Source organism: Cornus florida, unplaced genomic scaffold, assembly GCF_030987335.1.
Source record: "Cornus florida cultivar Cherokee Brave unplaced genomic scaffold, ASM3098733v1 CherokeeBrave_3.0.0_Hap2_Chr09, whole genome shotgun sequence".
Lineage (NCBI taxonomy): Eukaryota > Viridiplantae > Streptophyta > Magnoliopsida > Cornales > Cornaceae > Cornus > Cornus florida.
This window is the reverse complement of record NW_026775579.1, coordinates 46,336,793-46,408,881: the sequence shown is the minus strand read 5'-3', so window position 1 is coordinate 46,408,881 and position 72,089 is coordinate 46,336,793. Positions and strand designations below refer to the sequence as shown.

Sequence of the window (72,089 nt, the reverse complement as noted above, 5' to 3'; positions counted from 1 at the left end):
CTAAACTCAAGGATTTTGAGTTAGCTTTCCAATGGTACCAATTCCATTCTCAGATTCAAATCACAATGGTAGTTATTTATGTTTTAGTGAGACAATGTCAGATTTTATTTAAAACGGGAATGGGAGTCTTGTGGGATTTTTAGCCAAATTTCTTAGAACATCTTGAAATGCTGTGAAATGATTAGTTTAGGTTATATGGACGTCATTTGACTTGCTTGGAGTCAAATTTTTCTTATTATTTGTAAATTGACCATTTTGCCCTTAATTAACGAATTTTACCCGTTTTGACCCACGTTTGCTCATTCATTCTCTTTGAGTTCTGTGACTTCATAGAAGGTCACATTGGTGTCTTGGGGATGATTTTTATCTCTATAGACTTCGATTTTATCTTTCACTTCCACATTTCGGATCCATTACCGGGTCAACTTTTAGGTCATTATTGACGCACCGGGTTATAAAACTTGGGTCGTCACAAGTGGTATCAGAGCTCCTAGGTTTGAATACCTTGGATGATGGGTTTTAGGTGCATTTCATGCTTTTGTTGATTTGCTTTGATATGCTCATATGCCTTTGATAACATGTTTATGTGCTTATGTGTTATATGTGGCATGTCATTTGTTCAACATAATTTTATTCTAATGTAAAAAGCTTGACATATGATGTATGTTAGATTAGATTTGTATATGCATAACTGTGTTGCATATTTGGCATGACACGGGATTGGTCATTAAGGCACTCTTCTTTGAGGTTGTTGGTGATTGTCAATTTGGTTTTGTAGTAGCATAGGTTGTTATCGACCTAGCATTGGTTTTGAGGTAAGTGGAGAGACACCTTTTGTTTAGGCTCTCGTGGGGTGAGCCACTAGGCGTTGCCGTAGTGCTCGATTTGTTGGTTTTAGGCCATGATGAGGTTATGGACCTCTTAGGATCCTTGGTTGTTCGGGATGATTCTTCTAGGATTGTAATTTTCGTGGGCAGGTACGTTTGTAAGCTGGTGCATGGCACTGTCATGCTACCGTACTGGCCAGCTACAAGTGTAGTTCAGTTGGAATCAATGTTGGTTTTGTTTTGATAGGTGTTATCCTTTTTATCAATGATGATGATAGTTGTTTTAGGGATCAATCATAATGATTGATTTGGTTGTTGTTTGTATGGCTATAGTTGCTATTTTTTTTGAGTTCTCTTTCCGTGATGATGCTTTTAGGATCAAGTTAATTGATTGATGTTTCGGGTATAGGAGCATGCAGGACACGATGTCCATAGGGTTCATTATTGCATCATTTTTATTTTCTGCAGTTTCATTTTATACCATGTTAGTAGTATGATTTATGATATTGTGATGCATAAGTAGGTGGAGGCGTATCCATATTTGCTTTCTTGTTATGTGGCATTAGCATGCCTTATTTATATGCTTAGAGATGCCATGTTGTTACTATGTTTTAGCGACATGATTTTGTGCTTACATGGAAACGTGCTGCATGTACCCTTGATTTTATCTATGTGAGTGGATTTACTTACTTGGTGGTTGCATTTCCTTGTTCTTTGCATGACTTCTATGTTTAGTTTTCTCTTTTTGTTCCCCTTGGTCGCACGTAGTGTGTATATGGTTTTCCATAATGGTTTCGTTAGAGGAGTTATCACATTTGTTTTGTCTTAAGCTTTCCACTTCCCTAAGGTAGGAATAATGCTCCCTTTTTCGTGTTTGTTGTGTTGACACTTGTAAGAGAATAGGGTTTCTCCTCTTTTTCTTGGTTCATGTTACGAACTTCACAAGGAGTGAGTCTCTTCTCTTCGTCGCCTTGTACACGATTTTGGGGTTGGTCGGTCCGTGAGGATCACCATTGTTGTCTTGAGTCCTTGGTGAGGATTTGATGTATTTTGGTGGACTTACTTCCATGTAAGGGGTGAAGTCTTTGACCTTGTCGTCTTTCATTTCAGAGATGGAGTCGTGGTGTTGTCCTTCTTTGGACTGGTGGTTTCCTTTCTTTCGTGTCTTCCCTTGGGGAGTTTTAGCCGTGGTTGTTGATAAAGTTGTGATGCTCAGAGTGAGTTGATTGGTGTGAGATCATTTTACGGGGACTTGTGTCCATTTGATTGAGGATTTGGTTAACTCGTTGTGTGAGTTTGACGCTGTTTAAGGATGCCATTTGGAGACTTGTTTCAGTTTTGGAGACCTAGGTATGATTGACTCTTAGGAGAAGTTTTGGAGGATCACTGTTGGATATGACTTGTTTGTGGAGTTTTCTCATCCTAGTTATGACTAGGCGTGGTTTTAAGGAATCGTAGTTCCAGTGGTTGTTTATGGATGGAAATTGAGGAATTTTGATTTAGCTTGATGTTGTCAAGTACGATTTTGAAAGACTCATTTTGTGACCTTAGTTGTTAGGATTTTGATGTGTGTGCCACTTAGTGGACTTATTTTTTGAGGATTTAGTTTACCATGATAGGGATGTGGATCCGATGTTTGATTATGGTGATTGGTCTTGTAGTTGATCTGTCAGGAAAATATATAGGACTTTTGATGAAATGTGTTGTAGTGAGGTTCATTTTGATTTTTGGAGGTGTTCATTTGCTTGTCAGGCTTTAGATTCTTGATTGATTTTGTTAATAGGAGTATTTTGAGATGTTGAAGTTGTTGGTTTTGTTATATTGAGGATTGAGACCTTAAGCTGGAAGGTATCTGAAGTATTGTCGTCAGGATTTTGAGAATGGTCGGGATGTTGACTTCTTTGGACCATGTCTCAACTCTTGCGGAATGCCGAGTTACCGGATTGCTTATGGTAATGATGATTTACGACATTGATGTTATTTGTTTCAAGAGGTTTCGTGGGTAGACCAAATGGGGGGCAGGTTATGAACTAGTACCTTATACTGTCATGCTACTATACAAAGTTGTGTGTTGCAGGTGAGTGCTAGTTGCCTTCGATGCTACCTACTGACGAGTAAGTATGGGTGGGCACTAGGACTGTCATTGCTACCACACATTGGAGTACGCTGTGGGCGGGTTCTGGTCGCTATTCGTACTGCCACATCATCTTTATGCAGTACTTTGATTTGATATGTGGTTATTTTGGAGTTCTTTTGGTGGTTGTTTTTGGATCGGGATGATGGTTCGTTAAGAGGGATGTTTACGGTTGTTGCCTTCCATTCCCTTATCTGACCTTGGGTTCTATATCAGTTTCAACTTGTCGTGTGTCCGTGTGGTCACTTTTCTTTTGAGAGGTTGTCTTGTCGTGAGCACGTAGGTGTGAATAATATTAGTTTGTACGTTGTCTTTTAATTTCGGGATTACTTTCGTAGTATGTTGTGTGGGATACTCGGAGATGTACTCCGTAGTTATCTTGGTTTCGCCTTTTGTTTTGTCTGGACCAGATTTCTGGGACGAAATCCCTTTAAGGTGGGAAGGTTGTAATGACCCGGTCATTTTCTTCCTTTCCTTTTTCTCAGATTTTACGGATATTTTTTTTTTTTCCGTTGTCTTTTCTTTTCTAAGTTCGGTTCTTGTCACTCAATGTCGACTTGAATGCTCGGGAATGGCTTCCGAGACTCTTTCCTTTGGATTGACAACTTCCTTAAAGGACCTTCTACATTTTTATTTTTTCGACACTATTCACTCTTTGTCTTTTTCCTTATTTGTCACTTTGTTAGCATAACCTCACTTTTCATATTTGGAGTTGAGTTTTGACTTCATTAGTTTTCATTCCAGTTGATTTCCCTGAAACGCGTAGCTTTACTTTTGGAGAAAAGCTCGCCAGTTGTTTCTTTTTCCCGTAGGGGAGTGGATGAAAGGATTCTTCAGAAATATTTTTGTTTCTTGGGGTATTTTTCATAAATATCTTTTAAAGATATTTATTTCAGGGGTTTTTAAGAAAATATCTTCTGGAAGATATTTTCATTCTCGGTCAGTTTTGCAGTTGACACTTTTTGTAAGGGTCATTGTGCAATTAATGAAAGTTAATGCAAAATGCCTCATTTTGAGCCTAGATCCTCGCATGGGATTCATTTTCACTTTTCGTCGAGTCATGTACTCTTAGAATTGTCTTCTGGTCGTTTTCCCCAGTTTTAGGGTTTCTGACCCCAATTGCCGCCGAACTTATTCGGGGCATATCTTTCTGCACGGGACTCAATTTTTAACGCCGTTTCTTCCGTTATTCATTTTTTTTTTCATTTTGGTTCTTTTTTGTTCATGGTGTTTTACCGTTTGAGCGCGTCTACACAAATTTCGCTTTTTCGGACCCGGTGGGACCCGTTCAGGACACTTTTAGGGTTTTTCTATAAATAGGGGGTGAAATAAGAAAAAGTCAAACTTTCTCATCTCTTTCCCTTCTCTTAGCCAACAACCATGGCAGCCAAGGGGCTGCCACCCTTTTTCTTCTTTTTTCGGCCTCTTTCCTTGTGATAAATGTCATAGTGCCTTAGTATTTATTATAGGCATTGGCGAGACAGTTCTTTCCCCCTTATTAGAATCCATTTTCGACCATTTTTGAGTTCGAGTTTTGAGTTCAGGTTTAGATTTTGGTAGTACCTCCTTGGGGTTTAATGTTCCCCTTGTTGTCCCCGATTTAACTTAGGAGTATCGTCGGATTTGGAGCGGTTTCTTTTTGGTCTCAAATGGAGGTAGGGGATGTCATAGGTTTATATTTTTGTTGTCTTGCATGTTATTGATGCTTATAGAACTTGTATGCATGCTTTTGTTTATAATTTAGAATTTAATTTAATTATTTTCTTTGTGTAAGATTTAGTTCACATGGTTGTATATGTGGTGAAATTAAATTGTGGCATGCTATTAAATTAGGCCTTAATATGTTTATTAACATATATTAAATTGAGGACATTTGAATAAGTATTGAGACTTTTATTTAATAATTTTCTTTAATGAAAGTTTAATTCACATGGTTGTAACTAACATGAAATCAACTTATAATGTGATATTAAAATAAGCTTTGGTATGTCCTTTAACCTATGTTAATTTGAGGACATTTGGAGTTGTTTTAAAATCTAGAGAAAATTAATTAATTAGTTTAATTAATTTTATTTTAAGTGTTTTAGATACTTAATTGGATTTTTGACTTGATGTTGTTGATGATCATGCTATGTTCTTTAACATACATTAATTTGAGGCTATTTGGAATTGATTTGAAATTTAGAGAATTTAATTATTTTTATTTAATTAAATTCTATCTAATTGTTCCATTGATTTAATTATGCTTTAGAAGTTGTTTCTATGTATAAATCATGGATTTAGACTTGTTGTGTATTCAGTTGGTGGTGCTTTAAGTATTGAATAACATTATTGTTAAATTTATATTCATGAGAACATGTTTCCAATATTGAATATATTATTGTCTTGTGTAATGAATTGCACACTTCGTATTTGACATTATATATGCCATTTTAGAATTGAAACCCTAAGATATGGTTTGTGTGGTTTCAACCTACTTGTGCATGGAAGGTGGTTTCGTACATTATTTAATTATATATAAATTATGAACTTATTTATTGATTTTGGAGTCACTTGGGACATTGTTACTTTGACATGGATAGAGTTTGGCTCTAGTGCGGGAGGTATGAGGTCTTCCCAATTTATAGTGCGCACTAGGGTGGTATTCCTAGCGGGTTAGTGCCCAGAATAACCGTTTAGGTCTTGGTTTTACTCCGAAATTTGATGTCCAAGTCTTCCACTATTTGATTTTGCATTCAATTCCAAGTTGACAACCAATATTTAATTGTGACTTGTGGTTTTGGTTATTGGTGATTTAATGTTGTTAAGTACATTTATGCATTATGATTTTTAATAAATCATCGCAGTTTTAATGTTATTAAGTACATTTATGCATTGTGATTTTTAATGAATCATTGTAATTTTAATATTGTTAAGTACATTTATGTTATATTGTTCAAATGTAACTTAGGAACGATCCTATAGATTCATTTGGAACATAGACGTTAGGTGGCATGACCTACTTAGTTGTTTTCGCATTTTATATTTTAAGTTGATAACTTTGATAATTTATATATTATTGCATTGTATCAAATGCTTTTATACTATTTAATTGTATAAAAATGTGGTTTATGCTAGAAATGTTTTATGGTAGCTTAGGATGCTCCTTGGATCTCATTTTTGACATAGACGCTAGGTGGAATGAAGTAGAATGAATACAAACTTGTAAAACGTTAGGTCTTTGCATGCTCATCTCCTACGAGTAGCTTTATATTACTCACCACAAAGTTATCGGAGACATTTTTCAGGTACAGGGTTCAAGATTTGGGGATTTGCATTTGCCTTGGGTGATTTGTAGATTTGAAGTTCTTTTAAATGTATTCTTGTTCACATGCAAGTATTAGCATGTTTAAATTTTGCTTATAAAGTTATAATACATAGCTAGGTTCAATATGCCCTTTTTGCCTTATGTATGTAAAGTATACTTAGATATACTATTTAGAACCTATTTGACATGTATGTAATGAGGCCAAAGGCCACAAACTCTAAAGTTCAAGTGTATGCATTTAAATTTCAAGTTTTGCCTTTGAAATGTAACTTTCTAATCTTGGAGGTTTGGCATGTGTTTTTGAAGTAAATGTTATGTAATAGGGTCATAGGTTATTGTAACACGTTTCAATATGTAAAGTACATTTGTTAGCATGTCTGCACAACTTAAAATTTTTTTTTTGGACCAAATTCAAGTTGGGGTTTGAGGCTTAGGTGAAGCCTCAACATTTCTTGTGCATAGCAGGACTTTTGCACTTTCTCGAGTTATTTCGGCAGACTGAAATGTTGTTTCGGTTGACCGATGGATTTTTGGTTTTAATTGAATAGTAAAAAGTCATTTTTCAGTAGCTTTTGCACTGTTTGGGTCACAACTGGTCGACCGGTTCTTCATTTCGGTTGACCTAAGTGATTTTCCTTCATTTTCCAGATTTTGGGCCATTCTGGGTTCATTTTGATCGACTGAAATGCCATTTCGGTTGACCTAAATGCCATTTCAGTCGACCTAAATGCTTTAGTTCTTTACTCTTCAGTTTTGGGACAACACTGTTGCACTGATTTCAAACGGTCATAACTTCTTCATTTCTAATCCAAATAGGGTGATTCTTAAGCCTAAATTCAAGGATTTGAGTTAGCTTTCAAATGGTAAAAATTTCATTCTCAGATTCAAGTCATAGTGGGAGTTATTCATGTTTTAGTGAGACAATGTCAGATTTTGTTTAAAACAGGAATGAGAGTCTTGAGGGATTCTTGGCCAAAGTTCTTAGAACCTCTTGGAATGTTGTGAAATGATTAGTTTAGGTTGTGTGGACCTCATTTAACTGACTTGGAGTCAAATTTTCCTTATTATTTGTAAATTAACCATTTTACCCTTAATTAACGGATTTTGCGCGTTTTGACTCATGTTTGCTCATTCATTCTCTTTGAGTTTCATGACTTCATAGAAGGTCACATTGGTGTCTTGGGATGATTTATATCTCTATAGACTTTGGTTTTATCTTTTGCTTCCGCATTTCGGACCCTTACCTGGTCAACTTTTGGGTCATCACTGATGCACCGGTTTGCAAAACTTGGGCCATCATAGTTATAAAGGATTATATGGAAGCCTCTTATAAAACTATAGACCAAAGAAATATTAAGAGGCCTAAAAATTAATCACACTTTCTCACCCTTTTGGCTAACCTTTCTCGGCCTTTTGGCTAAGATCAAGTGTAGTACTAAATTTTTTTGGGTAAGTTATAAAGGATTACAGGAAGCCTTTTATAAAACTATAGACCTAAAGAAATATTAATCATACCTTTCTCGACCTTTTGGCTAACCTTTCTCAATCTCGGTCTTTCAGTATTTATTTATTACTAAATAAATAAAATAAATAAGTTTTTATAAAAAAATTACCTAAAAATTATTTAAATAGTTTAATTCAAATTACAAATTACCTAATAAAATTAACAAAAAAAATATTTAAAGAGTTTAATTCAAATTACAAATTAGTAATAAAATTCATAAAAATTTATTTAAAAAGTTTAATTCAAATTACAAATTACCTAATAAAATTCTTTTTTCTTGTCCCACCCACATCAGTTTTGAGTTATTAAAGATTACGTGGAAGTCTCTTATAAAACTATAAACTTAAAAAAGCCTCTCATAAAACTACAGACCTAAAAAAATATTAATCACACTTTCTTGGCCTTTTGGCTAACCTTTCTCGACCTTTTGGCTAAGATCAAGTGTAGTACTAAATTTTTGTGGATGAGTTATAAGGATTACATGGAAGCCTCTTAAAAAACTATAGACTTGAAGAAATATTAATCACACCTTTCTCGGCCTTTTGCCTAACCTTTCTCAGCTTTTTGACTAAGATCAAGTGTAGTACTAAATCTTTTTGGGTCGGTCTTTCAGTATTTATTTATTAATATAAAAAAAGAGTTTTTATAAAAAAAATTACCTAGAAATTATTTAAAGAGTTTAAGTCAAATTACAAATTCCCTAATAAAATTCATAAAAATTTATTTAAAGAGTTTAATTCAAATTAGAAATTACCTAATAAAATTCATTTTTCTTGTCCCATGTTGGTTTTTAGTTATAAAGGATTAATGGAAGCCTTATATAAAACTATATACCTAAAGAAATATTAATTACACCTTTCTCGGCCTTTTGGCTAAGATTAAGTGTAGTATATCTTCTTATCGGTTTAATATATGATACAAGGGTCACTAGTTACAAATTACCTAATAAAATTAAAAAACAAAAAAAAAATTATAAAAAAATTTAATTGAACATTTTTCTTGTCCCACATTGGTTTTGAGTTATAAAGGATTATCCTTGGTGTTGCACTGCTGCCAAGTTTTGGTGCACTCTAATACGAAATATATTTCAAATTATGAACTCTAACAAATATTACCTAATAAAATTCAAATAAAATATTTATTAAAACTCTAACATGAAACAAATTTTAAATTATAGAAGCTCTAAAAATTATTACCTAATAAAATTCAAATAAAATATTTATTAAAACTCTAACACAAAATATATTTCAAATTATAGAAACTCTAAAAATTGTTACCTAATAAAATTTGTGACGGCCCTGGATTTTACCCAGTGTGTCCTGTGATGACCCGAAACCGATCCAAAATGCAGAAGCTAAATAGAAACATGGCCTCTAAAGAAGTACATCATCCCTCAGACATAAAAGTGGCTTCTTGAGGAGTCCCGAGACTCAACGGAAGCAAGAAGGAAACAAGGGTTCCAAAACCCTATAAGAAATAGACCAAGGATAAAATAGTCATTTTACCTAGAAATGGGTGCCACCGTGTACACCATTGGAAAGACAACGAAAAATCAACAAAGTTAGACTCAAGAATCGCTTGATTCGAGTCTGGACGAAAGAAGATATGACTAAAGGAATAAAAAGGTCCAAAGAAAGCAACCCAAGACCATCTAACCGGTTACAAGACTTTTCTAACCGGTTAGAAGGCAAAACAGAATGACCGTAACACTGCCACAAGTTATCTAACCGGTTACAAGAAGCAGTCCACCCACACAGTTGTACTACAGATCAGGAAAAAAACTTATCAGCTAGGGTTTTCCCCAAAAAAATGAGTTTTTGAGGACCAATATGACATTTTTTGAAAAAATGTTGTAAAGTGACCCCCCTCCCCCAAAATCACATTTTCTACATAACCAAGTCAGGAGAAGTTTATATTTTTCAAGTGACATACCCAGAATGCCCCTAAACCAGATTATGCAAAAAAAATGTGAAATGAGTCCATAGGAGGCTCATTTCACCAACAAAAGAGTTTTTCATGAAAACAATCATGCACGCAGACATAGCTTACTTATTGGGGGGCGCTATAAAGATTCATGACTTAAAAATACCGCCGATGCAAAATATGACCTATTTGAACCCCAATGCGTGAAAAATGCCCTTTAAAGGCAAAAAAATACAACAATCAGACTTGAATGCTTTCAAAAGACCGTTTGTCCCTTGACCACACTTCATGCATATTAAATGAGTCCTAGTGGAGGTGCTCGTGCACACTTTGCACCAACTGATTTGGAAATGAACCTTTAAAAGCTTGAATTTTCCTATTTTAGCCCAAAAATGCAATATATGAAACTAGAATGCAAAACCTAAGACAAAATGGTGTTTGGCCCTTGGCCACACCTCATACATGGTAAATGAATGCCAAAGAACAATTTTCATACACAATGCACACTCCGGTGCAAAAATGACATGCTAAAACCATTGTTTTTCAGATTTTTCACATTAAAGGCAAAATTCTACATCTATGAATATACATGGATTTCAAATAAAGTTTGCCCCTTGGCCACATATCATATACATAAAATGAATATCAAAAAAATGTGTTTGGGCACACATTACAAGTGTCAAGGTAAAAATGACATTTTTAACCTAACTATGCATTATAACTTAAAATGACAAAACGATGCATGTTAACACTTGCATGCTCATTAAAATACATTTAAAAGGACTTCAATTCAACCGAACGACCTAGGGATATTGTGCATCACAAAACCACGTCTTCTTGCCTGAAACAGGTCGCATGAGCATACATAGACCTAACTTTTTACAAGGTTATCAAATTAACGTGAAACAATTCAAAAATGTCATGCCACCTAACGTCTATGTCAAAAGTGGGACTAAGGGATTATCTCAAGCTACTCATACAATTGAAATGAACTACGTCACACAAGTACTATACATGCTCAAGTATACAAAACAATGTTAAAACATGATATACGATATATAAGCATACATTTACAAGTATACTAAACCATATTAAACAAGTTATGCAATGTCTAAGCATACATATACAAATATACAATTAATATAGAAAACTCGTGAATCAAGTACACAGGCACAAGTATACTAAGCTAAATGAATTATGCATGAGACAAGTATACACGGCACAAGTATACTAAAATGAAATCCGATTACACAAATCAAACATACAAAGCGTAAGTATACTAGATAGAGTTTAGATACACAAACAAAGATACAAGTTCAACTATGCTAAATGAGATCTAAAGATACGAAGCAAGTATACAGTTTCAAGTATATTAAATGAGATCTAAATACACAAAGTAAATACCAATTGTCAAGCTATAAGTAATTCATGACTAATAACTTGAAATTAAATGCGAAATCAAATAGTGGAAAAACTAGGACACCTGGTCACAGACCAAGCAAGTTATTCTGGGTAATTATGACCCACAAGGTACTACCTAGTGCGCACTTATGACTTAGAAGACTCTTGTTTCCTTACTAGAGTCATACCCTAGCCATCACCTGTATTATGTCCTTACAAGTTTTCCAAAATCAATAAGTTCAAAACTTATGCAAAATCAATAAGTTAAACCAAACTTATAGCAAATCAAATAATGCATAAAAACCATCTTCGATGCACAAGTAAGGTTGAATCGACACAAACCATATCCTAGAATTCAAGTCTAAATGGCATTTAACATGTCACGTCTTCAATATGCAATTTATATATTAAAATAAGAATATTTTACAACAATAGAGCCAAATTACTATCCTAAGCTACAAGTACTACATAAGCTACAATTTAGTAACTAGCTTTCAAGGTAAGTAATTGTGATATTCTAAACAAGCTATGTACTTAAGTAAGATATATTTAAACAAGCTTTGCAAGACAATGATATCCTATACATCATACTAAGTCCAATTGCCATTTTAAGAGGCTACAAGTACTAATTCTACGCAAGCCTAGTAACATGTTTACAAGGTAATTAAACGTACTACATTTCAAGAAATTATCAACCTAACATGAAATGTCTCTAGATTTATAATCAATTCCAAATAGCCTCAAATTAATATATTAAAGGACATAGCATGGTCTTCACATAATAAAATTAATTAAACAAATTAATTAATTTTCTTTAGATTTTTAAACAACTCCAAATGTCCTTAATTTAACATAGATTAAAGAACATACCAAGGCCTATTTTAATACCACATTACAAGTAAATTTCATGCTAGTTACAACCATGTGAATTAAATTTTCATAAACGAAAATTATTAAATAAAAGTTGCAATACTTATTCAAATACTCCCAATTTAATATATGTTAATGAACATATCAAAGCCTAATTTAATAGCATGCCACAATTTAATTCTAAGCTATGCACATATCCATGTGAATTAAATTTTATACAAAGAAATCATTAAATTAAATTTCTAGAACTTGAACAAAGACATGCTTACAAGTTTTATATACTTATAAAACAATCAATACAACATTAATATAAACCTAAGACATCCCCTACCTCTATTAAAGATGAAAATCTCAAAAGCCACCAAATGGAAACCGCCCCGAATTCGACGATACTTCGGGGTTTTGTCGAGGACAATAAGGTGAACATTAAACCCTAAGGAGGTCACACCAAAATTCAAACTTGGCTTCAAACCTAAACTCAAAAAATGAGCAAAACGGGATTCCAATCGGTTGGAATCGAAGGCCTCGTCAAGGCCGATAATAAACACTAAGGCATTACGACATTTTACAAAAGGGAAGTGGCTGGAAAAGAAGAGCGAAGGGTGGCAGCCCCTTGGGCTGCCATGGCTGCCGGCCAAGAGAGGGGAAAGAGATGAGAAACTTTGACTTTTCATTTTAGAACCCTCTAATTATTAAAAAAAAAAAAAAACCCTAAAAGTGCCCTGAACGAGTCCTACCGGGTCCAAAAAAATGGAATTTGAGTAGACGTGCTCAAACGAAAAAACTCCATGAACGAAAAAGAATCAAAATGTGAAAAAATGAACAACGAAAGAAACAACGTCGAAAACTGAGTCATAAGCAGAGAGATATGCCCCAAACAAGTTCGGCGGCAACTAGGGTCAAAAACCCAAAAACTGGAGAGATCAACCGCAAGACAATTCTAAGATTACACGACTCAACGAAATATGAAAATGAATCCTGTACGACGATCTAAACCCCAAGGAGACACTTTGTAATGACCCTGAATTTTTCAACCCAGTGTGTACTGTGATGAACTGATGATTGACCCGTTATCGGATTCAGATGCAGAAGCAATAAACAAAACAATGGTCTCCTAAGGCACAACACGCCTTTAAGACCCTAAGATGACCTTCCATGAGGTCACGGACTCAAAGAAAATAACTGGAAGCGAAAGCTAGAATGAGAAGGTCAAATGATACCTTATGGCACCAATGACACCCAAGAGGACAAGATCTAGTTCAAACTAGATCACGTACGCCATTAAATGGCTTAAACAAGACGAACAAGGTCAAGTGGGAATGAATGAAACAAGGTTAACCTGTCTAGGCAACAAACCAAACAAACTTACAAGGCAGCTCCATTTCAGTCGACCGAAATAAAGCATTGGTCTGCCGAAATGAGCTAGGAGAAAAGAGAAGAAATAGCTCCCAGTTTGGTAGACCGAAGTGACAAACCGGTTAACCGGTTTGAGGCTCGAGATAAAAAAATGAGTTTCGGTCGACCGATGTAGAGAAACGGTCAACCGAAATGGGCCTCGATAGTGAAAATGGCTACTGGAATTGGAGTTTTTGCTGAACAATTGAAATCAAAAGGGGTTCGGTCGACCGAAACAAGCCATCGGTTGACCGAAACTGGTCAAAAATGTGCATATAAACCTATTATGCACCAAAAATGAAGAAAAGACTCTAAGTCTTATTTGAATACCCCATGTCATGATCAATTTGCATTATAAGCTAATGTGTGATGATGTGAACATACATGCAAGTGTAATATAACATTTTAAACGTGTTACAATGGCCTACGGCCTCATTACATTCCATTTACAAGATTTGATATGCCAAACCTCCAAAGTTGATAAAAACTAAATTTCAAAACAAAATGTGGTATCAATTGAGTACAAGTGCAAATATCAACATGCTTGACCCTTGGTCTCATGTCATACATATCAAATACATTGAAAAAAGTGTACTTATGTACACTTTACATAAATGGAATCAAGAATACATGTTTTGACATAAAAAGCTACAAAAATGGCATTTCATGCCAACACTTACATGAAATGGAAACTTAATGCTACAAGCCACCCCCATGAACGACAAGCATCACGAACCAAGTCTTCATACCTGAGCAAATCTCCCAGTAACTTCGGGTGAGTAAACAAGTTTACTCGTAGAGAATAAGCATGCATCAACTCGATTTCTTTCAAATTTTTAGACTAACATGAAACAATTCACAAGGGTTATGCCACCTAACGTCTATGTCAAGAGTGAGACTCAGGGAGTATCCTAAGCTACACTAGAGTGATAATTAACAAGAATCATGATATACACATATACATATATGAAACAAGTCAAGGTTGGGATAATCTAAAAAACACGACAAGTTATACATGGAATCAAGAACAAGGCATAATATCTATGCAGTTAAACAAGGATGGAGTAATTCATACAAGAAATCAAGAACAAGGCATAATATCTATGCAAGTAAGCAAGATTGGGACATTCCATTTAACACGACGTGAAGTATACTTGGAATCAAGAACTAGGCATAATATATATGCAATTAAACAAGGATGGAACATTCTATAAAACACGAAAAGAGTCTTAAATCATCAAGGAATACAACACTTGAAATTTAAGGAGTAAAATCACGAATGAAGCGTAAAATCTATGCAATTAACAAGATCGGTGTATTTCACATAACACGAAAAGTTTTAAATCTTCGAGGAATAACAACTTGAAATTTAAAGAGTGAAATCAACCAATGTGGAAACTCGGATATCGCCCGGATTAAAACCGTACTCTTGAGATCACTTTAGGGCTACTAACCCATGGGTACCTTTCCCCTAGTGTGCACTATAGTGTAGGAGGACATTCCCCCATACTAGAACCAAGTCCTAGCCATATCAATTCTTGATTGATATCCCAAGTCCCAAAATTAACAAGTTGTGCAACCAAAATTGTATCAAAATACAAGAAATGCATTAACCACGCTTCATACACAACCAAGATTTTGGAACACACAAGTCATGCCCTAAGTTCTCAACTATAATGGCATGTGAAATGTTAAGAAATCAAAGTATGTATCTATATAGATTAAAACCAAGATGTATACATATCACATGGAATCCATTGAAGGAAAAATACCACAAGTATAAGATACATGATTCAAGTACTCACTAAGCAAAACATGAGTAATCAAATCATTCTAAGACAAAAGTGCAAGTCTATGAAGTACTCTAATGAAACCAAGGTACAAGGAGTCACAACGCTTGATAAAAGATGAAAGTACATGAAATACAAGTCCGATTCATAAGGTAACACGAGTTCAATATCAAAGCATGATTAACGCGATGGAAGTATATAAGGAAATTTAATTTACTTAAGGGATTAAATTGTCAAGATTACTAGACAAGTCAAGGATCATGTCAAGGACAAGTTCAATATCAAGTTACATATCCATTTCATACATGACACGACCATGTGAATAAAGTTCCATACAAAGGAAATAATTAAATATAAGTTTCAAAACTAATCCGATTATTCTCATATTTATACATGTGAGGGAACTTGTCAAGGAAAACATGAATACTAAGTTAAAAACTTAATCAAGACAAAGGAGCCATTGAATGGATTTTAATTAATCCTTTTAATTAAAATCTCGAGGTTTTGAAATTCATCCAAATGATCTCAATTTAATATATGTTATACAACATGTCAAGACTTGATTTAAAAACATGATACAAGTGAATTCTAAGCAAGACACGGCCATGAGTATTAAACTTTAATACTAGAAAATTAAATAATGAAAGGCTTCAAAACCTAATCAAACATTCTAGATTTAATATATGTGAAACTATATGACATGCATATCAAGAATATCAAGTCGAAATTCCAATAGAGTGAATAGTACACTCGGAATAAATTAATTAATCAAATTAATTAAATATTACTAGATTTCAAAACATCTCCAATTTCTCTCAAATTCATCTATGTTGAAGAGCATGCTAGGGCCTAATATAATATGCTAACACACATTGATTTCAAGCTAGAAAAGGCCACATGAATTAATCTTTCACTAAAGAAAAATATTAAATAAAAACTTCATTACTTATCCAAAAGGTCTCAATTTAATATATGTCAATGATCATGTTAAGGAGTAATATTCTATCATGTCACATGTTTAAAACAAGTTATGGACAACCAGAAAAATTAAATCTTACTCAAAGAAATAATAAATCAAAGTTTCTAGATTTGATACATAATCATGTAAATGAGTTGTATATGCATCACAAGCATGCAAGATAGCAAGAAAATAAATTATAACACCCCCTACCTCAATTTGAGATGAAAATCTCAAAAGCCCACCCAAAGAAAAGTGCTCTGAATCTGATGATACCAAAGAGTTTTGTCGGGGACAACACGGTGAACAAGAATCCCCACGAAGCCCCATGAAAATCACAACTTGACTTCAAACCCGAACTCAAAAATTGTTAAAAATGGGTTCTAATAAGGGTGAAAGATGCGTGTTGTCAAGACAAACATTAAATGTTAAGGTACTACGATGTTTCACTCGAGGAAAGTGGCCGGAAAAAGAAGAAGAAGCATGGCAGCCCCTTGGCAGCCATGGCTGCCGGCCAAGAGAGAGGAGAGATAGAAGAAAATCTGACTTTTTCTCTTTAAGTCCCCTATTTATAGAAAAACCTTAAAAGTGCCCCAAAAGGGCCTCGCGCGGGTCTGGAAAAGTGGAATTTGAGCAGACGCGCTCAAGCGGCAAAACTCCATGAACAAAAAAGATTCAAAATGAGAAAATATAAACAACAGAAGAAATGGTGTCGAAAACTGAGTCCCGAGCAGAGAGATATACTCCGAACAAGTTCGGCAGCAACTAGGTCCAAAAACCCTGAAACTGTAGAAAAACTACCAGAAGGAAATTCTAAGAGTACACGACTTGACAAAATGTAAAAATGAATCCCAGACAAGGATCTAGGCTCCAGACGAGGTATTTTTGCAATAACTTTCGTTAATTGCATAATGGCCCCTACAAAAAGGGTTAACTGCGAAACTGCCCCAGAATGAAAATATCTTCCAAAAGATATTTTCTTAGATACCCCTGAAATAAAATATCTTCAAAAGATATTTACGAAAAACACCCAAAGAAAAGAAAAGGATTTTAAAGAACTGTGCATCTATGACCCTTTGGACATCGGGAGCAACCAGAGTACTTTTCTGCAAAAGTAAAGATACGTATTTTGTGAAAACCACTTAGAATGAAGATCTGCGAAGTCAAAAACCAACTCTGAACATAAAGAGTGAGGTTTTGCCAATAAAGTGACAAATGGGGAAAAGACAAAATAGGGAAAAGGACGAAAAGTGAATAGTGTTTGAAAAGTGAAAATGTGAAAATGACTCAGTCCTCAAAGGAAGTTGTCAATCCATACGAAAGAGTCTCGGAAACCAATTCCAAGCACTCGAGATGACACTAAGCGACGAGAAACAAAGCTTAGAAAGGAAAATTAGATAGAAAAAATTTATCCGTAAAATTTCAGAAAAAAAGAAAGGGAGTCAAATGACCGGGTCATTACACACTTTGCAACTAACTTTCGTTAATTGCACAAAGGCCCCTACACAAAAGGATAACTGCGCAAGTGACCCAAATTAAAATATCTTCCAAAAGATATTTTCCTAAAAACCCCCCAAATCAAAATATCTTGAAAAGATATTTATAAAAAACACCCCAAGAAACGAAAATGTTTCTGAAGAATCTTTTCAACCACGCCCCTTCGAGAAAAAGAAACAACTGGCGAGCTTTTCTCCAAAAGTAAAGCTACACCTTTCAAGGAAACCAACAAGAATGAAAGCACATAGAGTTAAAAATCAACTCCGACCATGAAGAGTGAGGTTACATGAAAGAAAATTTTAACGAAAAAAAATTAATTCATAAAAATGGAGAAAAAGGAAATGAAGAAAAATGATCGGTTCATTACAAATTTCAAATAAAATATTTATTAAAACTCTAACACGAAATATATTGGAATTTTATTTGGTAATAAATTTTAGAGTTTCTATAATTTGAAATATATTTAGTGTATTTCAGTATTTATTTATAAATATACAAAAAGAGGTTTTATAAAAAAAAAAAAAAATTACCTAAAAATTATTTAAAGAGTTTAATTCAAATTAAAAATTACCTAATAAAATTCATAAAAATTTATTTAAAGAGTTTAATTCAAAATTATAAATTACCTAATAAAATTCATTTTTCTTGTTCCACATCGGTTTCCGGAAAGCTGGGATAAATGGAAAAGGGCTAGCGAAAGAGATTTTTTAAAACTCAAACACGAAATATATTTGAATTTTATTAGGTAATAATTTTTAGAGTTTCTATAATTTGAAATATATTTAGTGTATTTCAGTATTTATTTATTAATATTAAAAAAGAGTTTTTATAAAAAATTTACCTAAAAATTATTTAAAGAATTTAATTCAAATTACAAATTACCTAATAAAATTTATAAAAATTTATTTAAAGACTTTAATTCAAATTACAAATTACCTAATAAAATTCATTTTTCTTGTCCCACATCAGTTTTGAGTTATAAAGGATTACATAGAAGCCTCTTATAAAACTATTGACCTAAAAATTATTAATTACACTTTTCTCGACCTTTTAGCCAACCTTTCTCTGCTTTTTGGCTAAGATCAAGTGTAGTACTAAATTTTTTTGGGTCGGGTCAACTAGAGTTGTAATGACCCGGATTTTCACGGATATTTTTTTTCTGTTGTATTTCCTTTCTGAGTTCAGTTCCTCTTCGCTTAGTGTCGTCTCGAGTGCTCTGGAGTGATTTCCGAGACTCTTTCATGTGGCTTGAAAACTTCCTTTGAGGACCAAGTCGTTTCCACATTTTTCGTTTTTTGACACTATTCACTTGTCGTCATTTTCCCTATTTCGTCCTTTTCCCTATTTTGTCTTTTCCCCGTTTGACATTTTGTTGGTGTAACCACACTTCTTGTGTTCGGAGTTGGTTTTTGACTTCATGTATGTCCATCTTGAGTGGTTTCCACGAAATACGTATCTTTACTTTTGCAAGAAAATGCTCTGGTTGCTCCCGGTGTCTATAGGGGCATGGATGCAAAGTTCTTTGAAATTATTTTCTTTTCTTGGGGTGTTTTTCTTAAATATCTTTTGAAGATATTTTATTTTAGGGGTTTTTAAGAAAATATTTTTGGAAGAACTTTTCATTCTGGGCCATTAGTGTAGTCTTCACTTTTTGGAGGGTCCATTGTGTAATTAATGAAAGTTATTGCTAAATGCCTTGTTTTGAGTCTGGATCCTTGTACAGGATTCATTTTCACTTTTCGTTGAGTCATGTACTCTTAGAAATTCCTTCTGGTCATTGTTTTCCCGTTTCAGGGTTTTTGGCCCCAACTAGTACCAAACTTGTTTGGGGCATAACTTTCTGCTCGGGACTCAGTTTTTGACGTCGTTTCTTCCTTTACTCATATTTTCTCATTTTGAATCTTTTTCATTCACAGAGTTTTGTCATTTGAGTGCGTATGCTCAAATTTCACTTTTTCGGACCCGGCGGGGCTCGTTCGGGGCACTTTTTGAGATTTCTATAAAAGGATATTTTATTTTTTCATCTTCCCCACTCTCTTGCACGACCTGAAGCTTCCATGGCAGCCCAAGGGAGGTTGCCACCTTCTCTTTCCTCTTTTGAGCTTCATTCCTTCGTCAGAACATAGAAGGGCCTTTGCGTTTAGTGTTCGTGTTGATTACGCGCTTCTTTCACCCTTATTAGAAACCATTTCTGACCATTCTTTGAGTTTGGGTTTGAAGTCAAGTTTTGATTTTGATGAGGCTTCCTTGGGGGTTATGTGCACGGTGTAGTCCCCGACAAAACCTAGAAGTTTCGTCGGATTCGGAGCAGTTTCCATTTGGTGGCTTTTGAGATTTTCATCTTAAATTGAGGTAGGGGATGTTATAGGCTTTTGTGTGTGTTGTATTGAGTGTTTAGCTTGATTATACAACTTAATTGCATGCCTTGTATCAATTCTAGAAAATTAGTATTAATTATTTCTTTGTATGAAATTTAATAGACAAGGATTTGTATAACTTAGAATGGAATTGTGGCATGCTAGAAAATCATGTTTTAATATATTTGTTAACATATATTAAATTGGGATTAATTGAATAAGAATTGCACTTTTTATTTCATATTTATCTTTGGTGAAAGATTAAATCCCATGGCCATACTTTTCATGAAATGAACTTGTAGTATGCTTTTAAATTAAGTCTTAGCATGTTTGTTAACATACTTTAATTTGAGAATACTTAGACAAGTATGAAAATCTTGAGATTTTAAATTAAATGATTAATTAAAATCTATTTAATGGTTCCCTTGGCCCAATTAAGTTTTTCACTTGGTAATCATGATGAGTAGGAGTTGTGTACTAGTATATATTAAATTGGGACCATTTGAAGTTGCTTTGAAATTTAAAAGTTTAATTATCATGATATAATTAAATTCTACCTTATTGTGCCATTGGCTTAATTGAGATTTTAGTGAATGTATGTATATACTATGCCATATTGTATAATATGCATTAATTAGGGGCCATCTGATTGAGATTTGAAAGCTAGGGAATTTAATTTGTTTATTTGATTAAATTCTGTTTCTATTGGTTTAATGATTAAATCCTGAAATTGGCATTGATAGTATGTTTGAAGTATGATTTTAGACTTGTAATAGATTTATAAATTATGTTTTCAATATTGGATTATATTGTTATAGCATGTCGCAAATCGCACACTGAAGATTCGACATGTGATGTTATTATAGTGCGTAACGAATTGCGCTCTGAAGATTCGACATTGTCATCCTATAGTTGTTGTGGATTTAGAGCACGTGTTGTGTGGTTACAACCTACTTGTGCATGAAGGTATTTTCGTGTACTGTTTAATACGTATATAAGTTATTAACTTATTTATTTTGGAGTTGCTTGGGACATTGTTAAGCTTTGATGGCTAGGGTTTGGCTCTAGTACGGGGACAAGAGTTCTCTAAGTCAAAAGTTCGCGTGTTGGGTAGGCTGCCTGGGGGTTAGTAGCTCCAAATTAGCCCTATAAAGTTCGCGCGTTGGGTAGGCTGCCTGGGAGTTAGTAGCTCCAAATTTGCCTTGTCTCGGCGAAAATCCGAGCTGTGATGTCCAAGTCTTCCACTATTTGATTCCAAGTCTTCCACTATTTGATTTCGCATTCAATTCCAAGTTGACAACCAATGTTTAATTGTGACTTGTGGTTTTGGTAATTGGTGATTTGATGTTGTTAAGTACATCAATACTAAATTGATATATTTAGTTAATTTCACACTTTTAGATTGCTTGTTGATAACCTAAAGAATCTATGTCTTGATGTGTGGTATTACATATTCTAATTATGCTAAATTATTATATTTAGTTGATGTTGCATTTTAGACTTCAAGTTGATAACCTTGAGAACCACTATGTTGTTGCTTTGTGTAAGCATGCTCCTATGTTGTTGCTTTGTGTAAGCATGACCCTATGTTATTAAAATTGCATGAATGAGGTGATTGATGCTAGTAATGATCTTAGGTAGCTAGGATGCTCCCTGAGCCTTACCTTGACATAGACATTAGGTGGAATGAACCACAATAATTAAATCATGCAACTTGTAAAACTTTAGGTCGATGCATGCTCATTTCCTACGAGTAGCTTTATGTTACTTACCCCTACGATACTGGGGCATATTTCCGGTACATGATACAAGATTGGAGATTGCAATTGCTTGGGTGATTTGCTGAGTTGAGCTTCTTTAGAAGCATTCTTGTTCACATGCAAGTGTTAGCATGTTCATGATTTGTCTATGAAATGTAATTTTTCTAACTTGGAGGTTTGACATGTCAAATGTTGTAAATGTATTGTAATGAGGCCATAGGCCATTGTAGCACATCTATTTTATCATATTACATACACTTGCATGCTCACTTTGGCAAACAATACCTTCCTTGATGAAACAAAAACCTAAAGTTGCATATTTTTGAGTTTGACCCTATTTTGTTACAGGGGCATTTCGGGTATTTCAAAATGAGGTTTTTTTATTTTTTCACACAAGTCACGTAGAAAACTTGATTTTGAGGGGGGTTTATTTTTTGTGTTTTTCCAAAAAACATCATATTGGCCCTCAAAAATCCATATTTTTCCAGAAAATCCTTATTGCCAGGTTTTGCAAATTTTTAGTACAAATGTAGTTGGTACTATTCATTGACTTTTTTTTGAAAATCGTCATGACCGAAGCGAAACTTCTAAAGGTCTTGTGGGTGTATTTTAAGATTTATTTTTCAATTTAGGCAATTTAAAAACCTCCCGAAATCTTATTTCCAAAACTTGGGCAGTAGCTCGGATTATTTTTTTTCCTCTTGACCTGATTTTCTTGGGGGTATTTTGAGCATTTTACAATGCATTTTTTTTGTTTCCGTTCACTTATGGGGTAGAAAACTTGATTTTAGGGGTGGTTTCTTCTTTGAGTTTTTCCAAAAAAGTCCATTTGGATGCCCGTTTTTATTCTCAGTTGCAGCAATGGTGGGTTATCCTCGTCGGGCCGCCACGACATCATTTTTGTTTTTGATCTTTCTCCTTCGTCCGGACTCTGAATAATGAAATTCTTGAGGCCATTATGATTAATTTTTTATTGTCTTCCCAGCGGTGTGCTCGATAGCAATTGAATCCACTTTTTGCAAAATGACCATTTTGCCCCTAGGTTCTTTTTGTCCATTTTTGAAACGACACTTCTGCATTTGTGTCCTTTGGGTTCTGTGACCTCATTGAGGGTCACATTGGTGTCTTAGAGACACATTGTATCTCTAGAGACCGTTGTTTCACCTTTCACTTTCGCATTTCGGATCCATTATCGGGTCATCTTTTGGTCATCACCGACACTTCCCCATTTTGTGTCCTTTGGGTCTATATCATGCTTTTTTTGCCATGCTCTATGTGTTTATATGCTTTATGATAACATGTTTTGGTTGATAACATGTTTATGTGTTTACGTGCTACATGTTGTATGCCGTTCGTTTAACATTATTTTATTCTAATGTAAAGAGCATGACATGTGACGTATGCTAGATTAGAATTGTATATGTATAATTATGTTGCATATTTGGCATGACACGGGATTGGTCATTGAGGCACGAGTTGAGGTTGATGGTGATTGTAGTCACAGTTTCGTGGTAGTATAAGTTGTTGTCGACCTAGTATTGGTTTTAAGGTAGGTGGATGGTCACCTTTTGCTTAGGCTCTCGTGAGATGAGTTGTTTGGCGTTACCATAGTGCTGAATTTGTTGGTTTGGGGCCATTATGAGGTTATGGACCTCTTAGGATCCTTGATTGTTCAGGATGATTCCTCTGGAACTTGTGTTTTTTGTGGCGGGTACGTTGTGGGCGGGTGTATGGCACTGTCATGCTACCGTACTGGCATGCTACATGTGCAGTTCGGATGGAATCAGTGTCGATTTTGTTTTGATAGGTGCTGTCCTTTTGATCGATGATGATGGTGTTTGTTTTGGGGATTAGTCGTGGTGATTGATTTGGTTGTTGTTGGCATGGCTAGTTGCCATTTTCTTTGGAGTTCTCCTTGAGTGATGACGCTTTTGGGATCAAGTCGATTGATTGATGTTTCGGGTAGAGAGAACATTGCATTGTTAGCGTCACTTGTAGTGTCACCTTTAGATTTGGAGTTAGATTGTTAGAGTCTTACCATTGTGGTAAGGGCTCACATTTGTTTTGAGACAAGTTGATGTCGTATTGGTTTTTAGAGACAGTTTATGGCTAGGACTGGTCCTTCCTTTTGCTTAGACACTCTAGGACACGATGTCCATAGGGTTCATTGCTGCATCATTTTGTCTTTTGCAGTTTCGTTTACTACCGTGTTAGTAGTAGGATTCATGATGTTGTGATGCATGAGTAAATGGAGATGTATCCACATTTACCTTCTTGTTGTATGGCATTAGCATATCTTCCTTATATGCTTAGAGATGCTATACTGTTATTACGCTTTAATGACATGCTTTTGTGCTTACGTGGAGACGTGTTGCATGTACCTTTGATTTTTATCTATGTAAGTAGATTTCTTTCTGGTAGTTACATTCCTTGTCACATGCATGACTTCCAGGTTTGGGTTCCCTTTTGTTTCTCCTCAGTCGCACGTAGTATGTATGTGGGTTTTCGTAAGAGTTTCGTTGTGAGATTCCTTGTAAAGGAGTTGTCACATTTGTTCCATCTTGAGCTATCCACTTCCCTTTTCGTGTTTGTCATATCGACACTTGTAGGAGGATAGGGTTTCTTCTTTTTTCTTGGTTCGTGTTAAGGACTTTACAAGGAGTGAGTCTTTTCTTTTCGTTATGTTGTGCACAGTTCTTGGTTGGCTGGTCCATGAGGATCACCATTATTGTTTTGAGTCCTTGGTGAGGATTTGAAGGATTTTGGTCAACTTACTTCCATGTAGGGGGTGAAGTCTTTGACCTTGTTGTCTTTTATTTCAGAGATAGGGTTGTGGTGTTGTCCTTTTTAGGACTGGTGGTTCCCTTTCTTTCGTGTCTTCCTTGGGGAGTTTTTGCTGTGGTTGTTGACGGAATTGTGGTGCTCAGAGTAAGTTGATTGGTGTGAGATTATTTTATGGGGACTTGTGTCCATATCATTGAGGATTTGTTTGATTATGAGGTGAGCTCGATGCTCTTTTAAGAATGTCTTTTAGAGACTTGTTTCCGTTTTGGAGGTCTGGATGTGGTTAACTTTTAGGAGGAGTTTTGGAGGATCGCTGTTGGATATGGCTTGTTGTGGAGTTTCTCGTCCTAGTTATAACTAGGTATGGTTTTGAGGAATCGTAGTTCCAGTGGTTGTTTATGGATCGATAAAAATTGAGGAATTTTGATTTAGCTTGGTGTTGCCAAGCATGGTTTTGAGAGATTCATCTTGTGACCTTAGTTATTGGCATTTTGATGTGTGTGCCACTTGGTGGATTTGTATTTTGAGGATTTAGTTATCTGTGATAAGGATGTGGATCTAATGTTTGATTACGGTGTAGTCTTGTAGTTGATCTGTTTCAGGGAGATGTGAAGGACTTTCGATGAAATATCTTATTATGAGGTTCGTTTTGATTTCTGTAGGCGTTGATTTGCTTGTCAGGTTTTGGATTCCTGATTAATGTTGTTAATAGGGGTATTTTGAGACATTGGAGATGTTGGTTTTGTTGTATTAAGGATTTAAGGCCTTAAGCATAGCGGTACCTATGGCATTGTTGTCAGAGTTTTGGGATTGGCTAGGATGGTCTGGCCAGACATCTTTGGACCATATCTTAACTCTCACAAAATGTTAGTCTCCGTAATGCTTTTGGCAATGATTATTTTTGACATTGATGTCATTTGTATCGAGAGGTTTCTTGGGTAGACCTAGTGGGGGGCAGGTTATGAATTAGTGCCTTATACTGCCATGCTACCGTACAAAGTTGTGTGTTGTGGGCGAGTACTAGTTGCCGTCGATGCTACCTTACTGATGAGTAAGTGTGGGCAGGCACTAGGCACTATCATTCCTACCACACATTTGAGTACGTCGTGGGCGAGTTCTGGTCGTTATTCGTACTGCCCCATCATCTTGTTCGGTACCCTGATATGATACGTGGTTATCTAGGAGATCTTTTGGGGGTCATTGTTAGATCAGTATGATGGTTCATCTAGAGGGATGTTTACAGTTGTTATCTTCCGTTTCTTTGTCTCACCTTGGGTTCTGTGTGTGAGTTCTGACTTGTTGGGTGGCCATTTAGTCACTTTCCTTTTGAGAGGTTGTCCTGTCATTAGCACGTGGGTGCGAATGACATTGGTTTGTGTGTTATCTTTCAGCTTTGGGATTGCTTTTGTATCGCGTTATGTGGGATACTCGGAGATGTACTCCGTAGTTATCCTGGTTTCGCCTTTTTGTTTTAGTTGGGGCTGGATTTTGGGAATAAAATCCCTTTCAGGTGGGAAGGTTGTAATTACTCGGATTTTCACGGATATTTTTTTCCGTTGTCTTTCCTTTCTGAGTTCAGTTCCTCTTCGCTTAGTGTCGTCTCGAGTGCTCTGGAGTGATTTCCGAGACTCTTTTCTGTGGATTGACAATTTCCTTTGAGGACCGAGTCGTTTCCACATTTTTCATTTTTTGACACTATTCACTTTTCGTCTTTTTCCCTATTTTGTCTTTTCCCTGTTTGACACTTTGTTGGTGTAAGCACACTTCTTGTGTTTGGAGTTGGTTTTTGACTTTATATATCTCTATCTTGAGTGGTTTCCACGAAATACTTATCTTTACTTTTGTAAGAAAGTACTCTGGTTGCTCCCGGTGTCCATAGGGGCATGGATGCAAAGTTTTTTGAAATTATTTTCTTTTCTTGGGGTATTTTTCGTAAATATATTTTGAAGATATTTTATTTTAGGGGTTTTTAAGAAAATATTTTTGGAAGATATTTTCATTCTGGGCCATTAGTGCAGTTTTCACTTTTTGGAGGGGCCATTGTGCAATTAATGAAAGTTATTGCAAAATGCCTTGTTTTGAGCCTGGATCCTTGTACAGGATTCATTTTCACTTTTCGTCGAGTCATGTACTCTTGGAAATTCCTTTCGGTCATTGTTTTCTAGTTTCAGGGTTTCTGACCCCGATTAGCGCCAAACTTGTTTGGGGCATAACTTTCTGATCGGGACTTAGTTTTTGACGCCGTCTCTTCTGTTGTTCATATTTTCTTATTTTGAATCTTTTTTGTTCATAGAGTTTTGTCATTTAAGTGCGTCTACTCAAATTTCACTTTTTCGGACCCGGCGGGGCCTATTCAGGGCACTTTTTGAGATTTCTATAAGAGGGGGGGGGGTGAGATATCTTATTTTTTCATCAGCCCCACTCTCTTGCACAACCTGAAGCTTCCATGGCAGCCCAAGGGAGGCTGCCACCTTCTCTCTCCTCTTTTGAGCTTCATTCCTTCGTCAGAACATAGAAGGGCCTTTGCGTTTAGTGTTCGTGCTGACTACGCACTTCTTTTACCCTTATTAGAACCCATTTCTGACCATTCTTTGAGTTTGGGTTTGAAGTCTAGTTGTGATTTTGATGGGGCTTCCTTGGGGGTTATGTGCACGGTGTAGTCCCCGATAAAACCTGGAAGTTTCGTCGGATTCGTAGCGGTTTCCATTTGGTGGTTTTTGAGATTTTCATCTTAAATTGAGGTAGGGATGTTCTAGGCTTTTGTGTGTGTTGTATTGAGTGTTTAGCATAATTAGACAACTTAATTGCATGCCTTGTATCAATTCTAGAAAATTAGTATTAATTATTTCTTTGTATGAAATTTAATTCACAAGGATGTGTATAACTTAGAATGGAATTGTGGCATGCTAGAAAATCATGTTTCAATATGTTTGTTAATATATATTAAATTAGGATTAATTGAATAAGAATTTTACTTTTTATTTAATATTTATCTTTGGTGAAAGATTAAATCTCATGGCCATAATTTTCATGAAATGAACTTGTAGTATGCTTTTAAATTAAGTCTTAGCATGTTTGTTAACATACTTTAATTTGAGAGTATTTAGACAAGTATGAAAATCTTGAGATTTTAAATTAAATGATTAATTAAAATCTATTTAATGGTTCCCTTGACCCAATTAAGTTTTTTACTTGATAATCATGATGACTAGGAGTTGTGTACTAGTATATATTAAATTGGGACCATTTGAAGTTGCTTTGAAATTTAGAAGTTTAATTATCATGATATAATTAAATTCTACCTTGTTGTGCCATAGGCCTAATTGAGATTTTAGTGAATGTATTTACATACTATGCTATATTGTATAATATGCATTGATTAGGGCCATCTGATTGAGATTTGAAAGCTAAGGAATTTAATTAGTTTATTTGATTAAATTCCATTTGTATTGGTTTAATCATTAAATCCTAAAATTGGCATTGATAGTATGTTTGAAACATGATATTAGACTTGTAATAGATTTATAAATTATGTTTTCAATATTAGATTGTATTGTTATAGCGTGCAGCGAATCACACACTGAAGATTCGACATGTGATGTTATTATAGCGCGTAACGAATCGCGCTCTGAAGATTCGACATTGTCATCTTATAGTTGTTGTGGATTTAGAGCACGTGTTGTGTGGTTACAACCTCCTTGTGCATGAAGGTAGTTTCGTGTACTGTTTAATACGTATATAAGTTGTTAACTTATTTATTTTAGAGTTGTTTGGGACATTATTAAGCTGTGTTGGCTAGGGTTTGGCTCTAGTACGGGGACAAGAGTTCTCTAAGTCAAAAGTTCGCGCATTAGGTAGGCTGCCTGGGGGTTAGTAGCTCCAAATTAGCCCTATAAAGTTCGCGTGTTGGGGAGGCTGCCTGGGGGTTAGTAGCTCCAAATTTGCCTTGTCTAGGCGAAAATCCGAGCTGTGATGTCCAAGTCTTCCACTATTTGATTCCAAGTCTTCCACTATTTAATTTCGTATTCAATTCCAAGTTGACAACCAATGTTTAATTGTGACTTGTGGTTTTGGTAATTGGTGATTTGATGTTATTAAGTACATCCATACTAAATTGATATATTTAGTTGATTTCACACTTTTAGATTGCTTGTTGATAACCTAGAGAATCTATGTCTTGATGTGTGGTATTACATATTCTAATTATGTTAAATTATTATATTTAGTTGATGTTGCATTTTAGACTTCAAGTTGATAACCTTGAGAACCACTATGTTGTTGCTTTGTGTAAGCATGCTCCTATGTTGTTGCTTTGTGTAAGCTTGACCCTATGTTGTTAAAATTGCATGAATGAGGTGATTGATGCTAGAATTGATCTTAGGTAGCTAGGATGCTCCCTGAGTCTCACCTTGACATAGACGTTAGGTGGAATGAACCACAATAATTAAATCATGCAACTTGTAAAACTTTAGGTCGATGCATGCTCATTTCCTACGAGTAGCTTTATGCTACTCACCCCTACGATACTGGGGCGTATTTCAGGTACATGATACAATATTGGAGATTGCAATTGCTTGGGTGATTTGCTGAGTTGAGCTTCTTTAGAAGCATTCTTGTTCATATGCAAGTGTTAGCATGTTCATGATTTGTCTATGAAATATAATTTTTCTAACTTGGAGGTTTGACATGTCAAATGTTGTAAATGTATTGTAATGAGGCCATAGGCCATTGTAGCACATCTATTTTATCATATTACATACACTTGCATGCTCACTTTGGCAAACAATACCTTCCTTGATGAAACAAAAACCTAAAGTTGCATATTTTTGAGTTTGACCATATTCTGTTACAGGGGCATTTTGGGTATTTCACAATGAGTTTTTTTCATTTTTCCGTGCGAGTCACATCGAAAACTTTATTTTGAGGGGGGTTTATTTTTTGTGTTTTTCCCAAAAACATCATCTTGGCCCTCAAAAATCCAAATTTTTCCAAAAAATCCTTGCTGCCAGGTTTTGCAAATTTTTAGTACAAATGTTGTTGGTACTATTCATCGACTTTTTTGAAAATCGTCACGACCGATCCGAAACTTCCAGAGGTCTTGTGGGTGTATATTAAGATTGCTTTTTCAATTTAGGCAATTTAAAAACCTCCCGAAGCCCTATTTCTAAAACTTGGGCAGTAGCTCGGATTATTTTTTTTCCTCTTGACCTGATTTTCTTGGGGGCATTCTAGGCATTCTATAATGCATTTTTTTTGTTTCCGTCAACATGTGGGGTAGAAAACTTGATTTTATTGGGGGTTTCTTCTTTGAGTTTTTCCAAAAATGTCCGTTTAGATGCCCATTTTTACTCTCAGTTGCAGCAGTGGTGGGTTGTCCTCGTCGGGCCACCACGACATCATTTTTGTTTTTGATCTTTTTTCTTCGTCCGGATTCTGAATAATGAAATTCTTGAGTCCATTATGATTAATTTTTTATTGTCTTCCCAGCGGTGTGCTCGATAGTACTTGAATCCACTTTTTGCAAAATGACCATTTTGCCCCTAGGTTCTTTTTGTTCGTTTTTGAAACGACACTTCTGCATTTGTTTCCTTTGGGTTCCGTGACCTCATTGAGGGTCACATTGGTGTCTTAGAGACGCATTGTATCTCTAGAGACCGTTGTTTCACCTTTCGCTTTCACATTTCAGATCTATTATCGGGTCATCTTTTGGCCATCGCTGACGCACCAGGTTTTCAAAACTTGGGCCGTCACAAGAGTAGCTTGCTACTTTAGTGATCCTAGCATCTCCTTAGTGTTGCACCACTACCAAGTTTTGGTGCACCCTTCAAATCAAAGTGGCTAAGAGTTTCAGTATTTCAATATGTATTTCTTAATATAAAAAAAGAGTTGTTATAAAAAAAAATTACCTAAAAATTATTTAAAGAGTTTAATTCAAATTACAAATTACCAAATAAAATTCATAAAAATTTATTTAAAGAGTTTAATACAAATTTCAAATTACCTAATAAAATTCATTTTTCTTGTCCCACTTCAGTTTTGAGTTATAAAGGATTACATAGAAGCCTTTTGCAGTGTGAATATCAGCTCGGAAAACAACTGACAAGTCATCAACAAAAAACATATGAGACACCTTCAACCCTGCCTTGACAATTTTTCTAGGAATATGAACTTTACCCTCCCTGACCAGAGTAGCCATTTGGTTGGAAAAGTGTTCAGTAACCAATGTGAACAGAAGAGGGGATAAGGGACAGCCTTGTCTCAATTCCTTTCTAGGTTGAAAGAAGCCACATGGGGAGCCATTGACAAGAATAGAAAACCAAGCAGAGGAACGGTATTCCATTACCCAGTTGATCCAATTTGTACCAAAACCATAAGAGATAAGGAGCTTCTCTAAGAAATCCCACCGGATTAAGTCATAAGCATTCTGTAAATCCACCTTCAGAGTAAACAAGGGAGAGCAATTTTTCCTAGAGAAACCATTTAAGAGCTCATGAGCTAAGTATTCTTCTTCCTTTAATGAATGCAGTTTGCTCACCTCTTACAAGTTGCGAGACAACCCCACACAGTCTAAAGGTTAATTCAGTGCTACTTTGAATAAATTTTCAAACATCTTAGGTCTGAAGGTTAATCCAGAGAAGAGCACTGCTTTTTTCACCAAATCTGTAAGGAGAAGACGAAGATTGAGAAGACTGTTCCAATGCAATTTGGGATCTTTCCCTATCACTTACTTGGGTCTTCCTTTGTTGCCTATTGAATTAAGGAGGATTCACTGTTGTAAGCTATTGGACAAGTTCAATAACAGAATAAACCTTTGGAATGGCAGAAGTTTATCACTGGCTGGAAGGGTTGAATTGGTAAGATCTGTGCTTACTTCTTTTGTGTATTACTGCAGTTCTGTTTTTACTTTACCAAAGGCTGTGATAAAATACATGGAGAAGAAAATGAGGGATTTTTTATGGGGATCAAATTCTGAGCATAGGAAATTACATGCTTTAAGGTGGAATAAAGTGACACGACCAAAAAATAAAGGTGGATTTGGGGTGAGATGGATAGAGGACGTCAATATGGAAACCACTTGTGTATCTGTTTGGAACTTTCTTCAATCCCAAGATTGTCTTTGGGTGGCTTGGTTCAAATGGAAATACACTAGGGTAGTGTCATACTGGGATTACCACTTTAAGTCCACTGATTCTATGCTGTGGAGAAGGATGCTGGAAGTGAAAGACTTTATGCTCTCAAATGTGGAATTCCAGTTTGGAAATGGTAATACCATTTTTCTCTTTACTGATCCTTGGTTACAAGGAGAATGTATGCTGAATAGATTGGGGGAAAGAGAGTTTATAGAGACTTTGGACTTCCAAAACAAGCGTTGTTGGATGCAATTATTCGGGATGGACATTGGCAGTTCCCTTCTACTAATTCCATTTCAGTGTTGCAATTTAGAAATTTTGCTCTCTCTTTGTCAATTAAGCAGGGTTGTGACCAGTTTTTGTGGAGAAATGGTCAATTTTCTCTTAAAGCTGTGTGGGATAGATGGAGATTTCATTACCCAGTTGTGGACTGGTTTGCAATTTGCTGGTGTGGCTTGAGACCTAGGGCTTCTATGGTCTGTTCTCTTACTATCCAAAACAAACTATTGTGCTTTGTTAATTTGAAAAAGAGAGTTTGCCTCTAGTGGCCATTTGCCATAATTGTGTTCCGGCTGAAGATTATTTGGATTACTTGTTTGTCACCTGTACATTCGCTGAAGCTGTCTGGCGCTAGCTGTCAAATTTGTTTGGTTGGAACATGCCTCAATCTGAAACCTTAGGTAATCTAATTGCTTGGTTTGTGTAGCAAAAATTTATACACAAAGTCCAGAAGAGAATTTGTACTACAACTATATGGTTCATATGGGATGAGAGGAACAATAGACTTCACCAAGGGCGACATAGAGATGCTATTCAAATTGGTCAAGCTACTTGTGGAGAAGCTTTAATACTTTTTTGTATGGATCTAGGGGGGATTGCATCCTCCTCTTTACTTAGCTAGATGTTTATTTGCTTGTGATTTAAATGCTTTTGATGTGGTTACAGCTTGTGTTGACCAAGGGGATGCCCTTGTTGTTTTTTTTATTATCTTGTTATATTTATAAAATTTTCCAGATTTACCTAGGAAAAAAAATGATTACATAGAAGCCTCTTATAAAACTATATATCTAAATAAATATTAATCACATATTTCTCAGCCTTTTGGTTAAGATCAAGTGTAGCATTTCTTTTTATCGGTTTAATATATGATACAAGGGCCACCGGTTACAAATTACCTAACAAAATTCAAAACATATTTATAAAAAAAATTAATTGAACATCTTTATTGACCCACATCGGGCCATGTTTTGGTGCACTCTGACACGAAATATATTTCAAATTATAGAAACTCTAAAAATTATTACCTAATAAAATTCAAATAAAATATTTATTAAAACTCTAACACGAAATATATTTATTACATATTTCAAATTATAGAAACTTTAAAAATTATTACCTAATAAAATTGAAATAAAATATTTATTAAAACTCTAATACGAAATATATTTCAAATTATAGAAACTCTAAAAATTATTACCTAATAAAATTCAAATTTCCATAATTTGAAATATATAATTTGAAATATATTTAGTGTATTTTAGTATTTATTTGTTAATATAAAAAAATTACCTAAAAATTATTTAAAGAGTTTAATTCAAATTACGAATTACCTAATAAAATTCATAAAAATTTATTTAAAGACTTTAACTCAAATTACAACTTACCTAATAAAATTTATTTTTCTAGTCCACAATGGTTTTGAGTTATAAAGGATTATATGGAAGCCTCTTATAAAACTATAGACCTAATGAAATATTAATCACACCTTTCTTGGCCTTTTGGCGAAGAGATGAAGTGTAGTATCTCTTCTTATTGATTTAATATTTGATACAAGGGCCACCAGTTATAAATTACTTAATAAAATTCAAAACAAAATAAAATATAAAAAAATATTTATAAAATATTTAATTGAACATTTTTCTTATCCCATATTAGTTTTGAGTTATAAAGGATAAATGGGAGCCTAAAATATTTATTAAAACTCTAACACAAAATATATTTCAAATTATAGAAACTCTAAACATTATTACCTAATAAAATTAAAATAAAATATTTATTAAAACTCTAACACGAAATATATTTCAAATTATAGAAACTCTAAAAATTATTACCTAATAAAATTCAAATAAAATATTTATTAAAACTCTAACACGAAATATATTTGAATTTTATTAGGTAATAATTTTTAGAGTTTCTATAATTTGAAATATATAATTTGAAAGTATTTATTTATGAATGTTTTGTAAATCATAGAATTTTTATTTTCATATATTTTTTAATTGTTTATAGTTTTCATTCATCCATTAATGGAAAACCTTATTTTGTTTTTTTTGAAGTGACAATTATTGCTCTCTAAGGCATTCTGGGCCTGATACTGTTTTGCCTATTTTTTTTTATAAAACTATAAAAAATTAAAAAATATATAAAAATATAAATTCTATAAATTACAAAACATTCACCACAGGCATCGCACGTGCCTTTTACTAGTAAATATACAAATATATATATATATATATATATATATATATATATGTGTGTGTGTGTGTGTGTGTGTGTGTGTGTGTGTAACGAGCTAGATAACAAAGTTTGGAATGATGACTGCAGGGGCATATGCATTAGGGATAATTAACTCCTTCCAACCTACTTAACGGTAGGCTATTATTGCCCATTCATCACACACAGTGAAAATATCACATCACATCAACACAAGCATATATATATGAATAACAATCACACACATCCAAGCATAATATAATATTTTACATGGTTCACCCAACTGTAGGGTTACAATCATGAGAGAGAGAGATTTCACTATTATGAATCAAGGAAGAGAATATATAATCACATGTCAAAACCCCACTCACCCACTCATCATCTATTTTGAGGTTACATGTATACACTTGGGAATTACATATACTCTCTCTTCCCCTCACAACACTCACCCTTAAACCCCTTACGTCTGTTTTCCCTTCTCTTTTTAAAACTCTCATACTTATTTCTTTTTATAGAGTCTTCAAACTCAATTCTTTATTAGACAAGTATTCCCCAACTTGCCTACAAGGAGTTACCATAATGATCACAACTCTAAAATATAAACATAATGGGATACAATTTCTTCCACAAATTTCAACCTTACAAAACGAAAAAAAAAAGGAAACTAATTTTCTGCACACGAATTTTAAGCCACAAACCCATCAATATCTCCACCTTGGCTCGAAATTCATCTTCACGTGTTCCTTTATAGCTCCACCTCAATTGAAGATCTCTTCACCTCAAATAAAGATTGTTCCACCTCGAACCAAACTCTATCCATCATCCCTATTGGTGTTCATTTGCTCACGCATGGCAACCGACCAATCTTTAACTCATTTTCATCAATTGCTTTTCTGGCTCAAAGCAACAGACCTTTCATTTTCACTCTTCATATTCCCTTTTGCTCTTTATCGGGTTTAGAACAAACCCATTCATTCTTCACACCCCTTGCCTCATCTTGAGAACTACCACCACTCTTGGTTTGTCCTCAAAACTTGTTCCTCGTGGGCTTCACCCCTATCACCTTTGCCCCATCCTGAAAACGAGCATCCTCCGGCTTGTCCCAAGACTTTTTCCTCATGGGCTTCACACCATTGACATAGCTTATGCCATCATCAACTCTGATTGAATTTCCATAGCACCTCATGATCATCTTCTGTTCTGACAAACTTCACAACAATTTTCTGCATTGATCTTTAGGACCAATCACAAGCTCTAACCCACCATCAAATTTGATATTAGTTGTTGGGGATAATTAACTCCCTCAAACTTACTCAACGGTCGGCTGTTGTTGAGAGTTAAAATCCCTCATTCATGACACACAGTGGAAGCATCACATTACATCAACACAAGCATATATATATATATATATGGATAACAATCAGACACATTCACGCACAACACAATACTTTACACAATATTCTAGAGTTACGTCTGTGGGAGAGAGAGATTTCACTATTATGAATCAAGGAAGAGAATATACAATCATATGTCAAAACCCCACTCACTCACTCACTCATCATCTCTTTTGAGGCTACATGTATACACTCGGGATTTACATATATTCTCCCCTCTCCTCACAACACTCACCCTTAAACCCCTTACATCTTTTATCTCTTCTCTCTCTAAACCTCTCATACTTATCCTTATTTATAGAGTCTTCAAACCCAATTCCTTGTTGGATAAGTAGTCCCTAACTTGCCTACAAGGAGTTACCATAATGATCACAACTCTAAAATAGAAACATAATGGGATACAAATTCCTCCACAAATTTCAGCCTTAAAAATAATAATAATAATAAAAAAACTAATTTTCTACACATGAATTTTGAGCCACAAACCTAACAATATGTGGGGCTGTTATGAATTAATCCCTTTTGTATAGACAATGATATAACTAGTAAGGAATTAATCCGCCCAAGATCACACACAAGTGTACAATTATAACAAAGAGAAAATAAGATAGACAGACACACTCAACTACTAACAAGCTTTATACACAGATGAAAAACCACTCACTTTTACTATAGCAAAGAGAATATTGTTGTGAGTTTATGTAGCGTAAGATTTAGAAAATTTTCTATTTTTAGAAATAGATCTGTGTCTTTCTAACTTTACTTATTTTAGCAATTAATCAATTAATCACATGCAAGATAAAATAAAGCAAAGTAATAGAGTTAGAGATGAGACTAGGATTTTTAGCAAGGAAACCTCAATATATTGGTAAAATAAACCATTGTTTGTGCGGGAAAAACGTCATAGACTGTACAGTCCAAAGTAAACCGATCTACTATGTTTGAAACAAAGTATAATGGACTTTGACTTAGGCTCACACCCTACCGTTCTACCAAATACCAATCGCTGACATTCTTCTGGCTTTGTGACGTCTGGTCTAAAAACACTTGATCTCAGGCTTACTCTTGATTTATGTAGAAGGATTGCTGGTAGATTAAATAACACTCCTTGAATGCTTTGACCCTTTCAAAGTGTAATCGCTTTTACCTCTGTTCTTCAATATCTAAATTTGATGTATAAGTAGATTTTTTTTTCTCTGATTGTTATAATTGCAAGACATTGATCACGATTAGGATTTGAATAACACTCTAAACTCACTCTTGTGTTTGTGTGTGTGTTCTGGAAAGAATGACAGGAAAATCAACTTTGATTTTCTGCAAAAATATCTCTCTTTGGCTTCTATGAAATATGAAGTTGTAATGCAAAAACCGTACAAACCTAGATGAAAATCAAGGTTTCTATAGAATATTCAAAGACCTAATCATACATAAGAAAAGGGAATTTTCATGCATAGGACCGATGCTTAGTGTGAATATTGTGTTGAATATATGCATATGCGATATATATGTGACTTTGTAGTTGAGTTTGTTAGTATCAGTGACCATTAGTGTCTTATATTATTGATGATATAATGATGCCCTCAATCCCATATTAGTAGACTCGAAGGTACTCCAAGTTGATGGAAGATATGTTTCTTATATATATGGATTAACTTCTAAAGTACACTCAATGATCATTTTGATCTTGAGATGATCAAAATTAATTATCATTAGACTAAGTGAGAGAATGTAAGAAAAAATAATAGTCTAACTATAATTAATTAATACACAATTATCCATGTATTTAATATAGGTGTGTTACACCATATTAATCTTTAAAGGTGCTACTAATTTGAATGAATAGTTACATATGTATATATAAAGAGTTGTGTCGGTTGATGAAACCAACACATCTCTTCACGTAAATATTGAAACGGTCCTAACCCTCACTATATAAGCAAATGAAATCTTGGAGTCCATCATTCAGTTTTGCAGACATATGAGAGGGTTGAAGATCATTTCCACTATAATCTCTTCAAACTAAGTTTCTATATTTGGTATGTCTCTTTAATCAATTTATGCATTTAGATCCATGAAATTGTCAGGTATGTTTCTATAGGAATTGTCTTCAAACAAATTTATAAAAATGTCAGGTATGTTTCTTATTAAGGTTTATGTACTAAGAGCCATGAATTTTATTTATTATGAAATTGCTTACAGTCATAACCTGCACATAGGGAGGCTATAAAGGCTTTAGGATAGCGCATATTGCGTGCCTCTCCATTACATAGCCAGATGTTTCTTTACTCTTCCATTATTGATTTTATATATTTTACTAGGCTATATTTTAGTATATTGTTTTATTTATACTTTATATATTCTGGTATGATTACATTGTGATACGAATATAAAAGTGTTTTAGTTAAAATGCATTTTAATATAATTATGTGATTAGACTTACAATTAAGATTGTATAAAAATACCAAAATCCTTAACAGCAATGTCACGAACAAGACATAGTGGAGGCGTAAAAGATGGAAGAAAACATTGTCCATGATTCTGGGCATTTTCTTTTGCAAAAAGCCAAGTGGTGTGGCCCTCCACTATTGTTACATTCCAACAGGAAGTTCCACTCAGCATGCATGATTGAGGTCTATAAATAGATCATTGGAAATTGAATTCCAATACACAAAACAAAGGAATTCTCTTCTTTTATACTCAAAACTAAGGCATTCTCGTCTTGTGGTGTGATATATATATATATATATATATATATATATATATATATATAGGTGTTATACATATATTCGCTCTAGTTATACGTAATGAACTCATCTGTTCAAATCCAAGGCCCAACATATGGAAACCTAATCACCATTCTCAGCATTGATGGAGGTGGTATCAGAGGGATCATTCCTGCAACTATCCTTACTTTCCTTGAATCTCAACTTCAAGTATAATCTTCTTTCCTCTCTTCTTTATTTTATTTTTTAGGATATATAGAGTATAATATTTATGCATGTAAATGTACGTGTGTAGATAGAGAGAGAGTGTGTGTGTGTGTGGGTTTTTTTTTTTTTTTTTTTTTATTTTTTTTTTTCAGTAAAAAAATATTTATAAAAAAAATAAAATAAAGAAGAGAACACGGATTTCATTCTTATAGTTGAACCTTAGGACATCTTGCTTGACTTGGCTTGCTTGCCTTTATATATATCAAATGGTGAACTATATGGGGTTGCCTTCGATAAAGCAGGGGCTTGTATTTCAAATGGTTAGGTTAGGGTTAGGAAGCATGGACACTTTCTCTTGGAGTGTCGTTGCGATATCATGCAGACAACACCTAAACATGTGTCGAACATAATTAGAAGTGTCGTGAAATTTAAATATTTTTAAGAAGATTGAATCGAGTCAGTGTTCAAGTTTTCCAAGTTATTTGATTCTCGCACTATCAGTCCAAAAAGCATCCCTTGCGAGTCATTTGGGACAGAGTAAGGACATAGTTTTGAACATTTTCAGGATAGGGAAGTGATTTTGAAATTATTATTTTTGGAATACAATATACTTAAAAAATATATTATGAGTTAATTAGAAAAAAAATTTAAAAAACACAAAAATAACAAAATCTAATTCTAAACTCTGATTTCATATGATAAAATGATAAAAAAATTATTATATATATAATGATATACTATATTATTATTTTTTAAACGTATTCATACCGTATTGGTATTTTATTTTTTGAGATTTACTGTATTGGTGTCAGTATTATATCATGCCTGTAGGCAAATTATAAAGAGAACAGATGTCATGAAGCATAATCTTTTAAGAGTTGGTGCGCATCAGAATAGTTGTGGAATATAATATGGATAGATAACCAAACAACGATAGTGAATATATTTAACTTGCTCTTTTATTCAATTTTTACTTATTATAATTTTACCAAAATAAAACTAAAATCAAACCACAAAGCAAAAATAAAGTGCAAGTAAAGTAAATAGAGTTTAAGAGATGGCACCAGGATTTTATCGAGGAAACCCCAATTAGTAGAATAGGCCAATTGTAACAGGAAAAGCCTCGTTGGACTGTGCAGTTCTGAGATAAACGATCCACTATGTTTGAAGCAAAGTATATCAAACTTTGACTCAGTCTCACACCCTATCGTTCTATCAAAAACCAATTGTTGACAATCCCTGGCTTTGCGATTCCCCTGTCCAACAGCTCTCGACCTCAGGCTTATTCTTAATCTCTGTAGAAGAGTTGCAGGTAGATCAGACAACACTCCACGAATGCTCTGACTTCTTCAAAGTGTAATCGTTTCACCCCTTTTCTTCTACATCTAAATTTGACGAAAAACAAATGAATTATGCTTTTCCGGAATTTTTGAATCTTTAATTATGCTTCAATTCCGATGAGATAGAGAACAATACCACTAAATAATTCTTGTGTTTATGTGTGTGCTCTCAAAAATAAAATCAAAAAAATCAGATTGATTTTCTGAATAAAAATATATCTCAAATATGGCTCTCTAATAGATCTGAATTTTGTATGCAAAAGCCGTGCATAAAAATATCTCTCAAAAGGATTTCTCAAAATATAGAATTGATGTTACTTAAAGCCATGAATAAACCTATGTGAATGACAAGATTTATATAGAGTTTAGAATGACCTAAACCTATGTGAATGACAAGGTTTATATAGAGTTTAGAATGATCTAATCCCTCTGAAAATATGAAAAAATTTGTGCATATAATTTGGTACAATTCTAGGCAAACTAGGAAAGAATTTTGAAACAGGAAACTAGAAAGTAGAATGTTGTTAGGACACCTTGAACCGGTTCAGAGGGGCTGAACCGGTTCAAGTTTGGCAAATTGGTTTTCAAATCCAATCTTGAAGCCTTAAATCTATTCAGAGGGGCTGAACCGATTCAAGTTGGCTAGAACTTGAAACTAGGTTCTTTTAAGCCTGAAAACTCTCTGTGGTAAGTTTGAAATAACTACCAAGTGTAAAATGCGTTCTAATCTGTTTAAAATCCTTCCTAATGTATTGTTCTTACCTTTTTCTTCAAATGATCTTAATCATAGTAACTTTGAGCAACCTTCCAATTTCACAGTCACTGTCGATCCCGATATAGTAACTTGAAGTACAACTCGACTAGGACTTCTTTTGACACCCAAAATTACCAATTACAGAATATATATATTTTACAATCTTTCCAAAATATATATCTCACATGATCTTTATTCAATGTTTATTTATCTGTATATATTTCTTATATTTATGTCACCACAAGTGTACTTCTTTTTTCTTTATTTCCGCATGTCATAAAGTATTACATATATATATATCTGAGAGGTAAAGTATTACATATTGTTAACTTACAATAATACAAACTTGGAACAGGAGCTGGATGGTGAGGACGCAAGACTTGCAGATTACTTCGACGTGATCGCCGGAACGAGCACAGGTGGCCTGGTGACTGCAATGTTAACTGCTCCAGATGAAAATCACCGTCCTCGTTTCGCCGCCAAAGATATCAGACCTTTTTATCTAGAGCACGGCCCTAAGATTTTCCCGCAGAATAGGTACATATATATATGACCTTGATTTTTGTCATTTGATTTCATGCACTCTTGGTGTTATTATATATATATTTTATGTTTGTATGCGTCTAATTACAAATTTTGGAATGAATGAATATATAGCTGCAGGAGCTTATTTGGAACAATTAGAAACCATCTAAAATCACTAAAAGGACCAAAGTATAATGGGAAGTACCTTCACAGGGTTATAAGTGACAAACTTGGAGAAACACGGTTGCTTGACACCGTGACCAAGGTTGTCATTCCAACTTTTGATATTACGCATTTACAGCCAACCATTTTCTCGTCCTATGAGGTATATATAACTCTCTCTCTCTCTATATATATATATGTGTGTATGTATATACACCTTATTACAAGTGTTTATTCTGTATTTTGTTTCATAGAAATTGGCTACAAATTAAGTGCATAGTGATGAGACCTAGCTTAAAATTTTGATGTCACGCAGGCCAAAACCTATCCATGTTTGGATGCTCGATTATCTGACATATGTATCGGTACTTCTGCGGCTCCAACTTATCTTCCCGCCCATCAATTTAAGAACCAAGACAAAGAAGGGAATGTTCATGTGTTCAACCTTATTGACGGTGGTGTTGCTGCAAATAATCCTGTATAATTTTATTAAACCTTCGTGTCTAACAAAACATTTCGCTACACACTAAGCCACCCATAAAAACACTAAAACGAAAGAGCTACTTGCATAAATGTGTCTGTGTATACACACTTTATGAAATTACCCATCAAAATATTGAAATACCAAATTTTGGATCATATAGATTTTCATATATCCTGCTCTATCATTGTTGCAGGCTTTGGTTGCTATAAGCCAAGTAACTAAACAAGTCTTTCCCATTAATCCGGTGGACTATGGTCGGTTTCTAGTCATCTCCATAGGCACAGGGTCGTCAAAGATTGAACGGAAATACAGTGCTAAAATGGCAGCTAAATGGGGTGTTTTGAATTGGTTACTTCATGGAGGTACCACTCCACTAGTAGATGTATTTACTCAAGCAAGTGGAGATATGATTGATTTTCACATTTCTGTGGTCTTCCAAGCTTTCCAAGATAATTATCTTCGAATTCAGGTACAGTTACATGATTCATCATTTTTATATGTATTTTGAATATATACAAGGAGCTTCAACGAAATTGTACTAATATAAGATAATTTTGTATTCTATGTTTCAATTGAATTCATAACCATGCAGGATGATACACTAACTGGGATAGACGCTTCAGTTGATATTACTACAAAAGATAATTTGGACAGACTTGTGAACATTGGTGAAAGGCTGTTGAAGAAACCAGTTTCGAGGGTAAATTTGGGAACGGGTCGCACTGAACAAGTTGAAAAGAGTGGCACAAATGAAGAAGCTCTGAAAAAGTAAATAAAAATAAATTAATTTATTACTCAATATTTTCAGTTGCTTTAAGAATAATAATAATAATTATTATTATTATAGTTTTTATTTATTGAAAGTATCCTATTCCTTGCAGGTTTGCCAAATTACTCTCGGATGAAAGGAGACTTAGACAGTCAAAAACAACACACTTTGACAAGGGCTCAAATTAGTCGGATGATCATTTGTGTTAAGAGAGAGCTTGAAAATGTGAATTGTAATGTAAAACTGATATATTGAATTGGTGTGGTGAATTGTTGTGGTGAATTGTTGTATATTGATACAAGATTACAAACTTATTTATAGGTGAGGATTATGAGGTAGGTGGATGGTAGGTGTGTTAGGTCAATGGTGGTGTGCTACATAGTCAAGGATGGTGTACTACAATGTGAGATATAATATTTTGTAATTGGTAATATTCGATGTCAAAACAAGTCCTTGTCAAGTTGTAATTTCAAATTACCATAACAAGATCGCCATCGATTGCGGAATTGGAAGGTTGTTCAAAGAAGAAATACTAAGATCATCGAAAAAGGAAAGAACAATGATTTTAGGAAGTCGTTTCCTACTTAAGACACAATACATACATGGTATGTTCTTCAAGTTACCAAAAACAGAGTTTTCCAAGTTCTACTTGAAATCTATTGAGTGGGAACCGGTACTAACACTTGGGAACCGGTTCAAGAACAAAGAATTTCGAAGGAAACCATTCTATCTAATGGGAACCGGTTCCATATATTGGCTACCGGTACCACAGCTGTTTCAGTTTAAGGTAACTTCATCTTGTCCTGTTTTAAACTTCCTAGTTGGTTTAGAATATTACCAAAAGTCTTTGAAAATTTTATATAAACCCTGATATACATCCAGGTTTATTCATAACTTTTGCACTACAACTTCATTATTCATAAAAGCCTTAGGAAGATTATTTTTGCAGAAAATCCAAGTTGATTTCTTTATCAGTCTTTCTAGAACATACACATTGAGACGACCCTGGATTTTACAAACTCAGTGTGTCCTGTGATAACCCAAAATGGATCCAAAATGCAAAAGCTAAACACGAATAATTCTATAGAGATGTACATCATGCCTGAGACATAAGAATGACCTTCCGAGGAGTCCCGTGACTCAGCGGAAGCAAGACTAGAGTTAGGGTTTCAAAACCCTCCAAGGAATGGACCATGGGTAAAATGGTCATTGCAAACTGAAATGGGTGCCACCATGCACACCATTGGAAAGAAAACAAAAAAATAACAAAGATAGACCCAAGAATCACTTGATTTGGAGTCCGGACGACAAAAATATCAAGTCTTGAAGTCGAAGGAAGGAAAACCCCATCTCGGTTCGAACCAAAAACTGACACTACCTCACTAAAACTTGAATATCTTGAGATATAAATGGATTCTAAAACTAAAATTTGTACCATTCGAAAGCTTATTTTGACACGGACAGTTTAGACTCAAGAACAAACCAATTCGGAGTTAAACCGAAGAAGATACGATGACTCAAAGTTGGAGGTGCAGTGTTGAACCAAAACACACACACACACACGGACGAGCGCTCATCCAAGGGCGATGATTGATCTTAAATGGGCATGCCCAGGGCAGTACCCACTGCCCTAACTACGAGCGCTCGTCCAGCAGACAAGCATAGTAGATTTTTGGGCTTTAAACGCAATTTTGAGGACTTTCTGGACCTTTTTGAAAAAAACACAATGAAGAAACTCCCCCCCCCCCCACCCAAAAAAAATCATGTTTTCTAGCCATCTATGCCAAAAGAAAACTTTATTTTTCATGCAAAAATCCCAAAATGCCCCTATGTGTAGTTTTTGGCATGAATAATGCAAAATGAGCCCATAGAATGCTCAAATCGCCATGGAAAGGGTTTTGCCTGGAAATGATCATACACGCAAACGTAATTTACCTATTAGGACGTGTTACAATGATCCACGGCTTAAAAATACTGCCGATGCAAAATATGACCTATCCAAACCCCAATGTGAAAAAATTGCCCTTTAAAGACAAACAATGCAAGAACTGGACTTTAATGCTATCAAAAGACCGTTTGGCCCTTGGCCATACTTCATACATATTAAATAAGTCCTAGTGGATGTGCCGGAATGTATTATACGCCACCTGATTTGAAAATGAACCCTTAAAGGCTCGGATTTTCCTATTTTAGCCCAAAAATGCAATATATGAAACTAAAATGCAAAACTTAAAACAAAATGGTGTTTGGCCATTGGCTATACCTCATACATGGTAAATGAATGCTAAAGAATGAATTTCATACACAATGCATGCACCAGTGCAAAAATGACATGCCAAAATCCTAGTTTTCATACTCTTCTCATTAAAGGCAAATTTCAACATTTATGAATATATATGGATTTCAAAAGAAGTTTGGCCCTTGGCCATATATCTTATATATGAAATAAGTGTCAAAAAGTGTGCTTACGCACATATTACAAGTTTCAAGGCAAAAATGACATTTTTGACCTAACTATGTATTACAACCTTAAAAGTAAAAATTAAACATGTTAACACTTGCATGTGAACAAGAATACACTTAAAAGAACTTCAATCCATCAAAATGACCTAGGGATGTTGTGTATCCCAAACTAAGGCATCCATACCTGAAATAGCCCGATAACTTTGGGGTGAGTAAACAAGTTACTCGTATGGAATGAGCATGCATAGACCTAACTTTTTATAAGGTTTTCATATTACCATGAAACAATTCAAAAAGATCATGCTACCTAACGTCTATGTCATAAGTGAGACTCAGGGATCATCCTAAGCTACTCATGCAATTGAAATGAACTACAACATACAAGTATACATACTCAAGTACACTAAACAATGTTAAGACATGTTATACGATGTACAAGCGTATATTTACAAGTTTCTAAACCATATTAAAACAAGTTATGCAATGTTTAAGCATACCTACACAAGTATACATTTAATATGGAAAATTCGTAAATCAAGTACACAAACACAAGTATACTAAACTAATAGGATTGCACATAAGACCAGTATACACGGCACAAGTATACAAAATGAAGTTTGATTACACAAAGCAAACATATTGATGAATGCTCAAATGTGACGCATTTTATCACCTAAGCTAGGGCATTTTAGTCCATTCATCTATCTTACTTTCATGTCATAGATACTTATTTGTGATTTTGCTTATTTCAGGTAAATAAAGTTCAAACATGCTAATAAGATCCATTTAACTCAATTTTGGAGCTAAGGAGCAACGTTGGAAAGAAGCCAAGAAAAATGCACCAAGGGAACTTCAATTGATCGAAGGGAAATCCTGATCGATCGAAGAGGTCTACAATCGATCGAAATGAGGTGGTACCAGCTCAGCGAATTGGATAAAGCTTGGAAGATATTTTCGAGCCACGTCAGCTTCGATCGATCGAAATTAAGTGTTTAATTGATCGAAGCTAAGTGTTTGATTAATCGAACATCTTCGATCGATCGAAATGCGGCAGTAAGTTGTCTAATTCCCGAGTGTGCCGATTTCTACCTAACTTATGTAGTTGCAAATTTCCTCCAATCATAGGCTATAATTCTGACTTGGTCCTTACTCAAAGGAGTATGTAATTGATTTATTGAACATTATTGTATGATCCATCATAGAGAGATTATTAGAAAATAGAGAAAAATAATTTTTCCTCTCTAGAACTAGAGTTTTGGAAAGAAAGCAAGGATGAAGATGACGATGCCAATCTCCAAGCTAGCCCTTAAGGGTTCCATGTCCACTACAATGAGTGGCTAAAATCCTTCTCTTGGGGCTAGAGATAGCCCCTCTTAAACCTAGCTTTTGTGTATTTTTAGGGATTTTAGTTGTAATAGATGTTTTGACCATGAATAAATATAGATCTTGTAATTTTTACTTGATTTGTATGGATTAATAATTGATCATTTAGATCTAGTCATATGTCTATGTATGTTATAATTGATGTTCATGTTTTTATCTCTAGATTTAATGAAGTTGATGCATGTCTATGTGTGTTGATGATGTTAATCTAGTGATGGTCAAGGCATGGTGCTTAATGGAACACTCTTGTGATTTATTTGATGGTTCACACTTGTTTCTTGATAGGTTGTATCACATATCTAGTTTAATTAGTTTAAATTCATGTTTCTTGCCTAGTTGTAGTGTAATTGCTTTAATTTCTTAGGTAGGTGAACAATCCATTCTTGTTTCTTGATGTTCCATACTTGTGAAGGCAAAGAGTGCATGTCTCTAGATATTTGTGTGTGAATTAATTGTGGTTTAATTGAATGAATTTTGGTCTCATTTAATAGGTTGTGCTATTCATTAAAATTGGCTAGACAATCTATACTTATTTGCCATCCATGCTTAGTTTCAATTGCTGTTACACACACACAAGTTACAATTTAAATTTCCCCATTAATGTACAATTGCTAGTGTTTGATGAAGTGAAGCTTAGTGGTGACTCTAAGCCACAAGACCACTCTCTCCTATATTTTTTCCCTACTTTCTAGATTGCTTTTTACTTGCATTAATCTTTAATTGCATTGTAGTTCAATTAATCAATCACCAACAATCTTTGATCACTTGACCTACTAATCCGACATTAATTTCCATCACAAATACACCTTCTTTCCCTTGGGACGATCCCTATTCACTCTAGCTATATTTTTAGTTGGAAGTGGTAGTGGCATTTTCTAAATTTAAACATGGCCACACTACACACTTTTGTATGCAATTTGGTGCATTAGCATGACACACACCAACTTTTGGTGCCGTTGCTGGAGATAGGCATCGTCGTATTTGGGATTTAATTAGGAATTAGTATTCTTTTGATCTTGTCTTTATTTTTATTTTATTTTGGTTTCTTATTGTGTTTGTTCTTGATTGACTAGGTGAATTGAGCCAAGAGAGTGAAGCAAAGGAAAATTAAGAAACAAGAAGCCAAGCAAAGCTAAGCAAGAGCATAAAAAGTTCAAAAATTAAAAAAAAAAAATTTGCAAAGCATAGCAAGGCAAAGAAAAAATTGAAAAATCATTTGAAGTTGCTTAAGGACCCTTTGTGAGCCTTTCTAAACTCTTTCTCTAGTTAAATCGTGAGCCCGCGTGGAGGCAAGTTTTTATTTTCTTAGATAGATTGTGAGCTCGCGAAGAGGCAATTTAATATTTCTTGCGTATTATTGAAAGCATGGGAGTATGGGATCATCGTATGTGGATGATTGTTGATTATTGATTTATTGCGGATGAGAAGTGATTGCTACTTGCTTGTTTTGTTTTATTTGTGCATGCATAGTCATAGGTCGTTAAATCCTACTTTTGTCCCACTTAATTTGAATCTTGAATCCATTGTTCATAATTCTAAGGGAAAGGGTAATTCTAGTCATTCTATTTCATCAATAGAAGACATCAATGAGGACCATGTGGAAGACCTTGGTCACATCAACCAACAAGGTATCCTCCACCCTAATGTGCATCACGACAATATTCAAGTAACATTAGGCATGCCAAGGCCTTTCTTTCTACCATAACAACAAGGCCAAGTTCCATTGGGAATGCCTTGGCCAATTTTTGCTCCACAACATAACATTATTCAGGGCAATCAAGGTGCTTATGTAGCAGCATCGATTGTGAATCCTCCTCTTGCTTTCCGTGATTATTATGTGGCAAATGAATATAATACACCTACATGCATTCAATTGCCCCCATTTAGAGCACATCACTATGAAATTAAACCGCAAACTATTCAAATGCTTCCTAACTATCGTGGACTTCTAAGTGAAGAACCTTACAAGTATTTGGATGAGTTTCTTAAAGTGTGTTCCTCTATGAAATACACAGACATGCCGGAAGATGTATTGAGATTAAATTTTTTTCCTTTCACCCTTAAAGATAAGGCAAAATATTGGTTCAACAATCTTAAGCCTTTTTCGATAACTTCTTGGGCGAAAATGCAACAAGAGTTCTTGAAAAAGTACTATCCGGTTTCAAAGACCAATGTAATGAGAACTTTAATTAAAGAATTTTCTCAAGGAGATTGGAAATTATTTCATGAGGCATAGGAAAGATCTAATGATTTGCTTAGGAAGTGTCCACATCATGACATGCCTAAGTGGCAATTAGTTTAATACTTCCTTGAAAGTTTACCGGATAATCACAAGGGTATGGTTGATGCATCTATAGGTGGTTCTTATCTTGATAAGCATGAAAATGATGTTTAGCGTCTTTATGAAAGTATGAGTGAGAATTCAATGCATCGATCCTTGTCTTCCAAAAATGGTAGAAATTTAGGTGGAAGGAACAATGTCAGCTTATATTAAGTTGATAATTCTAATGATATAGCCGCCGAAGTCAAGTCTTTTTCTCAAAGGTTTGATCAATTTTTGATCAACCAAAATTCGGTGAATCAAGTGTCTTCCTCCCCTAATCATCATCATCATAATTCTAATGAATCATGTATGACTTGTTCTAGTGTCTTACGTTCTACTTCCAACTGTCCCCATAAAAATGTGCAAAATGAACACCATGACCAAATGAATGCTACTTTTGTTAACTAAGGGAATAATCCCTATGGCACACATTATAATCTCGGGTGGAGGAACCATCCAAACTTCTCTTGGAAAAGCCAAGGGGAAGGCTCAAACCTTCCCCAAGGTGGTTTTCAAGGCAAGTATGGTCCGCCTCCAATGCAAAGCCAAGGTTCCCAAGGTTATAGATCATCTTTTCAATCATCACATGGAAATCAATTTTCTAACTCTTATTTTCCTAATCAATCATCTTATTCTCAAGGAAATTCTAAGAGTCCCACTTTTAAGAAAAAAGTGTTGACCGCTTTGGGTACTTTGGAGGCAAATACCCAATTACTTCATTCTCATTCTCAATCAATTGCAAAGCTAGAAACTCAAGTCGGGCAAATAGCTTGTACTTTGAATGCTAGGGAAAAAGGGAAAAAGGGTAACTGCCTTTGAATCCATCAAAGCAACAATTTGTTGTGGAGACCAATTCCTTATCAGAAAGTCTTACAATAGAGCATGTCAATGCAGTGATGACCTTGAGAAATGGAAAAATTGTTGACAATCAAGTTGGAGTTCACAATGAAGATAGTGAACCAGTGCAACCAAAAGTTAACACCTGTCCCGTTTCACATCCTATTCCTCCTTCATTGCATGTGCATGAACCTTTTGTTGAAAATTTTTTGAAAGATGACTTGAAAAATTCTTGTGTTGAAAGGGATTCTCAAAAAGATTTTGAAAAAGATTTTGAGCCAAAAGCTCCATTTCCGGATGCCTTAAAAGGATCTACTTCTCTTAAAAAGCAAAAGACTAAGGCCAATGAAATAATTGAAATGTTTAGCTAAGTGAAGATAAATCTTTCTCTCTTAGACGCAATTAAACAAATTCCGACTTATGCCAAATTCTTGAAAGATCATTGCACCCAAAAGAGGAAGAACAAAAGCCAAGCACCAAAGAAAGTGGTCTTGACCGAGCAAGTAAGCTTCATTTTGCAACATAACACTCTTCCAAAATTTAAGGACCCCGGTTCGCCTACTACTTCTTGCATCATTGGTGACCATATTATTAACCGGGCTCTTCTAGATTTAGGAGCAAGTGTTAACCTTCTTCCATATTCGGTGTATGTTAAATTAGGCTTAGGAGACTTAAAACCAACGTCGGTAGTCTTGCAACTAGTCGACCGATCCATCAAAAAGCCCCAAGGTGTTATTGAGGATATGTTGATTAAAATTGATAAATTCTTTTTCCCGGTCGATTTCGTTGTCATTGACACGGAACCGGTCCCAAATCCCAAGAGCCAAATTCCCGTTATCCTTAGCCGTCTCTTCTTGGCAAACGCCAATGCCAATATCAATTGTAGGATGGGGATAATAAAATTTTCATTTGGGCATATGAAGGTCAAATTGAACATTTTTAATCCAACCCCGAGTTCAATGGACAAGCATGAAGAAATGTGTGTTGTGGAGAAGTGTCTTGAAAATGAAATTGAAAAAGTTGAGTCTTTGTTTAAGGTTAAAAACTTCAATGATTTGTCTTCCAAAATGATTCAAAAGAAAAAAAATTTAAAACCAAGTGTTAAAAGGGCATGAAAGCCCAATAGTTGCATTGACAAAGGACTATTAATCTTTTTTGAATCAAATCCAACAAGTTCTTTAGGGAACAATTTGTTGGGTGGGATTCAAAAGGCCATTCACCCCATCAAGGAGGGAATGCATCATAAGATTTTTTATCCGGGCTAAAAGAGCCCAACGTCTTGCTAGAGACGTTAAAGACTAGTGCATTTCGTAGGGTTTGACAACCCTATTCCTCCCTCATTTATGTTTTTATATGTTTCTGCGCCATCTAGATATGAGTTGAATTGAAAAATCCAGCTTGAGAGCCATTTTCTACATTTTGAGTACTGCCAGTGAGGTTTCGATCGATCGAACTCCAGTTCAATTGATCGAAGTCCCACTTCGATCGATCGAATCATTTGGGTTAAGGACCTTTCAAATTACATTTCGATCGATCAAAGTTAAGTTCAATCAATCAAAATCCAATTTGGATCAATCGAAGTTAAAAGTTCAATCGATCGAAGTACTTTGATCGATCGAAAATGCATCATTTGAACTTTTTCGAAAATCTCTTTTGTCATTCAGTTTATTTTATTATTATTTTATTTCCTATTTTTCTTATTTTTCTTTTTCCTCTCCCTCCTTTTATTTTTCTTTTTCCTTTTCTTTTTCTATTTTTCTTTTCTTCCTCCCTATTCATCTTCTCTTTTGCACCAAACCCTAGCCCCTATTTCTTTCACTCTCACCGAACCACTCTCTCCTTCTCTCAATCTCCCTCAACATCTCTCTCATTCTCTCAACCACACACCACCACCTTCTCCATTTGTCAGTCCTGGCAAGCAAAACTCCAAACGGCGAAGTCGCCGGCGAAGCTTTTGGCCATTCGGCCAAGCTCCCTATCTTCAATCCCTCTTTTCTCCTTTAGATTACATCATACCCATCATCTCCAGCCAATTTAGGCAAAGGAGATCCGGTTCCAAGATTCGACGAGTGTTTGAATTTTTCAGCGAGGTTCCGGCCAACCTCCGGTAAATCTTCTTCGACGCTGGCGAGGTTGAAAAACCTCCATTTTTGCTCCCAATCTCTTCCTCTACTCTTCTCTACTCTCTAATTTGTCGAGTAAGTCTCAAATTTTTAGATTCTCATTTTTGCATCATTTTATTTTATTATTTTTTTTTGTATCATTTTTTTTTTTTGTTTTTTTGCATTTTTAGTTTTGCAAGTTAATGGTCATTTTGTATATATTCTTGTGTACATATTAAAACTTAAAACAAAATAAAAATTGAAAACAATAAACATAATTAAAAAATGAAAAATGTAAACTAACAAAATAAAATAAAATTTTTCTTAAAAATGGTTTTTAAAGATATTGGGAAACATTTGACTTGGACTGAATTCTGATGTTTGTTGAAAGTTGATTGGAACAAAATAGAAATGAATAATGGAATGTGGTTGGTATAGTTTTTAGAAGGAGGATGGATAAATTTTATTGGTTATGTAGATTGATTGTGGGCGGTGTCCCTTGTGGGATGTTGAGATTGATTTATTGTTTATCTCGAATGATAAATACATGTGTTTTGATGTGTTTGAAAAAAATTTGGATGTCCATTTTTAAGAGGAAACCATGCCGGATTTTCAAAAAAATTTTGAACTTTGATTTTAATATCCAAAAAGGCATGTGATTTGATTTTTGGACTTTGAGATGGAATTTTACAAAGAATTTTAAAGTTGATTTTGGATTGAAAAGAAAGAAATGTTTAATTTGTATTCAAAGTTGAGATGACGATGTTGATTTTGAACTTAATTGGCATTGCAAAAATTTGAATTGTTGTAAGCATAGTACCCCCTTCTCTCATTTGTTTGAATGCGAAATGTATAGATGTGTTTTAAAGTGCCTAAATTGTTTGCAAGCATGACTTGATTTGATTTTGTGATTTTGAATTGAAAATGATAAGTCTTGTCTTCAATGCATAATATGTTTCAAATGGATCTCTTTGAAAAGTTTTAATTGGACTGAGTGCATTGTTTTGATAAAATGATCTTCCATTGATAAAATGCTTTGTGATCACACTTGTTGGGTCTCACATATTTAAAAAGGGAAATTTTTGAATTTTGTTTGATAAATGTGAAGTTGAGTTGCATATTCCTTCCATTGTTGTTCATTCATTGTATGATTCTTATCATGAAGTTTTTCTATAATGCAATTGAATGTTTTGACCCAAAAGCTTTTAAAAATTCCAATTTTGCCCTAAAAGTATTGAAAATTTCCAAAGTTGACCCTTCTTGGAATTGAAGCTTGTTCCATTTCATTCCTTTGCATCCATTTGAAAATGTTAAGTGCCTTTGAACTTGTTTATGATATATTTCTTGATTCTTGGCAAGCTAGGGCCTAAGTTTAAGGTCTCTTGCTCATCCTTATCATGATTCATGATTCTTGAGTTATTTAACTGCATGATTTGGATGTCGTATCTGTTCTAAAACTCTGAGGCTATGCTTGTTTTGTTTCCATGCCATTATCTTGATGTCTTATACACTTGTGATATATTCTTGATGACCGAGGTTTTTTCCGGTCTAGATTCTGATTTCCCGATGGTAAGCTTCTTGTATTCTCCATATTTAACCATTCTCTGCTTCATTTAAGCATTAGAGGAGGTCATGAGCCATGAGTGATCATAGGATGCTGATTTTGTTGCATTACAGTACAGGATATTTCTTTGTCTGAGGTTGTTGATTTTATATGCATCATTCTAATATATGCGATCTAGTTGCATACCATGTCTAAGATTCATTCTTAAACTTGCTTGTCACAACATGCCGTGGATTGTAGTGTTTTGCAACCGTGCATTTTGCTTAGTCTTTATTACATAACATGCCTATTTTTTGAGTCCAAGTTTGACAGTTGCCATGTTTATATGCTTCATGTTATCCTGCTTACTATATTTGATCTTCACTATTGCACTTGTACGCATTCTTGCTTAGGAATTGATACGATGTCATCTTAGTGTCTACTTCTCATATCTTTGCAGCATCTACTTGAGTTTTAGGTTTGTGAATGCACGTTGCATCATTTATGCACATCACAAACCTATGCTTGTCCTATTGATCATATTTCTGCTCCACATGTTCCATATGTGATTTTTCTGCCCTCTATGCCATTATTGTATATCTGATCTGTTGTGTTTAGCTGAAGCATGTAGGATGTTAATTCTGAAGCTTTCTTATTCATTTTTTGCACAAGCATGATCCTATTTATATATTCTATCTGTTTTTACTTGATTTAGACATGCTTTGTGTTTTCTTATCAGTTGCTTACCTTATCCTTAACCTATGCATTAATTTATATATGTGTTTTTGCAGATGCGGCATAGAAGAAAGACTCTTGCTAGGAAGTGAGTTGACAGAGTTCCACAGCCTCCATCTTCAGTTACAGAGCCTTCATCTTCTTCATCTACGACATCAGTCCAGTCTGAGCCATCCGCCATAGATGCCAAGCATGCATTTATCCGAGAGGTCCCCGTTGAGTCTTGCACCAGTAAGACACGGGAGACTGAGTGCAGATTTGGTAGAGACCTATTCTCTACCTTGGATCAGACCAAATGGTCTTATGATAAGTTTGTGAGGCGGGGTATTGATGCCATCATGACTCCAACAGACACAGTCATCTACCCCCGGTTGGTTGCTTTATTCTACCAATGCCTCCGGATGGATGAGGATGACAGACTTCTCTTACACACTACCATTGACGGTTAGGGGATCGATATTTCTCTCCCAGCCATAGCTGCTGCCAGTCGATGCCCCCACACTTCTCCATTAGCTGATGATACTCAGGAGCTTCTGTACCCTACACATCCACCATTTCCCACTGAGCTGACCATGGTAGCTACAGTATCTCCACAGGTAGCATATGAGGGGCACACTTTTGCAGACCGGGTCAAGATTGATCCCCGGTACTAGTTCTTCAATTCAGTGCTGCACCTCAATGCATCCCTACAAGTAATGGCACTTAGAGGCGAGAAGGGATATTCTAGGCTTTGTATTATTTAGATTAGGGGTATTGGATCTTTATTCATGCGCTTATATGGGAGCTCATGCATAAGTTCTAGAAGAACTTGCATCACACGCACAGAACTAGAGCAGAGACCTAGCCTTTAACTTTTGGCCATTTGATTACCTAGATGCTTCTAGACCAGGGGTATCAGTTTAACTATGAGGAGATTCTAGAGCCTGATGCAGAGCGAGTAAAGAGAGCTTATGACCTAGCCCGATAGAATAAAACTTTTAATTCATACCGTAAGAACAGAACAAATAGGGATATGAAGAGACATAAGGCGCAGCTACAGAGAGAGGCAGCACAGGCAGCCGCAGCAGGCGATACCCCAGAGGATGACACAACAAATAAATCTCCCCCCAGGTTGAGACATCACATTACTACTTCAGGTTCTACCTCTTAGCCAGATGTACCTACTGCATCTCAGTAGACTAGCCCTTCACATGCCCCTCTTACTGACCCGACAGCCCATACCAGCACTGATTTTAGTTACAGATCAGAAGTAGCACAGCTGTACATAGATTTCATATCTTTCAAAGCTGATATGATTGGGTGGAACAACGATGTCACGAGGAGGCATGATGACCTGGTGAGTAGATATGACGACTTGGTGGGGAGGCACGATGATTTAGTTCGACGATCAGATGAGCTGCGAGCAAATGTAGCTAAGGTGAGACGTGAGCTATGCACCCTGCGCACTGACCTTACTGATTCTTTAATTCGCCACAGCACCAAGATGTCTGCCATTCTGCAGCGTAATGCGGACATGATTACTCCAGATCCTACCATCAGATTTCATTCTTTCTCTCTCCTACTCTTTACCTATCTGATATTTGCACTACTATGACTGTGATATTTCTGCACCATTTATATACTTGCACTGGTTTTGGATATTGTTTAGATATTTATTTTGATATTATTTGGATGTTTCAGATATTTTTGGATATTATTGCTTCCATTGCACTGATATGATCTGTCGATATTTGATCCTACACTTATACTTTGTATATGGATTTTTAGATTTCTGATATTAGTTTTGGGATGCTATGAGCTTCACATTGCTACATGCCATGATTTTTGCCCAGTTCTCAGTTTCACTTCTCTTTTAGATCATTGATGCATATTCTTTGACAGTTGCTTCGTGTGACCATTTTCAGACAGGTTTTCAGAATCTAAGTTTGGGGGTGTGACTTCCAAAGCTAAGCTTTCGTTGCTGGGTCCCTTGTGCTTCACTTATTTGGTATACTTTTTCCATTATCTGTTGCTTCTTTGCACATTAAGGACAATGCACATATTAAGTTTGGGGGTGTATTTGCATACTTTACATGTCGCACTTACTTTCTATTCATGTGATATGATTTGAGAGTCTTGGGCGATGATTTTGATCTTTTGAGGACTATGATACTTAGAATTTACAAAAATTGCTTGACTTGAGAGTCCAATACTCCTTGTATGCCTTGTGGATGCCATTTAGGAGTAAATTTTTCAAAAGATTGATATCTTGTTTGCATTTATAGTCCACATCATCTTGATTGTGTGATTGTTTTGAGATTCACCCTAGGATTCTACACTACTACAGGCGCACACTAGCATTCATTTATGGGGTATATGCTTTATTGATTATTGAATTGGTTATATCCCAATTGAGATAGTAGTGCATTGAAAGGTTTCATCTTGACAAAAGTAGATAACAATCCCTTTTCTTTGAGTAACCGGGATTCTAGCTTCATTAAGCACTGAATTTCTCGTGCCGAAAGATGGAAGGCCCAAACTCTAGGTTAATAATTGAATGCTGATAAGCGCCGAATATTGCATATTCAAGCACCCTTTCTTGCATTAGTTAAATCTGTTAATGGAGTAGAATGTACAATTTTAATTTATTTTTGCACTTTTGTCTTATTTTAGGTCGGTCTCCCTGAATTTGATCAAAGAAGCGGTTTTGGCATCAATTATGTTGAAATACGTGCGCGGTGCCGGGGAGTCATCTTTTGGACCTAATTTCTCTTGTTGCCGTTTTATGAAGTCATGACTGAGTGTTCGTCATAGGATTGCATCCACGGTCCGGCTTGAAGAAGGCTTGCAAGAAGCCTTGAAAATGTGGCAAAGGCAAGCTCCCGCGGGTGCCCGCCGAATGCCTCACCTCTCTGTCTAGTTTCGCGGTGCCTTGCAGAAGCCCCCGCAGTAGCTCCTGCGCAACATCGCGGGCGCCCTTCAAACATGCCAGTACCATCCTCGCGAGCCGCAGCTTCCGCGGGCGCCCTTCGGCCCTCTGTAGGCAGTTCACCTGCCCCTTTTTTTCAGCATTTTTGTTCCCTTATCTTCTTTTTATGTGGTGGAGATTGAGCCAGAGGGGGGAGCTCGGGATTATGGAGTATGGGGAGTAGGTTTTGGAAGGATAAGAAGGGGGTATGATCATACATATCTCATATCTCAAATTTGAAGACCTAGAGTGAAGGTGGAGAACTTTTTGGGTGTTCTTGGAGCTCAAGGTGCAACAATGGAGAATTCTTCTTCTTCCTTCTCTCCACTCCTTGCATTAATGGGTAACTAAACCTCCATCTAAGGAGGTGATGATGCCTTCCCTTGTAATCATGTTTTAGATTAGGCTCTGTTTTAGGGATAAATATCTATAATTTTTGGTCTTCTCATAATCTAGAGCATATTACTTTTTGTAATGAATTTCAATGTTCATAAATAATTGATGTAAGTTAATTATCTTGTCTTTGATGATCCTTATATTAATCTTAATGCTTACACTTTCATGGTGCCAATGGAAATAAGATTATGAGTGGTTTTCATGGCATGTTGATAGAGAAACTTGATAGTCCATTGCTTAGGTATTCCCTTTGATGGTTTATACTTGATTCCTAGCTTCATGTGCTTTATCATTTGATTAATGGCTTGATGGTCTTTTGCTTAAGGTAGTAGGTTTGATGCTACTCCCTAGTTTAGGTAGTTCAAATGTATGAACTTTTGATGGATCATTCTTGTTCTGATTTAATGAACTTCTTGATGATTATAGGGTAACCATGTCGTAACAACCCGGTCATTTGCCTTCCTTTCCTTTTTCTTGAAATTTTACGAATGAATTTTTTTTGTTTAATTTTCTTTTCTGAGCTCTGTTTCGTGTCGCTTAGTGTCATCTCGAGTGCTCATAATTGGTTTCTGAGACTCTTTCATGTGAATTGACAACTTCCTTTGAAGACCGAATCATTTTCGCATTTTTCGTTTTTCAGACACTATGCGTTATTTCGTCTTTTCCCTATTCTGTCATTTTCCCTATTTCGTCTTATCTCTGTTTGTCAGTTTTTGGCACAACCTCACTTCTCATGCTCAGAGTTGGTTTTTGACTTCATGTGCCTTCATCTTAAGTGGTTTCCTCGAAATACGTATCTTTACTTTTGCAAGAAAGTACTCTGGTTGCTCCCGGTGTCCATAGGGGTATGGATGCAAAGTTCTTTGAAATTATTTTCTTTTCTTGGGGTATTTTTCATAAATATCTTTTGAAGATATTTTATTTCAGGGGCATCTAAGAAAATATCTTTTGGAAGATATTTTCATTCTGGGGCAGTTTCGCAGTTAACCCTTTTTGTAGGGGCCATTGTGCAATTAACGAAAGTTATTGCAAAATGTCTTATTTGGAGCCTGGATCCTCGTACGGGATTCATTTTCACTTTTTCTTGACTTGTAAATTCATAGAATTTCCTCTTGGTCGATGTTTTCCAGTTTCGGGGTTTCTGGCCCCGGTTTTCGCCAAACTTGTTTTAGGCATAACTTTCTGTTCAGGACTCAGTTTTTGACTCTGTTTCTTCTGTTGTTCATATTTTATCATTTTGAATCTTTTTTGTTCACAAAGTTTTGCCATTTGAGCGCGTCTGCTCAAATTTTACTTTTTCGGACCCGGCGGGGCCCGTTCGGGGCACTTTTTGAGATTTCTATAAAAGGGGGGTGAGATATTTCATTTTTCATCTTCTCCCCTCTTCATACACGACCTAGAGCTCCCATGGCAGCCCAAGGGGTGCTTCCATCTTCTCTCTCCTCTTTTGGTTCACTTTTCCTTAATGGAAAGTCTTCGGCCTTAACGTTTGTTGTTCCCATCGCCGTGCTCTACCTTTCCCCCTTATTAGAATTCAGTTTTGACCATTTCTTGTGTTTGGTTTTGAAGTCAAGTTATGATTTTGATGGGGCTTTCATGGGGGTAATGTTCACGGCGTTGTCCCCGACAAAACCTAGTAGTTTCGTCAGATTCGGAGCCGTTCCATTTTGATGGCATTTGAGATTTTCGTCTCAAATTGAGGTAGGGGATGTTTTAGGTTTAAATTCTTGTTATATAGCATGCTTGTGATGCTTATACTACTTGTTTGCATGATTAAATATAAAATCTAGAGATTTTATTATTTATTTTTCTTGTACGGGATCTAATTTTTCCGGTTGCTCATGACTTGGTTTAAACATGTAGCATGATTTTATATTACCCCTTGATATGCTCATTGTCGTGTATTAAAATTGGAACATTTGAATAAGTATTAAAGATTTTATTTAATATTTATCTTTGGTGAAAGATTAATTCACATGGCCTTAAGTAGCTTAAAATCAATATGTGTTAGCATATTAAATTAGGCCTTTGCATGCTCTCCAACATAGTTGAATTTGAAAGTAATTAGAGGTGTTTTGAAAATTAGTAATTATTAATTAATTTGCTTCGAGTGTACTATTCACTCCATTTAAATTCTGACTTGATAATCTTGACTTACATGCCATATAGCTTCACATATGTTTGATTTAGAATATTCGGTTAGGTTTTCAAACCTTTCATTTAATTAAATTCCTTGTTTAAGATTTAATCCTCATGGTGATATACAACTTGGAATTAAATTGTGGCATGCTAGAAAATTAAGCTTTGGTGTGGTTGTTCACATATATTAAATTGGGATTAATTGCATGAGAATTGCAACTTTTAATTTATATTTAACTCTAGTGAAAGGTTAAGTCACATGGTCTTAAATTGAATGAAATAAACTTGTAATGTGATATTACATTAGTCCTTGGCATATTCTCTAAGATATGTTAAATTGAGAGCATTTGGTTAAGTTTGAAAATCTAAAGATTTTAATTAAAAGAATTAATTAAAATCTATTTTGTGGTCCCATTAGCTGAATTAAGATTTAATTGTGGACCATTTGAAGTTGCTTTAGAACCTTGGTAGCATGATTTAATTAGAGTTCTACTTTGTTGTTCCAATAACCTAATTGAGTTTTAGAATGGATATAGGTGATGACCATGCCATGTTCTTTAATATGTATTAATTTGAGGTTATTTGAAATTGAATTAGAATCTAGGGGATTTAATTATTTTTATTTAATTAAATTCTATCGAATTGAGCCATAGATTTAATTGTGTTTGAAAGTCGTTTTTATATCAAAATCATAGACTTGGACTTGTTGTATATTCATTTGGTTATGTTTTGAACATTGGATAACATAGTTGCTATGTTTGTATTCATGAGAATATGTTTTCCTTATTGAATATATTGTTGCCTTGTGTAACGATTTGCACACTTCGTGTTTAACATCTTTCATGCATAGCGTGTAACGAATCGCACACTGAAGATTCGACATTCATCATATCATATTAGTTTTGGATTTAGAGCATGTATTGTATAGGTTTCCAAATTTGGTTGTGCTTAGTAGATAGTTGATTATCTTGCATATTCCTGTTGATATATGCGTTGTTGTACAACTTGTTGATTTTGGAAACTTGGGGATGTCGTTGTTTGACTATGGCTAGGACGTGGTTCTAGTACGGGGGATAGTCCCTCTATATATAGTCTAGTGCGCACATAGGGAGGTTACCCATAGGCTAGTAACCCTAAAGTAACTATGTTGTCAGTCTGATCCGGCGTGACATCCGAGTATCCACTTTGTTTGATTTCGCATTTCATTTTCAATTTGATAACTAGATAATGTTGTAACTTGTTGTTTCTTATTTGTCGTTCCATTTTAAGTTACAGGATGTTAACTTTTCGAAATTATGCTTTATGCGTTGTATTGGAAGTTCTAATGTTGGTTAAATTGCATCGATATTGAAAATCGTGTTTTGACGTTCTAATAAAGCTTAGGATTGATCCTATTGATTCTTTTATAACATAGACATTTGGTGGCATGAACCACTACTGTTATTTTGTGCTTTAGATCCTAAGTTGATGGCTTTGAGAACTGAAACCTTGTTGTATTGTATAACATGCTCTTTTGTTGTTGAATTGCATGGATAATGTGATTCTTGTTAACTTATATTCAACTATGCTTTTGTTATGTTGTATGGATTACTCTAGACCTAGTTCAATTGTATTGAAAATGTAATTCATGTTAATATATGCTCAAGCATTCTTCTTGTCGTGTTCTTTAGATTATCCCAACTATGATTCGTTTCATACACGTATGTATACCATGATTCTTGTTGCTTAGACTCTAAGGTAGCTTTGGATGCTCCCCGAGTCTCACTTGGACATAGACTTTAGGTGGCATGAGCCTCTTTAACATGTTTCACCTTAAGGTGATAAATCTGTAAAATGCTAGGTCGATGCATGCTCATCTCCTACGAGTAGCTTTATGTTACTCACCCCTATGATACTGGGGCATATTTCAGGTATGAAGACTTGGTTCGTGAAGCCTAGCATTCCTTGGATGTCGAGTAGCTTTCAAGTTTCCATTTCATACAAATGTTAGCATGAAATGTCATTTTGTAGACTTATATGTCAAATTATGTATATTTGATTCCATGTATGTAATGTGTACTTAAGTACACTCCTTTCAATGTATTTGATATGTATGAGATAAGACCGGAGGCCAATGACATGTATATTGTATTTTATGCAACTTTTTAACTTCATGAAATATTGTGAAAATCTTTAAAAATCGCAAGTCATTCCTTCACCACGGTTGCATCGGGTGTGGGAATTCCATTTTCATTCTTTTATAGGGTCTTATTAATCTTGTATGAAGTGTGGCCAAGGGCCAAACGGTCATTTGATCCCGTTTTGCATTTTTGGATTCCATGTTCTCCATTCCAAGTCCATTTTTGCCTTTTTGCCCTTTGGGGGGTTGGATTTTGCATCGGCTATATTTTTAAGCCATGGACCATTGTAGCACGTCTAAATAGGTAAGTTACGTTTGTGTGCATAGTCATTTCCGGGCAAAACCTCATCGTTTGTGTTTTGAGCCTCTTGTGAATTCGTTTCGCATTTTTTTTGCATATTCTGATCTAGGGGCATTATGGACCTTTCACCTCAGTTTTATTTTCTTCTTTCGATATGGTCGCTTAGAAAACGTGATTTTAGGGAGGGTTTCTTTTTCGTGTTTTTCCAGAAAAGGTCGTCTTGGTACCGGAAATCCCTCATGAAGTTTCAACTTCCAGTTTTCATTTAGCAGCTTTATGACCCTCTTGTTCAGTTCTGATCTAGGGGCATTTTGGGGATTTCACATTGAGTTTTTTTCGATTCCATCCACTATGTCGGGTAGAAAACTCAATTTTAGGGGGGGTTTCTTCTTCGTGTTTTTCCAGAAAAACTCATCTTGACCTCCGTTTCAGGCCTCAGTTCTGGGCAGATAAAAAAAAATGTAGCAGCAGCCAAGGGCTGCCACCAGCCATGTCCTTGGGCACCGGCATGCATGCCGGTGGGCTCGCGCATGGGCGCCGTGTGCGCCATGGCCCCTCGTCGGGCCGCCGCGACGTCAATTCTTCTTTTGGGCTTTTCTCCTTCGTCCGGACTCCGATTCAAGTGAATTTTTTTTTTAACTTGACCAATTTTTCGTTGTCTTTCCAACGGTGTGCTCGGTTGCACCCGATTCGTCATGCCGTTTCTCCTTCGTTCAGACTCCGAATCATGCGATTCTTGAGTCCATCTTGATTAGTTTTTCATTGTCCTTCCAGTGGTGTGCTCGGTGGCACCCGAATCTATAGTTTTCAAAAATGACTATTTTGCCCCTGGGGGCTTATTTGTCATATTTTCGATCTTTTGCTTCCGCATCAGTTCTTGTTGAGTTCCACGACCTCATGGAAGGTCACTTTGACTTCTTAGAGTCTTGTTTTCTATTTTTGCTTCAGCATTCGGATCCGTTATCGGATCATCCTTATGGTTCATCACAGGACACGCTGGCCTAAAAACCAGGGTCGTCTCACATGTGTTGCTATATAATTCTTGTCCATTATATATATATTATCTATTCCCAATTTTGTCTTGATCTAGCATGTGTTTAGGGTTTAGTGCGGATTCACTTCCCTAGTTCTTTTTAATTGTCTTTGCCTATCTATTTCGTAGCATTACCATTTTATACATTTCTCAATTCATAGTTTTAGGGATAAACCAACAAATCCTCTATAAACCTCCCTTATCATTCTAAAAGATGATTTTAGACACTTAGGTTGCCATAAATTAGCGTAGTCCCAGTGGTTCGACTTACCCGACCAATAGCCCTATTTTACAGTGATTTGTACTATTGCAAAACGGGTTGATTTATAATTATAATCGATCTGTCGATCAATTTTTGGCGCCGTTGCCGGGGACTGCAAACGGTTTAGCAACCAAGGTTCTAGGGTTAATTTTAGTTTGATTGTTAATATTGTGATTTATGAATATTTCTTGTGCGGTTTTGACCATCTTTGTGTTTTAAGTGTTTGTGAGATTCTAGGGACTCAAGGCTTACCGGAAGAACACTAGCGAATCTGTAAGTCTAGAGGACTTCAGGTAAACCTCTTGACCTTCTAGTTTTGAATTTGTAATATATCGTGCATGTGTTAAATTTAGTGATAGTTAAATTGTGAGCCCTTGTCGAGGCTATTTTATTGTATATTCTCAATTGCAAGCATCGGTTCTTGTCGTGGCCAATTTTATTTCTGTCTTGATAATTAAGGAGAAAGGGAACATCGTATGTGGAGTTGTGGAAGATGAATTGTTGTGATGATTGTGTTGCGAATTGTTGATGTTTGGCCGTAAATCACTTTCCCTACCCACAATTGACTCGCCAATTGATATAAATTCACTTGAAAGAACTCTTAGACGAAACCTTAGGGAATCCTTTCATATAAGAGAACTTGAAACTGAATTTAACACAATGGCGAATAATGAAGAAAATTTTGGGGAATCAAGGGGTTAATAATGAGAGGGCCGAAATTCCAAATATAGAGCCAATGACTCTCAAAGACCATTTCATCCCTACCACCTATGCTTTATCCTCATGCATAGTGACGCCAAACATCGATGCGGCTCAATATGAGATCAAATCAAGTACCATTCAAATGCTTCCATCTTTCCATAGCTTCGATAATGAAGATCCATATAAACATCTTGATGAGTTCCTTGAGATCTGTTCAACCATCAGGTTGCGCGGTTTCCCTGAAAATGCACTCCATTTGCATCTTTTCCCATTTTCCTTAAAAGATAGGGCAAAGTATTGGTTGAACTCCCTTGCTGCAAATTCCATCACTTCTTGGGCTCAATTACAGCAAGAATTCCTTAAGAAGTATTATCCAGTGAGTAAAACCAACCAAATGAGACGTTCCATTCTTAGCTTTTCTCAAACGGATGGAGAACAACTCCACGAGACTTGGGAAAGGTTACAAGATCTTCTTAGAAAATGTCCACATCATTTGATTCCAAAATGGCAATTAGTGCAAGCTTCTATGCTGACTTGACCAAACCCCATACATTCATGGTTGACTCTTCTTGTGGTGGGATGTTTATATCCAAGAATACGGATGAGGCTTGGACCCTACTAGAGAATTTAAGCAAAAATTTACTTCAACATAATTCTCGTAGGGCTCTGACCTCAACTAATGCAAAGAACACCAACCCTTGTCAACCAAAATCAATAAGGGAGGAATCATCTCAAGTGGATGCCACAGCTCATAAATTCTATCAATTGATGGCACCATATCTCTCTCATTCATTATCTCAAAATTCGGCAAGTTCGGTATGCTCATCATGTACTAGTCCATTCCATCTCACGGAAGGTTGCCCTACACTGGAGCAATTTTCCAATCCAAATCAAGAGCAAGCTAATGCCATGTTCTCAAGATCCGGGAATAATCTATATTCCAATACCTACAATCCGGGTTGGAGAGATCATCCAAATTTTTCGTGGAGGCAACAAGCCCCACAAAATTCCCAATTCCAACATCAAGGGCATCAAAATCAACCCTCTTCTCAATATCAAGGTAGACCATTTCAAGCCTTTTCAAGCTATCGACCTCCGTACAATCCAAATGTCTCCAATCAACCTCCGGTGTACCCAACTGATGAAATTGTGGCTGTAAACAAGCAAATGATGGAGTCATTAAATAAGAAAATTATGGATTCCAACAAGCAACTCTTGACATCTTTGCAGCCTACTCTTCAAATGGTTCACTCTCATACTCAATCCATAGCTAAGCTCGAAAATCAAGTGGGTCAAATAGCTAACTCTGTGAACCAATTGCTTCAAAAGGACAAAGGTAAGCTTCCCGCTCAACCATGTGAAAATCCTAGAAGGATGCATGCGATTGATGAAACCCCTTCATCGAGTGGGCCGAGTCATGAGCATGTTCAAGCAATCACCACCCTTAGGAGTGGTAGAGTGGTTGACAACAAGGTTGATGGAGACAAAAACGAAAAGAATCTCCTTTGCAAAATCCAAATTCAAGCTCTCCCAATCAAATTCCAAGCTCTTCTCGTCCAAATACCATTCACGGAAATCCCACACATGTTAACCCAAATGTGAAAACTACTTATGAGCCAAAAGCTCCGTTTCCTCAACGTCTTCAAGAGTCAACACATATTGGGAGCAAGAATTGTAAAATTCAAGACATGTAGGAAGTTTTTAAGCAAGTGAAGATCAACTTGCCCCTCTTGGATGCTATCAAGTAAATCCTTCCCTATGTAAAATTTCTCAAAGACTTGTGCACTCAAAAGCGCACTTCTAAAAATCATTTGCCAAAGAAAGTGAGGTTAACTGAAAATGTTAGTGCTATCATTCAGCACAGCACTCCTCCAAAGTATAAGGATCCGGGTGCCCCCACAATCTCTTGTGTCATTGGTGACAACAAAATCGAGAGGGCCCTCCTTGACTTAGGAGCTAGTGTGAATTTAATTCCATACTCAGTTTACTTACAGCTTGGTTTGGGAGATCTAAAGCCAACTTCTGTGGTTTTGCAACTTGCCAATAAATCGGTCAAGCATCCACGAGGCATTCTTGAGGATGTTATCATCAAAGTGGACAAATTCTACTTCCCGGTAGACTTTGTGGTTTTTGACACGAAACCGGTCCATGATCCAAAAAAGCACATTCCCGTGATCCTTGGTAGGCCATTCTTAGCTACGGCTAATGCATTAATTAATTGCCGAACCGGGGTGATGGACATTGCTTTTGAAAATATGCAAGTCAAACTCCACATCTTTCATGCAACTAAACATCCTTCCAATGAGGATGATTGTTTTCTTGTTGATGTCATTGATGAAGTGGTCGAAGAATCTCTCCCCTTCATTCTAAGCAAGGACCCCCTTGAAACTTGCATGTCTCATTTCGACTTCTTAAACTTTGGCATTGATCAATCCATCCAAGAAGTTAATTCTTTGCTTGATGTTGATGCTATCATGGACATTCCCCCTTGGAAAATTCCAAAAGAGCCGCTTCCTCAGCTCTCCACTACTCTTCTGGTTCCATCTCTGAAATCTCCACCACAACTTAAGCTTAAGCCGCTCCCGACCCATCTCAAGTATGTATTCCTTGGTTCAAATCAAACTCTCCCGGTCATCATTGCATCGGACCTTCTAAAGGACCAAAAAACCAACCTTTTAGTGGTGCTATAAGAGCACAAAGAAGCTATTAGTTGGGCAGTGGCTGACTTGAAAGGAATTGACCCCTTTATTTGTATGCACCGCATTCATATGGAGGAGGATGTAAAGCCTACTAAAGAGGTTCAGCGCCGGTTAAATCCTAACATGAAGGAAGTGGTAATGAAGGAAGTGATAAAATTGCTAGATGCGGGAATCATCTACCCCATCTCTGATAGCAAGTGGGTAAGCCCCACACAAGTTGTTCCCAAGTAATCCGTTCTCACCGTTGTTGAAAATTCAACGGGTGAGCTCGTGCCACAACGAACCACCACCGGGTGGCGTGTGTGTATTGACTACCGAAAGCTCAATTCGTCAACTAGGAAAGATCATTTTCCACTCCCATTTATTGATCAAATCCTAGAAAGGCTAGCCGGCCAAAGCTACTATTATTTTCTTGACGGTTACTCCGGCTATAACTAAGTGGCAATCGTCCCCCAAGATCAAGAGAAAACAACATTCACATGTCCCTTTGGAACCTTTGCCTATAGACGCATGCCTTTTGGGCTATGAAATGCTCCGGCCACGTTCCAAAGATGCATGATATCCATATTTTCCGATATGGTTGAAAAATTCTTGGAAGCTTTTGTGGACGATTTTTCCGTCTTTGGCTCCTCCTTTGATTCTTGTCTCAAAAATTATCTCTTGTGCTCCAAAGATGCAAGGAGACAAATCTAATTCTAAGCTAGGAGAAAAGCCATTTAATGGTCCAAGAAGGCATTGTTCTAAGACATGTCATCTCTAAACGGGGAATCGAGGTAGACAAGGCAAAAGTTGAATTAATCTCTAATCTTCCTCCTCCGAATTTCATCCATCAAATCCGCTCTTTTCTTGGCCATGCCAGATTCTATCATCGCTTCATCAAAGACTTTAGCAAAATCTCACGGCCCTTGTTTAATCTCTTGGCCAAGGATGTTCCATTCAATTTTGATGAAGCTTACATGCAAGCTTTCATTAAACTTCGGACTCTCCTCTCATTAGCCCCAATAATGAAACTGCCTAATTGGTCTCTCCCTTTTAAGATCATGTGTGATACATCTAACTAAGCATTAGGCGCTGTTTTGGGCCAATGTGTGGACAAGCTCCCATACGTCATTTATTATGCTAGTCGAACTTTTTCTGATGCTTAATTAAATTACACTACTACTGAAAAAGAGTTACTAGCTGTAGTTTATGCCTTGGATAAATTCCGCTCCTATCTTCTTGGTTCCAAGGTCAAAGTCTTCTCAGATCATGCTGCTCTGCGGCACTTGTTAGTGAAAAAAGAGACCAAACCTCGCCTAATTCGATGGATACTCTTACTTCAAGAGTTTAACATCAAAATCCGGGACAAAAAAGGGACTGACAATGTTGTCACCGATCATCTCTCTCGCTTACTCATTGAAAAATCCTCGAAATTTGATACCGTCCGTGATTCCTTTGCGGATGAGCAACTTTTCCAAATTTCCCATTCAAGTCTCCCTTGGTTTGCAGATATTGTCAACTACCTTGCGGTAGGTAAAATTCCCTCCAATTGGTCCAAACAGGAAAGAGACCGTTTCTTCTCCCAAGTTAAACATTTCTTTTGGGAAGATCCAGAACTGTTCAAGTATTGCCCAGACCAAATCATCCGGCGATGCATTCCCAAAACTGAGACCACTAGTATTCTAAATTTCTGTCATACTCTTACTTGTGGCGGCCATTTTAGTGCCAAAAAGACAGCCGACAAAGTCCTTCAAAGTGGATTTTATTGGCCATCCTTGTTTCGGGATGCTTACAACTTCTGCAAATCTTGTGAGCGCTGCCAAAAGCTCGGATCCATGTCTAGGAGAGACATGATGCCCCTCACTCCAATCCTAATTATCGAAATTTTCGATGTGTGGGGGATCGACTTCATAGGACCATTTCCATCTTCTTATGGCTATGAGTATATCCTTGTAGCGGTGGATTATATTTCCAAATAGGTTGAAGTCGAGGCAACCAAAACTGATGATCATAAATTCGTGATCCAATTCATTCAATCAAACATTTTCAGTCGTTTTGGTACGCCCCGAGCAATCATCAGTGACGGCGGATCTCATTTCCGAAACCATTATCTTAAATTTGTCCTCTCTCAGTACTCCGTTGTAATACCCTTAGTTTTAAAAAGGATAAAATTGGAATTTCAATTATTTTTAATAAATTATTTGAGTATATTTTTGTTTGATAATTGTTTATTTGTGGTTATTATTTGCTTTTAATTGCTTTAGTTGATTTATTTGAGATTATTTGCATTTTGTGTCTTATTTGTTTTAATTGCATTTAATTTTGTCATTTAATTAATTATTTTTATTACATTGAACTTGATAAGCTGTTTGTTTTAAAATTGACTTATTTGGTAATTGTTAAATTTAATAGGTTAAATATGTAAATCCGTTAACTAAGGTTTTAAATATGTTTTCAGTTAGGGTTTTCTTGGAGCCGTCATACAAGTATCTAACATGTATGTGACTTAAGTTTATGGGCCGACTCTAGTTTAATTAGGATTTCTGCCTTAGCTCTAGTTTAATTAGGGTTTCTAAGGGCCTATATATATATATATACGTGTAGGAGTTTCACTAAGGGTTTTGGAGAACCTTATTCACGGCACAGTGAAAATAGGACATAACAGAGAGGGAGTTGAGAGAACAGAGGCAGTCGTAAGAGCTACCAAGGACAAGAATAGAGAGGATCAAAGGAGGGTTGTGGTGGTTTAAATCACACCCATAGGAGGCTTAAAGGAAGTTAGTAGTTGCCGGAAACTTAGAGACGATGCTGGGGTTTTCATAACTGAAATCAGGCAAGTTCTTCTACTTTCTCCTTCCCTTTGGCTCGTATTCTATGCACCTAGATAATCTCTAGGGTTTAATCAATCAGTAACTGAAATTTACATGCTTAGTATATGTTATATTAATAATCTGTTTGTGTTGAAATCAAAACTGTTACAATTTCTACATGTCTCGTTCCAGTTGTTTTTCTGTAAGCATGTAATCTCTGTTGTAACTTTAGACTTAGTAATTGATTTGAACTACTGCAAACAAAACCATGGGGACATTACTGGGATGAAATAAGATCCTTAGGTTCAATGGTGAAGAGGAACAGAGGGGTTGGAATTGGACTGAAACTTCTTAGATTAGTTTCAGAGTTGTTCTTCAAGTATACTAGTTTAATGGCTTTGTTTGATCTCTGTAATTTGATTTCAAATTGTTGTAAACAAATCTTGGGGTTGATTTTAGGCTTTAATAAGACTCTTAACTTAGTTTTAAAACCAAACATAAAGATCTGGAATGCCAAGAGCCGGCTCCCACCTGTTTAGAGCCGGCTCCAAGGTGGTGGTAGAGCTGGCTCTATGCTGATTTTGGAGCCTGCTCTATTTTCCTGGAGCAGGCTCTTTCATTTTGAAGCATATAGTGACTTTTTGGCTACTGTTTGGGCACTTGGGGTTCTTGTACAGTTTTAAAACTTTAGGGGGCTTTTCAATAATTAATTTAACATGTAATCAAGGTCTTAGATTGCATAAAATACCCTCTTTGTATAAATGGAATTAACAGTGCGCTAATTAACAACTTGCGCGCGGTTAACTACTAGAAGGAAGTTAAGTTGCCTAATTTCAATTTGACAATTTAAGGTGCGACAATATGATTCTAAATTAAAGTTTGGATGTATAATGGAGTCTTTTAATTAACAAAATTAGACTTGTAGCATATTGTGGCTCTGTGCTAAAAGATTAAACAGTATACTAGTATATAACTTAGCACGCTGTTATCAGATGGAGAGAATTAACTTGCTAAATTAATTTAGCAATTTTATTTGACTATAATATGATTGACAAATAATTTTAATGCATGATAGAGTCATTGGTACATTAGATGTGATCTATGCATGCTTCGGATGCTAATTGTTGAACCTTTAAACCGTTTCCTGCAAATACATGATTTAACACTTGGATTTAAATTACTGAAACTATAAATTGTTTTTCTGCAATTATTTGGGATGGTTTTTGGATTGTAAATTGCTAAACTGTTAATTGTATGTTGTAATTTACATGGTTTGGATGTTCGTTGTGGAATCTTATATATTATTTTACAATTAATTGGATTATGATTTTGAACTATAATTGTTGTAGCATTGCATAAATTTTCTGCAATTATTTGGATATTTAGTTTTGGATTGTAAATTACTTGCTTATTATTTATATGTTGTAATTTACATGGATATGGAGGATTGTATGCACCGGTATGGGACGGTGACATACTAGGTATGGTTTAGCTCAAAACGCTAACTCCTACCTTATGGATTTTAATTGGTGAACAGTTTTACCTATTCAATCAATTATACGGATTTTGTGGATTGTATGCACCGGTATGGGACGGTGACATACTGGGGATAGACTGGTTCAAAATACTCAGTCCTACTTACTTTGGAATAAGGGTACGGGTTGTTAAATAAAATCCTCCTTATTTATATGAGTCGGTGCGGTTGAATACGCCGAACGACTTACTGGATTTCTTATGGATGAATGTGAACGGATTTTATATATATTGTTATGGTACCATGACATGAGCTTGAGTCTCATAGTCGACGGTTAGGGAGCGTATATGCAGTAGGATGCGTAGCTAGCTATGTTGGTTGAGGTATACCCTGTTAGGCTTAGGTAGTCATGCCCACTCAGGTGCGTATTGCATGTTGCCTTCTATTCAAGTTGAGACCCTCAGCATAGTCTAGTGAGAGTCCTGTAGTGTAGATATATATTTATCTATTACGGACTAGATAGTTATTGTTGAGATATCTAGGGTGTATCTGCGTATCGGGTCACTGTTTGGATTGTAGTTAGAGAAGAATTTGCATGTGGGCCTGACCCACTCTTATTTTTACAGGTGTTCGTTAGTTCCAGTCTTGGAGCTGGATCATGCTGAGCAGATATAGTCATTCACTCCACCGATGCTGTAGGACTTTGTTTCATGTTTTAGGCTTAGGGGTTTTTCCAGTCAGCTGAGTACAGTGGGATATTTTAGGGGTCCACTAGATGGATTCCCGAGTTGTATAATTTGGAGAATGATTTATATTCGTGGAGGATCAGTTGTAACAGAATAGTTTATCTGTTAATAAAATTTTATTCTGGGGTTTTTAATTATCATTCTAGTTTCTTTTCAGCAAATTTTATTTACTTCATTTGTTTTAATTATATTCTGTGTTCGATTATTGCTAATTGGTTTGATATCCTCAGGTAATCGAGCGTGGGCCTGGCCAACCCGCATCTAGAAATCCGGGGTATCACATCCGTCCTCCACAAGGTTGCCACACCTTACCATCCTCAAACGAGTGGTCAAATGGAAGTATCCAATTGGGAGATTAAGTATATCTTGGAAAAAATGGTTTGACCGGACCGCAAAGATTGGTCATTAAGACTAAACGATGAGCTTTGGGCTTACCGAACGGCTTACAAGACACCCATTGGCATGTCGCCATATTGACTTGTCTTTGGAAAAGCTTGTCATCTCCTAGTTGAACTTGAGCACCGTGCTTATTGGGCCATAAAAAGGCTCAACTTTGATCTCAAACAAGCCAGCTCTACTCGTAAATTGCAACTCAATGAACTTGAGGA

The 72,089-nt window shown here is 35.7% G+C and overlaps 1 protein-coding gene and 3 pseudogenes across 1 annotated transcript; all 4 read left to right on the top strand.

The window, feature by feature from the left end:
• Window positions 1-8,623: 8,623 nt before the first annotated feature.
• LOC132275832 (U2 spliceosomal RNA) lies at window positions 8,624-8,845 on the top strand (annotated as a pseudogene).
• Window positions 8,846-32,725: 23,880 nt separating this feature from the next.
• LOC132275496 (U2 spliceosomal RNA) lies at window positions 32,726-32,898 on the top strand (annotated as a pseudogene).
• Window positions 32,899-33,398: 500 nt separating this feature from the next.
• Window positions 33,399-33,512, top strand: LOC132275495 (U2 spliceosomal RNA; annotated as a pseudogene).
• Window positions 33,513-38,275: 4,763 nt separating this feature from the next.
• LOC132273273 (patatin-like protein 2) lies at window positions 38,276-42,932 on the top strand. Its single transcript, XM_059774266.1, has 7 exons — window positions 38,276-38,457; window positions 40,904-41,085; window positions 41,206-41,398; window positions 41,552-41,713; window positions 41,913-42,188; window positions 42,312-42,487; window positions 42,601-42,932. The coding sequence occupies exons 1-7, from the start codon at window positions 38,329-38,331 to the stop codon at window positions 42,674-42,676; spliced, it is 1,194 nt and encodes a 397-aa protein (XP_059630249.1). The 5' UTR covers window positions 38,276-38,328; the 3' UTR covers window positions 42,677-42,932.
• Window positions 42,933-72,089: the final 29,157 nt, after the last annotated feature.

Coding starts and splice junctions, on each gene's coding strand:
- LOC132273273 (XM_059774266.1), top strand. CDS start 38,329: ATGAACTCATCTGTTCAAATCCAAGGCCCAACATATGGAAACCTAATC. Junction 38,458..40,903: donor TCCTTGAATCTCAACTTCAA/GTATAATCTTCT, acceptor AACTTGGAACAG/GAGCTGGATGGTGAGGACGC. Junction 41,714..41,912: donor GTGTTGCTGCAAATAATCCT/GTATAATTTTAT, acceptor TCATTGTTGCAG/GCTTTGGTTGCTATAAGCCA.